Raw genomic sequence first — 69,779 nt, forward strand, 5'->3', positions numbered from 1 at the left:
TAGGGATAGATGCTTACAAAATGCAAATGATTGGTTAACGGTTTGGTGTGACAAGTGCCACAAACGGGTTGGTGCCAGTCTGAGCAGTAGCTCAGGAAGCCGTCAGTTCTCCCGCACCAGCATGGGTCTCTGCTCGCCCAGACTCCTTCCTGCCTTTCAGCCATCTCGCTCTGACTTGGGAGTGACTTTTCACTTCTCTGGTTGTCTCTCTGGCTCCAGTTCTTAGAAGACCCGTCTGGCTTGTCTGAGCATAATCTCTTGCCAGATATTAAGGCTAGTTGTGCTTTTTCTTCAGCTATGACTCCAGCTTAAAATCTTGGTCTTAAATTCCCAGTGGTTCCCCCCGGGCAGATGTCATCTTGGTGGGAACAGCTCCGTGTCACTCTGTCACTCTGCTAGCAGAGCATTTATGAATTCAGCAAATTTTCCTGAGCACCTGCTATGGGTGTGTGCCCAGTGGGAGAAGCACTGCGCTTTTCAACCCTCCCTGGACCGCAGTGACCGGCGCCGGCTGGAAGGACGGCTGCTTCTATGGCTCATTGCACGGCACAGACGCTTGTCTCGCCTGAGCCTCATGAGCGCTGAGCCCTTGCCGTCTGACCTGCCCACCATCCACATGCCCGGTGCGTCATGGGCACCGCCTCCCCAGGGATCCAGGCTGCTCCTCAGCTTTATGAGGAAGGCTAGTTAAGAACGTCACCTGGTCTGAACCCCACACTGGACCTCTGAGGGAGGAAGGGGTGCAGGGGAGGAGGTGCCCCTGGGTCCGGGCGGTCAGGGAAGGTGTCTTCTAGGAGGTAGGCTTTGCCCCTTGAAGGGTCAGTGGGATGTAGCCAGCGGGAACAGTGGCAGGTGGAGAAATGGTGACTTTCAAAGGTGAGGGAATGGGGAAGATGAGGCAAAGAGGAGGGCAGAAAAGCACAGAGCAGCTCCGACTAGAGCCGCCTTTCCACAGGAGAGCAGCTCGTTTAATTTAGGGAGGTCGAAAATAGAGGAATCTCGACTGTCTCCTTCAGGGAAGGGGTTGGAGGTATTTTGAGCAAGGCGATGACGGGATCCCAAAGCCGTGGCTTGGGGAGGTGGTCTTAGGAGACCGTGCAGGGGATCGGGAGGTGAGCCTGGAGGTGGGAGAGGGAGGAGAGACTCCGAGTTCCAGCTCCCTCCTCACATCGCCTCCGTCCACTTGGGACCTCTGGGCCTGGTCTCACTGCACAGGCCACGCTCCCCTGGGGCAGCCGGGGAGAGCTGCCCTTCTCCTTGTCACCCCTTCCCACCTCGGGAGGACCTGAATGAAGTCTGAGCCCAGGCCTCTCCGGGAGGGATGCGGGACTGCGCTTGAGGAAGGCGCCAGGCAGACTGCATTGCCCTTGTCCTTGGGTGGGGCAGTTAGCAGCCCCAGGCCCCTCTGGTTCCGCCTTTCCCCCAGTTCCTTCTCTCTTGGCTGGGCTGGGCTGGGAGAGGTGATTAATGCTGCTCCCGAGGGAGCACCACGTTGCAGTTACTGAGACACCAGCTCCTTCGGAGGGGCAAATATTGTGGCAGGGACTCCTGGGCTTTAATTAGAGTGGGGAGCAGCTCTGGGAGGGTGCCAGGAGTCCCTGTGTTTTCAGGAATAGCCAGGGATTCCCCCCCAGCCCCAGAGGGGAGCGTGGTCTCCAGACACAGCTCCTCTGGGCACAGTCGCCAGCCAGTTGCCTCCAAGGCTGGGCTGCCTCAGGTTGAAGCTGGACCCCTCCCCATTGCTCTGGGCTCCCCTCTGGGCGTGGATGCTCTGCTGGCCTTCGGACCAGAGATCTCTTCAGGACTCAGAAGAGTGTCAGCGGATGGTTGAGCCTTCCTGCCTCGGAGCTCGTTATCCCTGTGACTCACCCAACTCCGTTTGCTGGCTCCATCTCGCAGAACAATGGGCACCTCTCAGCCTGAAGGTCCTCTGAGCGTGTTCCCTGTTGCCGGCCTCACTCCCAGAGACCTCTCGGGATCTTTTTATGGGGCCTTACCCTCTCCATGACCACAGACATCCTCTTTAATGGGCAGTAACCATAGCAGACAGCTGCCCCCAGACTGACTGGGAGGACTGCCTGGGCCCTCTGATTACCCTCCTTCCACCACGGGCCCTCAGCACCAGCCGGGCTGGAGCTCACGTCGTGGCGGGTGGGAGGGCACTGGGAGGATGGAGCTCTGGAGCTCCTCCAGGGCAGCCACGCGTACTTGTTAGAAAAGGAAACTGAGGCTCAGAGGTCACACGGCTGGAGGTGCAGGGCAGAGCTGGCCTCCTGTGTCCTTCTGTCCTGTCACCGGCGTGCACTCAGCCCCAGAGCTCTGCTCGGGTGCCGGTGTTAGCGGCTTGGCTGCCTGGCCCGTGTGCTCCCGGAGTGCTGAGAAAGCAGCATCTTTTCTGTTTTTTTGTTTTTGTTTTTTTTTTTCCAGAAGTGTGATACGGAAACCTTGAGAATTGGCAAAGTTTTTTCTCTTGTTCTCACAGCCACTGCCATCAACCACGCCAGGCATCCTGTGCAACAGAGATGCAAATTCAATAGGAAACCCGAGGGACTTCCCTGGTGGCGCAGTGGTTAAGAATCTGCCTGCCAATACAGGGGACACGGGTTCGATCTCTGGTCCGGGGAGATCCCACATGCTGCGGAGCAACTAAGCCCGTGTGCCACAACTACTGAAGCCCGTGTGCCTAGAGCCCGTGCTCCGCAACAAAAGAAGCCACCGCAATAAGAAGCCCGCGCACCGCAACAAAGATTAGCCCCCGCTCGCCGCAACTAGAGAAAGCCAGCGCGCAGCAACGAAGACCCAACGCAGCCAAAAATAAATAAATAAACAAACAAATAAACAAATAAATTTATGGGGGGAAAAGAAAAAGGAAACCCAAGGAAGCAGGCCAGGAAAGGTGCAGGAGTGGGAGACGATTTTATGATTTTAAAAAAAACACTTCTCAGAGCTGTGCAATTACCAGTGCAGCAGCCGTGGGGACAGACTCGGGGACAGAGGAACAGAACGCACCCGAGCGGGGAGTGGGTCTCCGGCCCTCGGTGCACACCTCTCCCAGTCTAGGCTCAGTGTGTGTGTGGGCTGCTATCTTTGGAGGTGGGAGCAGAATCAGGGCAGGTTTGGACTTCCTAGGGCTGTGATATGCTAAAGGGTCCGTTTCCGAGGGCTCTGAGGGCTTCTGCCCGGATCTGTGTCAGCTCAGTGTTCTCGGCCGAGTTCTAGCTCTGCTTCAGTTAAGGCTGTAAACGAGATCACAGGAGGCCAGTTAGGGTTTCTCTGACACCAGCCTGTCAACACGTGTGGCGGGGGGGGCAGCCAGAGGGGAGAGTGAGGATGGTTCCGTGGAGCTCCTCCCACTTTGGAAACACCTCAGGTGGTGCCAGCGTCATCTTCATTTGCCACAGACGCCTGCTTCCTAAATGGTGCCAGTACGACTACACAGCTCACTGGGGCTTCCTTCTGTTTGATTGTGCATTACCAATGGGCCGAGGCCACTGGGACCTGGCTTCGGTGATGGCAGAAGGAATGTGGGCTTTGGGGAGCCCAAGGGGCCTGGCCTTGAACCTTGGATCTGCCATTTACCAGCCGTGTGGTCACGAAGCTTCTGGGTGGAATGACAGATGGAAACCAGCCGCACTTATTCCAGGAGAGTTGGCATTCTGTCTTCACACATCAGCATGATAAATGCTGCCCGATTCTTCTTGTTTTCACAGCTACTCGAATCAACCTGTATTGTTAAATGGGGTCATTGTCTTGACTTTGGAGGATCATCATGAGGCCGAGCAGTGGTAAAATCTCTAAGAGAGTGTCTTGCTTTCCCAGTAATTGGTAGGGGCCTCACAGCCCAGTGGACAAGAGAGGTTCTACTACTAGACATATCCAGGCTTCAATCTCCCACTCTGCTTACCAGCTGCACTAAGTTATGGACCCTCTTAGACTCCCCCGCTTCATCTGTAATGAAAGGATTAATAGTATTTACTTCTTAAGGTTGTTTTAAGAATTAGGAAAAAGGAGTGTTAAGTATACAGCACAGAGTACACAGCCAATGGTTAAGGAACAGTAGATGCTATTACTGTTACTGCTGCTGTTGCTGTTGTTGTAGATAAGAGTCAGCTTTGTCCAGTACTAGCGGCAGCCTCATGTCTGACCCTCAGCGCCATAGGCCTAGAAACGGGTCTTCTCTGCAGAAATGACTATAAGAAAAACTTGGATGGCGAGGGTGTCTGGGTGATTAGGGATGGGATCTGTGGACCTGGGGCTCAGAGAGCAGCTCCAGGGGGCCCTGGAAAGGGGTGAGTGCACAGGTAGAGCCTAAGACCCTCTGTCTGCTTCCCATGCATGAAGCAGAGTGCATGTGTCCCAGCAGGAGTGATGCAGGCCCTGTGGTCTGCCAGGAAGCCACAGGAGGAGGAGCAGAGGACAGGCAGAGAGAAAAACTTCCTGGGCCAGGACAGTAGGCAACTCGTAGACTCAGGCCCCTGGAAATGCGCCAGAGCTGTGGCTGGAAAGTGCCTCCAAGCCAAGCCGCTCTCAGCATCTCTGTATCCAGCTCAGGTCTGAGGACAAGCTGCCCCTTGGATAGAGTCCTGCTTCCACCCCCTACCAGCTGGCACTGTGGATACATTGTTGACCCTCTCTGGGCCTCAGTCTCCTGAAAAATGGGGACATTATGATAATTAAAGGAGAATAACTATGTAAGGAGATCACTAAGCCCAGAACACAGTAGGTGATTAAAATGACTGGTATTAATCAATTGGCAGATATTAATTTGCCTCTTTCTCCTCTGCCCCCTGCCCCTTGAACTGGAAGCTTGACACCTACATGATGCTCTATCTGTGTTCCATCCATGGAGGAATGCGTGGGGAACCTCCTCTTTGCTTAGGAGCAGTTCTGGCATCCTTGTCCGCCGATAGGACCTGGGCCCCTGCCGCTTCACCCAGACACCTGTGTACCGGAGGTGCTGCCCTACTGACCATTCAGTGTTCCACACCGGGATGCCTATTTTTGTTTGAGATAATTTTAGACTTACTGAAGAGTTCCAATGGTAGCAGAGTTCCTGTATACCCTTCACCTAGCTTCCCCTAATGTTAGCATCCTACCTAGCCGCAGCACAATTATCTAAACTAAGAAAGTAAGGTTGGTTCAATGCAAATAACTGACAGGTTTAATTTGCATTTTGCCAGGTTTTCCACTGACACCCTTTTTCTGGTCCAGGATCCAATCAGAATCCCATATTGCATTTAGTTGTCCTATCTCCTTAGTCTCCTCCAACCTGTGAGAGTCTCTTAGTCTTTCCTTGTCTTTTGTGACCTTGAGACTTTTGAAGAGTACGGGTCAGGTATTTGCAGAATGTGGGATACCCATCTGAAATATTTGTGATGGAGTGAGCAGCGCTGAGTTCTACAGTCTTGCTTTAATACTTCTCCACTTTCTTATATTTCTCCCAGAGCCTTTTACTTCTGCCAGAAATTTGCCCCACAGAGTGAAAGATCCCATTCAGCTACAAAAGGGGTAGGAAGTGCGTTTGTTTAGCATATCACAGTAGCCACGTCACCTCTCCTCCCCAAATTGTTTCCTCTCTCCGACCCACTCTGTCCAGCTTGTGCTCACAAGGGAGCCCAGGTGTTGAGCCAGTCATTCTGTCCAGATGGTAGACTCCACGAGAACAGGGGGCCTTGCCTCATTTCAGTTCTGTATCCCCAGTTCTTAATCAGTGCTGCGTGTAATAGGGGCCACAGACACAGATGGAATAAATGAGCAGTCACCTTCACCACCAGCCACCATTTATAGATGACTCAGGAAGTGCAAAGGACCATCAGCCACCATTTATAGATGGCTCAGGGAGTGCAAAGGACAGGCATTTGGGCTATAGAAGGGTCAGGTATGCCATTTCCTCAATAGCCCTGTTAGGGAGACAGGGCTATTTCTGTAAACAGACAGAAAAAGCTAACGTACTGGCCAGACAATACAGTAGTAGCCCTCTTGCCCAGCATGGTGGATTGACCAGTTGAAAAAGTTCATTAAAGAGAAGATGCATTAAAAAATGATACTTCAGACATTTCGTGTTACCTTAGAATATTCATGTCCACTAATATATCAGACTTTTGGTGTGTATCTTGAGTTTTTTCTTTGAGTTATGAGTCCACCAACTGGAGTTTTGCCTCATCTTATTTGCATTAGAATCCCCATAATGCCTTATTTACAACTTCCAGTATTTTTACTTTTATTTTTAAAAGCAGAGCAAAGATTTAAACTTACAAAAGAACGTAAATCTAGACTCCTAGATTTTCAGAATTTTTAGAGTTATCTCATTCACAAGTAACTAGTCAGGATTTTAAGCGATTTTTCTTTATCAAAAAATGTCCCCAATCCATTCAAATTAGTTTTAATGGAATCAATGTTTTAATTTGGTATTCATATTTTATTGTTTATTAAACAGTGAACTAGATTAACAGCAATTACAAGGACAAGTAGCATGCACGGGTTTGGGAGCAGATCTAACCGACAGGAAAGCAGACAGCTCTCCAGGTGTGCCGGGAGCATAGGCAGAGCACAGCTTCGTACAGTTAACAGACTGTGTGCCATGGGCACCCGTCAAGCATCCTTTCCTGAGAGTGATGACTAATCCAATGGGCCAACAACGCGGAGGACCTTGGAGAGCTTTTAAAGTACATGATCTTTCACCTTAATTTAGTTGTTATCTGTGGGGCTCCTACTCATGTACCAGATGCTGGAGGAGCAAAAGAAGAAGAAGATACAGACCTTGCCATGAAAGAGCACAGGAGAAGGGAAGAGACAGACTTGCAGGTTTTGATACCACAAATGCCACAAAGAACAAATCCTGTATGTGAAATGGAAGAGGAATAAGCAAGTAATTCTCCCTTGAAGGAGTTCATGGAGGGCTTCCTAGAGGAGGTGGCCTCAGAGACCACGAGTGAGAAAGGAATCTGGAAGAAGCAGGGACCACTGAGCATCATCCTCTCAAAAAATTCAAGAGGTGGTATTCTCTGAAATGGAAGCAGAAGGCACCAGCAGTAGCTGGGTCTGCTGTTTACTGTCATTCCCATCTCTACTGGAGGGGACAGTAAGCAAACCCTGGTACATTTGTTAGAATTACAGATAAGGAAGGAGGGTGGAGGCGATAGAGCCAGTCTTCCCTCAGGGAGCCCAGCACCATGCAGAGTGAAGAAGGCAGCAAAGATAATGTGCCTAGCACCTCTCCGGGGTCAGCCCCAGGCTGGTACACAAGGTAAACTCCAGACCTCGGTTTGTCACATGCCAGGAAGATGGAATGTTTTGTCTCAGCCTGCGGTGTGCACCCCAGTTGCTGAAGAGATTACCGCTTTTCTGGGCCACACATGTAATTAGATGATCAATCAGAGAAAGTCTAAAGCAAAGGCAGACTTGGGGGAGAGATGTTTGTTTTTACTATGTCTCTTTGAATACCAGCCGGTCAGAAGGGGCCCCAAGAGAGGCTGTGCTTCGGAAACAGTAGGACAAGGGCCTCCAGAGAGAGGGCTGGAGTCTTCAGGCAGGGCTGGGGAGTGGTAGAAAAATCTCTGCTTTGTCCAAAAGGCATCAGTGTTTCCTAAAGCCTCCCCAGCCTTGAGGCTCCCATCTTCCTGCAGCCACCAGCCTTAATGGTGAGGAACAAGTGGGAAGATACTGGAGCACTGTTCAGACCAGCCTTTGGAGTCCAGCAATGTCTTTGCAACTTGGTTACCCTGGATACAGTTATAAAACAGGGGATGCAAAGGGAAATGTATGCTGGGGCCTGGAAATAGACGTAAACTGAGTGACGCCAGCTGGGTGTAGGGTTATAAAGATTGGCAGGGACTGTGTTAAACTTGAGGACACTGTGCCCCAGCTAGCTGGGGCAGGATGTAGTGACAGGAGGAGGGGTACTCTGCCAAAGCCTTGGTCCTCACCCCTTACAAGCTGGGGCGAGTGGGGGGAATGCAGGAGGCGAGGAGCATGGGGTAGAAATGTAGCTCCTTCCCCCACCTTCCATCCTTGGAGTGCAGAAGCAGTCTCTTCCCCAAAGCTGGACCCTCCTCTGGTCAGCGAGGGCCACCGCCTTCTTCAGTTAGTGTGTGCTCTGTGTAAAAAGGGCTGCCTTTATTGACCCCGGCTTGTTGTTGCCTCTTGGGAATGCTAACCCAGTGTTTACAGAATCCTGTGATTCTTTTGATGGGAACCCGTATTCTCATGTGAAATCTCCAAATTTTAAATATTGGCAACAAATTACAGTCTTTCAACAATGCTATGTAAGCCCAACAAAACATATCTGCAAACTGAATGTGGCAACTTCTGGTATGAAAGGGTTAGCTAACCAGTGCCGAGTCTCTGTTAATGGGCTGGCAGAAACTAAACTAAGTAGTTGGCAACCTTGTGAATAGAAAGGATTTTACCAGCCTGCCATTGCCAGCCTCCACTTTTCCCATACAACAAAATGGATCGATCCCGTGTTCTGGTATGTTCTGGTGTGTTCTGGTTTATTCTGGCCTGCCCAAAGTCATTACTGCTTATGGCGTGTGGCTCATTGGAGGAAGATAGCCAATTCTGTTTCTCAGATACCCAATGGCTTAGATTTCTTGGACAGCGACTTTGTGTGTGTGAGAGCACGTGGCTTGCGGGTAGAAGCCGAGGTGCCTTGGCATCAGTGAGTTATTTTCACAAACTTGGCAGCTCGAACTAATCCCTGAGAAGAGCTTCCCCTCCCTCCTGCCACAGCCATCAGAGCTCTCCGTCAGCCTGTGCCTCGGGGAGCTGTCACAGCCTCATTACTGCTAATTCATCTTCACTTAGTGCATCAGAAAGCTGGCTGATTTATCAAATAGGGTGGGCGCACCGGAAGTTTGATTAGCGACATTATGTTGTTTGCAATGTCGGGCTCAGAAAATTTAGCTCATCTGTGTCCCGGGAGTCCTAAGATAAGACTGAAATGTTTATGTTCTGCCTCAGATAGTCTCAGGATGGGAAGCCAGTGTGACAACTCGAGCCAGAGGTGTTTCCTTAGTGACACTTTTCCCGACGGGCACTTTTTCCGCATGTCTCTCCTTCCCTCCCTTCCTCTCTCCCCCAACTCCATAGGTGGGTCTCTGGATTAAAGTTACCCAAAGAGGGCCTGGGTGAACAGGGTTTCTGGTCGCATCCATCATCCTCTGTAGCTGAGCAGCTCTCCTGCCTGGGAATCCTCCGTGTCTTATGAAGCATTCCTGGATTCAGATTGTTGGTCTCTGGTATTGTCTCCATCCTTGCCCATGTCAGGCTGCTGAGCAACAAATCCAGAGGTTCAGCCCTTTCCCTAGACTCCTGGGGAAGAACAGGACAGGAAAACCTCCCCAAAAATTGTCTCAAGGAGCAGCAACCCACAAAGCAACCTAACAGGCCCCGTGGCCCTGGGCTGCTCCCTGAACAGATGTTCAAGACACCATCCATGAGCACATGACCTGTGGTCTACACGGCTTCATCAATATCCAGAGGAAAGCAAGAGAAGAGTGTCAGACTTAGAGAGCAATGCTTGTAAAGAAAGGATTATTTCCAGGGGCTGAACAGGCTGGGTGGGGACAGGATACGTAGCAGGTTCCCGGATGCCTGCTGTTGCCCATCTCTGCTGACATACCTCTGGGAGAGATGAGCGTACACAAGAAGTCGGATGAATTCAGGTTAGACTCAGGAGAGATACCCACAGAGCCTCCAGAGTCATTCTCCTTTAGCTGACAGTAACTTTGAAGATGCAGATGATGATGATGATGACAGTGGCCGTGTCGGTAGCTAATACCTGCCATTTATTGAGCCCTTTGTATGAGTCACAGAGAGGGCCAAGTAGGGTCAAGCAGGGGACCCATCTAGAGACCTTAACTGCAATCCCGGTAATGAAAGCAACCAGCTCTGTGAACTTGAGTGAGTCCTTTCACTTTTCTGGGTCTTAGTTTTTTTAATCTGTGAAATAAAGGGGCTACATCTGATATGTTCTAAGGTTTCTTTGATGAGTAAAATTCAATACTCCACATTTTTCCAGGTTAGCCGTCAAGAGAATAGGAACAACTGAGTGTCTCCTCTGGACCAGAGACTATGCTAAAAGCTTGATGTATCTCGTTTAACCTTCAAAATAGCCCCACGAGGAAGGTGGTCTCACCCTGTTTTAGAGCCACGCAAAGCAGCACTATTGCTGTCAACACCCACCAGCACCACAGACTCATTAACACTTAGCGAGCTGGTATCCTTGTCAGTAGACGCTAAGGGTATACACGGGTCTAAGACAACCTCTGCCCATCAAGCCCCACAGACACATCACAGGGTTGGGACAGACACAGAAGCAAGGAAATACCAAAGAACATGTGCAAACAGCCAGTGAACGGCACCAGCCTCCGTGCCGCCTTAGTGAGGATGTCAGTAGGATCAATTTACAGATGACAAAGGAAGGTCTAAGTTGAAGTGCTAATAGCACACTAACATTTTTATAGGACTTTAGACTTTGCAGGACACTTTGATATATATCAATTTATGTGATTATTCCACCACTCTCTGAAATTAAGTATGACTGCTCTCATTAAATTATTATTAATTATTAAATTGAGAATTAGGGAAGTGGCTCATCCAAGGGAACTGGATTATCCTTCTCCTTCTGCCTGTCAGATACCCGCAGTTAGATGAAATAATCCAGTGCTGATGGTGGCTGGATACCTCAGAGTCCCCAAGGTCTCATTGGGTACCTGGCCCACCTCTGCCTTCAAGAGTAGAGACATTCCAGAAAAACACATATCGTATATTAACGTATATATGTGGAATCTAGAAAATGGTACAGATGAACCGGTTTGCAAGGCAGAAGTAGAGACACAGATGTAGAGAACAAACGTATGGACACCAAGAAGGGAAAGGGTGGGGTGGGATGAATTGGGAGATTGGGATTAACATATATACACTAATATGTATAAAATAGATAACTAATGAGAAGTGCTGTATAGCACAGGGAACTCCACTTCGCTGTATAGTAGAAACCAACACAACATTGTAAAACAACTATACCCCAATAAAAAAAAAAAAAAGAGTAGAGACATCCCATAGCTGTTGTACCCATAGAATTTATAAGGAAGGCTCCAGGCCAAGTAGGGCTTTTCCTTGAAGATTTAGAGGGAAGAGTCAAGGTTGCTGCATATCCTCACGACACAGGCTGAGAAGACTTGTAACCAAGGTCACCTGCCAGGTGCCCCCAACATCTCAGGGCTTTTAGCTCAGGGCTGGTTGGTGGGAACCTAATGCTGGCTGTGGCTGGAGTCTCTCCAGAGTGTTCAGAGGATTGGGAGCCACAGAGGAATAGGGGGTCTCTTTCTCTCAGGTCCCCTCATCCCCGCGTGGGTCTTTTGCTGGTGGTGCTGGTGGGCATTGACAGCAATAGTGCTGCTTTGCGTGGCTCTAAAACAGGGTGAGACCACCTTCCTCATGGAGTTAATTTGAAGGTTAAACGAGATACATCAAGACTTTAACATAGTCTTTGGCCCAGAGGAGACACTCAGCTGTTCTTTTGCTGGGACCTGGCAGAGCTCCGCACCGCACCCCTCACCCCCAGCAGTGATAGTAGTTGCTGATTACCGAGCATCTTATTGGCCTCTTCATTTGCATTTTCTAAGTTAATTTCACAACCACTCCAATGAGGAGAGATTTATTGTCTCCATTTTACAGATGAGAAAACTGAGGCCCAGAGCTATTACACCGTCAAGACCACACTGCTAGCAAGTATTGGAGACGAGACTGAAACCCAGGTCTATCTTTGTGTCTGATTGAAAAAAAAACAGGCCATATTGATTGCTCTCCTTCAATTCCCAGGATAGAAGGAAGCCACTCTTCTTTATTTTCTGGTCATCACTGCTTAAAAGCCTCAATGTTGAGGACAGGGATGGGGGGGAGGGTAATGCAGTGCCAGTGGGCACACAGCTTGCCATCAGGACTCTGTGCCCATCGCTGAGACTGCCCTTCTGACGTACTTCCGTCATGTGGGAGAGGAAGGTAGGGGCTCTGCCCGGGACCCCCAGCCTGTTGCTGCAGCAGGGAAACTGCCCCCGCTGCCTTCTGTGGCTGTGCTGTGTGCCCCTCACCTGAGTGAGGTGCCAGCAGCCCAGGCGGGGCTAGATGCCCAGACCCACAGTGCCGCCCCTGTTGGTGGGTCTACACCTGCACCCCATGGAAGGAAAGGAAACCCAGGAAGGAGCAGGAGGAAGGCGGGCTGAACTGGCCCAAAGGGATGAGCCTGGAGACAGCCAGCTCTCCTCCTCTCTACCCAGAATCCTGCGCGTCTGCCCTCCTCTGCCTCACTTGGTCCAGGCAGCCTAATGCTCTGGAGACTCCAGGAGTGTCGTTTTCTGGAAAACATCCGGTTGCCTAAGGGCTCTGAGAACTCTGAGGAAACTTGGGTGTGGCCTGGACCTCATCTTCCCTCTTTATAAGGCTGTGAGGGGTTCCTAGAGGTCTCCTGTGAATACCGGTCTGAGACCTAACAGCCTGGTGAAGTGAGGTCCTGGACACGCCCTTGAAGGAACCCTGTTTGCAGTGAGATAAAGACATCGCTCTCCTGCGTGCATCTGGGACCTGGGCCCACAGACCTCACTCCCTCCCACTCTAGACCCCTGCTAGACCCAGACTCAACCCCTGGTACAAGGAGAAGAGCCTGGGTTCTGGAGGCAGATACACCTGTGTTCATAAGCCACTGCACTTAGATGAACTGGGGCAAGTTACTCACCCTCTCTGTGCCTGTTTCTTCATCTGTAACATGGAAATAATATCTAATCTTATAGGGCTGCTGTGCAGGTAAAACGAAATGCATGTGCTCAGCGCTTCACACCATGACCGGCATAAAATAGGAGCTCAGTAGCCATTACGTTTGTCATTAAAGTGGACATCCACCCATACCTCCTGTCCCCACCAGCCAAGCCTCAGCCTCTGTGAAAGGGAAGAGACAGCCCATTAGACCAAGGAAGGGTCCCGGGGCTCCAGCTGCTGGACGGGGCACAGGAGTGATGGGGACAGCGGATGGTCTGTCAGGCAAGAAAGGAAGTCAGCATTTATAACAAGGGGACAGGATCAGATGGGTAACTTGAAGGCTGGCTTACATCCGTGGTTTTTGCTGAGGGGGAAAGGAGAGTGGGTGGTGAGGTTTAAAGAGCAGACTAGGGCTTCCCTGGTGGCGCAGCAGTTGAGAATCCAGCTGCCAATGCAGGGGACACGGGCTCGAGCCCTGGTCTGGGAAGATCCCACGTGTCGCGGAGCAACTACGCCCGTGAGCCACAGCTACTGAGCCTGCGCGTCTGGAGCTTGTGCTCCTCAACAAGAGAGGCCGCGATAGTGAGAGGCCCGCGCACCGCGATGAAGAGTGGCCCCCGCTTGCCGCAACTAGAGAAAGCCCTCGCGCAGAAACGAAGACCCAACACAGCCAAAAATAAATAAATAAATAAATAAATAAATAAATAATAAAAATAAAGGAATTCCTTTAAAAAAAAGAGCAGACTAGATTTTTAAAAATAGTTTAGAAAAGTTTAAAGAAGTTTTAGAAAAGTTTAAACATATACACAATTAGAAAGAATAGCACAACGAACCCCAGTGTATCCATTACCCAGCTTTAACCACAATCAGCTTACAGCAGATTCTGTTTCATTTGCACCTTTCATCTGCACCATCTCATATTATTGTCAAATAAATCCCAGACATCATTTAATTTCAACTGTAAATACTTCAGTGTATATCTCTAAAAGATAAGGCCTTGAAAATAATTAATTGGAACGCCTTTGCCACACCTAAAAATTGTTATCAGTAATTCCTTAATATCATCAAAAAATGTACTCCAAATATTCAGTAGTCTCATGAACGTCAAGGATCGTGAAAAGTTGGTTTCTCTTGAATCAGGATTCAAATAAGGTCCACATGTTGCACCTGGCTGATAGGCTTTTAAGTTTCTGTTATTATAAATGTTCTCTCCCCACCCCCGTTTTTTCTTTTGTTTCCTTGCAATTTATTTTTGGAAGAAACCAGGTCGTTTGCTGTGGCGCATGTTCCACAATCTGGATTTTGCTGATTGCGTTCCTGTGGTGAAGTTCTACCCCCCATTCGTCTTTGAGATACCGACACCAAATAGCTATTTGTGTGGGTGTCACAAAGTTAAAGCTTGCTTGCCACCTCACCCCCTTTCAGAAAGGGCTTTAGCCCTTGTGGAAATGTCCCCAGTGTCCCCAGAGCAAGCCTGCTGGAGCTGAAGGATGGGGGGACGTGGAGAGGGGCTTCCCGAGGGTTCCCAGTGGCGTGATGGATGTTGGCTGTTATTTGGACTGGCCCCTCTCTCTGTTTTTACGAGCAGGGGTGTCTTTTCATAAAGCAGAGCCATTTTCCGCCAAGTAGCGAGGACTGTTTTTCGTCCTTCTAGAGCAATAAGGTGCAGGATTTGTCTCCCTCTTGACTTTGAAGAGCATGTTTTCTCAGTTCTTTTCCTGAAATTAAAGTAAAGGTCAAGGAGGCTGGTCTGAGCCCCTGCCCTCCCTCCTCTCCGGCTCCTGCTGGAGGGCTGGCAGCTAAGTGGGCCTGCCTCCTGGACTCCTGTGACCCGGCCCAGGGCCCAGGCCCCAGGGCAAACCGAGCTCAACTTCCCAATTCTTTTCTTCCCGGGGGGGAAAATTGAGGAGGGAGGGAAAGAGAGAGAAAAGAAAATAGACCCCCTGGATTTGTGCCAGCCTGTAGACTCCGCTCTGACTGTACATTCCCTGAGCAGTTTCTAGACGTTTCCTCCCCTCGGTGTGCCCTTCCTCGGGAGGGGGTCCTGAGCCCCACGCCCTCCACCCTGCTTCGCACCTGCCGTTTGCTGCTCCGCTCGTGAGCTGCCCCACGGCTCTGCCCCTTCCCTTGCACGGCGCTGAGCGCCCGGGATTCTTCGTCAGGAGGCAGAGCAGGCAGAGAACGGTGCCGCCGTCACCCACCACTTAGCAGTACGGGAGCCACACTCCCTACCCCTCCCCACCCTGAGTCACTCCCGCTACCAGTTAATTAATTTGTGACACTTTGACAGTTTGTGAGGAGACGTTTTTACGGAGCCATCGAAATCCACAGGGACGGGGCTGTCAGGCAGACACCCCTTCCTGCACGCGCTCCTTTTTCTGCTGCAGACTCAGGGACCCCAGGCCCAGCCCCCTGGAGACCCGGGGCGAGGCCAGGAGGCCCCGAAGTCCTCTCCGAGCACTTCGCATACCTAGGGACACGTGGCCAGACCCAGGGACACTGGCCACCCAGGGAAGAAGCAGAACCGCAGAGGGGGCGTCCGGGCTGAAGCCTCAGAGGTGAGGAGGCCCGGTCACCCTCCGCTCTGGTCTCCTGCTCCCAGACGAATTCTCACTCAGGGCCCGCTTTCCACAGCTGGGGGAGGAGCCGTGTGAGCCTCTGCCTGGGACACCCCTCCCCCTGCGGCCCCTTCGACGGGCCGAGTCTCAGCTGCGCCCAGTGTGCCCCTGGGAAGGCTTCCCAGCCGCTAGCCCGCGCTCGGGTGGCCGGCTGAGGCTTCACGCCCACAGGGGGCGCTAGTCTAGACGCTGTGAAACCCTGGGTCCCCAGGCCTTCCTGCAGCCCAGGAGCCATCCCCACCACGCTCTGTGCTTCCTTTTCCTACACAATTCAGGTTATCTCCCACCCACTTCCCCACATACCTACACTCGCCTTCGCACAGGGCGTTCTCTTTTCCTTTCAAGGCCTGTTCACACTGTGTTGTGCTCAGGGATGGCCCACCTGCACGGCTCCCCGGATGAGCCCCAACAAGCTGGGCATCCAAGCCCAGCTACCTCGTGACGGGGACCCAGGGGGCCAGGGAGAGATCTCAGAGGAGGCTCCTGGTACCCCATGAGGAGGACCCAGGGGAGAAACAACAGCCGGGGTAGAAGAAGACCTAGGAGCTGACTCCTTTACGCTGGAGTGAGATAGTGGCTCCTGTGGACGCCTCTCAGACGTTTATGGAGCACCTACCGTTGCCAGGCGCCCTGCCGGGAGGTGAGAAAACCATGATAAGATAAGACAGGTGTGAGCCGCACACTGGTGTAGCTCACACCTTGGCGAGAAGCACAGACACTAAACAAATAGACAAGTAACAACTTAATTACACCTGTGATCACTGCCACCACGGAGCACGTGTGCTGGGAGAGCCTTGAGCAAGGGGATGGCTAGGAGCTGGAGCATCAGGGAGCCTTCCATAGGGAGGGGCTGTCCTGAAGGGTGGGAAGGAGGAGGGAGTCAGCCAGGACGGGCCCTGAGCCCAGGCGGAAGGGCTGGGCCTTGCTGGGAGTCGGGACACTGGAAGCCCAGGGGCGGGAGCAGGTGGTCCCTCTGCCGGTCGTGGGTGGATCTGACGACAGGAAGTGGAATGGGCAAGCATCCCAGGGTAGCTTCTGTTTGCTGTGAGGTAGGAGGCGACGCCTGGTCCGGTTTAACTCCCCTGACGGCCCTCGAGACAGTGCCCACCATCCTGGCTCCAGCCGGGTGGAGCCAGACACAGCCAGAGAATGGGAGAGAGATTTACCCGATCTGTTCCACCCTTTCTAAGGAAACCTGGGCAATTCTCGCCAGAGATAACTTAAGTTCTGCTGCCGAGCTGCCCCTGTGGAACTTCAGGCTGGACCAGGGCGGCTCGCCAGGCCTGGCACCACAGGGTGGCGTCAGTGTGTGGCCTCCCTTCCCCCCAGGCCACCACAGGTAGAGGTTTCCCCACTAGCCTAGGTCTCTTACAGCAGTCCAGATCTGTCCCCAGCCCACAGCAGCACTCAGGTTCCGGGGGTGGGTGCGGCAGCCACGGAGAGAGTCTCATTCCTGAGCTCGTGGAGCCTAGGAATTCCTGGGAGCTGGACCTTGCCCGAGCCCCGGAGGGTCCCACGCCAACAGCTGCAAAAAAGCAACCGGTATCTCTTCCAGCTGCTGCTGCCTGAGCCAGACCCACGCCTCACCACCCAGCTCCCCTGTGCGGGATGCCGGGAAAGATGCTCAGGGCAAGGAGAAAGATGCCCACCCTAGCCTCACAGCTCAGGCTCCCCTATTCTCCTCCCCAACATTCCTCTCCACTCCTCCTGCTACCTCTCCTCCCACAGATCCTTCCCCACCTCCCAGCCCCCGGCTGGGCAGCCTTTCTGCTCCTTAGCCTTTCCAGGTAGCCAGGTAAGACTCCTGTCCATCCACCACACCAGCCTTCCCAAGGTCTGGACCCAGAAGGCTCTCGAGGCTGCCTGACCCAGGGCTCTGGGAACCCCCTGCTGAGGCCACCCTCCTGGGTTCAGTAAGTGAGGCCTCATTCGGTGACTCTTCTCCTTTTTCCTTTGGAGAAAGAAGGAACTCGGGGCTTCTCCCTACCGTTTCCCCTCCCACCCTTCTTTCCCAGAGCGGCCTGAGGAGCTGGGGAAGGACCCAGACCCAAGTCACAGCCTGGACCTTTGTCTGGAGGTGCAGAGGGTGACCTGAGTCACCAGGGTCGTGGGGAGGAGCCCCTTAACCCCTCACTCCCAATTCCCACCCAACTCCAGCAAGCTGCTTTTGAAATGCAAATGCGAAGCGCTTCCCCCTGCCCCCCCCCTTCTTTTTCATTGAAATGCTTCAAGTCTCAGAAAAGAGGGAAAAATGATGTGTTTAAGACAGCAGTGTCTCACCCGCCATCGAGCCCGATAAGGGATTGTTAAATTTTAATTAGACAATTTTATTCCTTTAAATGCCAACCTCTCGGGGGAGGCAGCACCAGGGAAACAGGTTGCTTGAGTTTATACAGCACCAAGCGTTCCTTGCCCCCCTCCTCCCAGCCGGCGCCCCAGAGTTTCGCTGGAGGATGGAGTCAAAACCAGAGAATGGAATCCTCTCCTCTCTCCTCCCGACCACCCAGCTCTCCTCCAGGGTCCCAGGTGCCCTAACAGATTGACCCTTTTCGCCCCACCACACCTGGCTAGGGACCAGGGAGCGGCCTCCAAGTCCCTCCTAAGAGAAAATACCAGTTTAGGGTGTCAGCCTCGAACTGTGAGCTCCAAAGGAGTTTCTCTCTTCCAACACACTTGTGAAAAGCTGTTTCTATTTACAGGCTGGGGATTGGCCACCCTCCTCCCAGCTGCAATATCTGCCTCATTCCCCCAACCCCTGTGCAGTGGCTGGTCTGAGCACTGTGGGCTGCTGGCCTGGGCCGCCTCGGTGGGCCAGCTCAGCCGCTGGTGGCTGTCTGGGCTCACACAGCACTCCTCAACTTGAGAGCTAGCTAGTTTTCAAATTAGAGCACACACAGAAAATGCTAACAGTTGGAAAGCAGGTAGGGTAATGGCAGAGGTGCTGGGGGCTGGACACACCTGGGCCCACGTTCCACTTGCCCCGATAACCCCATACAACTCCATCATCCCAGACAGCTCGTGAGGAAGCTCTGTTGTGTAGGCTCTGAAGAGAGCAGGTGTCACAGCAGGCTAGAGTTGGGCGGGCCATTAGGGAGAACTTGATGGAGGGCTACTGACCACCAGCGTGGATGATTCCGGAAGATCTTTCAGTAGGTCTTTGCCCTTCTGCGTGGAGGCAGGGCAACGAGTCCTGGAGACACACGAGGCCCAGGTGATTTCTGGCACCCACACAGATGGAGTTTCCCTGTGCCTCCGGCTCCCTCCACTTTCCCACGTGCCAGGGCAGCTGAGAAAGAAGAGCCTAGGTGGTCCCAGAGCATGCCTGGATCCTCATCTGGGAACCTCTGCTGGCGGAGCTGGGGTGGGGAGCAGCAGTTGCCCCCCTTTGCTGCCCAGGGAAGGTGAGGATGGTACTCTGGGGGAGAGGCAGCCGCTCCGTGAGTGAGGCCTGCATCCGCAGGGGTCTTTGTCAGCTCAGGCTGCCTTCATCAAATACCCTAGACTGGGTGGCTTGAACAAGAGAAATTTATTTTCTCATAGTTCTGGAGGCTGGAAGTCTGAGATCAGGGTGCTGAGACGGTCAGGTTCTGGGGAGCCCTCCCTTCCTGGCTCTCTCATGGCTGCTCCCCACTGTGTGCTCCTATGGCAGTGAGAGAGGTCAAGCTCTCTAGTGTCTCTGCTTATAAGGGCAGTCATCCGATCGTGAGGACCCTACCTTCATGACCTCCTCCTGACCAAAGGGCCCATCTCCAAAGACCATCACTTTGAGGGTTAGGACTTCATATGAATCTTGCAGGGACACAGCAGCAGGCTCAGATCATCCATCCCTCTCCGAGGAGATAGGACCCAGTCGCTAACCCCCTAAGAGCTTAGAAATGGCTGTGACTCTGCATGTGTTTGGAGCTCACTAAATGACATTGACTGGGGACTGCAATTTGGAGCTTTTACGCACGAGGCAGGAGCCACCTGGGAGGAAGGTGGAGGTGGCATGTGGAGGTTGGTGAGCAAGTTGATCATATTTTCATAATCCCAAATCAAAATGCTTGTTCTCACAAAAGAAATTTTTTCTATGGTATGTGATCTTATTTATCTGAGGTCTTTTAACTATAAGAATAATTCTCCTTGGGTCATACATTTAGCCAATCTCCTTTTTTAAAAAGATCAAGAAATTTGGACCATCCTGGCAAATCCAGGGTGCCAGCTGTTGGGTGGCATTTCCCACCTACAGGAGCCCCAGAGTAGGCACTGATCTCACCTGGCTTCTCCAGACCCGGGACCAGGCCAGATTTACCTGGAGCCCTCCCCTTCCCCAACAGGCACAGGCTCTGACACAGGTGGAGAAGTCTGAGGTGCAGGGCAGGGGCAGGGATCTGAGGGGTCCTTCGGGTGCCCTTAGAGTGAGAAAGACCACAGCCTGACCTCTCCTTTGTGCTTTCTTCTGACTGGTGCCCCTTGGAGCCCTGGGCAGAAGGAAAAGAGGAGGGGCTGGGGCTGGAACAGGGGGAGCCTGGGGACCAGCAGGTTTTCTCAGGCCTCCTGAGAAAATGCCAGCAGAGAAATGCCAGGAGGTCACTATCTTTTATCCATTCTAAGATGCATATCCTCTCTAACATTCTGATGTCTCTGAAATCAGAACGCATTTTCACAATCAACCCCATCTTAAAGCAGTATTGGAGTTAGATGGCATTTTTTCTTTCCTAGGGGTACCTAAGACAATGTACCCCAATGCAATGGTGCATCTTACATTTAATTCTGTCTTAAAGCCTAGGAAATATGGCAGTTGGTATTACAGTCTCTGGTTAGAGCGGGTGGCCTGGGAGAGATGGCTCTTCCAGGCCAGCTGCTACCCCATCCCGAGGGTCTCTCAGATTCATCCTGCAACCACGGCCCAGGAATACACTTCGTCTTTTCTTTCCTTCACTCCTTCCCAAGGGCTCGATTGCTGCATCTTGGAATCCTTCTCCCTTTGTCTAGACCTGTAGAAATCTACAGAATTCTCAAGGATAAGTGGTAGGAGGCAACAGGATGTCACAGGAGGAGCCCAGCAGGACCTGTGACCCTGATGGGCTGCATTTGGACAGCGCCTGTCACTTCATCTGTAGGAGCCTCAGGCTTGTTGTCTAATTGCTTGTTTATTTAGCCTGGTTTGGTTTTTCCATGAGGGTTCACCTGTGCCGGCCACATATGCGTCATCTTACTTAATCCTCACAACAATAGTTGCTCTCCCTATTTTGCAGATGGGAAAACTGAGGCTCAGGAAGGCCAACTAATCTGGCCAACACCCCCGAGCTAGTAAGGCTAGAGTTGGGATTTAACCCGGGTGTTTTGGTCTTCAGCTCCTATGTTATACTAGTGTCTCTTATGCCGGAGTACCCCATCTGTGGAGGTGGGTTTGCTGACGCCCGAATCCCGGATCAGCCTGAGAGCTAGCCGGACAGCCCCTGGGGGTGAGAGGTGTCAGCCCCAACTCGGAAGGACACAGGAGAAGCTGGAGCTCACCCTGGGCTCTAGTTAATAGAGTCTACAGGTATTTAGGCATATTCATATTTTCTCATTTTTTCTACAATGTAATTATATTACATTTGTATCAGCAAAAAGCAACAAGAACAATTGAGAATAAATGCTCAGTTTGACAATTAAATGCATGAGGCCTTTCCAACCTTGGTGAGACTTTCTTTGCAGAGTAACCAGCACCGCAAAGGAATAAGTGTTAACCACCAGCTACCACCCCCTCCGCCGCCCCCAACCAGCAACGCTCACATTTGCCATCAAAATTGTACCCATAGTGTAAGTCTCAGCTGAAGTTCTCCCCTCTCCAGGAAGCCTTCCATGAACACTCTGGCTGTGCCCACGCGCACACGCTCTCTGGTGTCTGACTATCCCTGTATCCCCAATAGATTTCCTGTGTGCTGCCCTCCTCCTCAGTCTGCTTTCTGGGGACCAACACGTAACACCCATGATATTCTTGGGCTGCATCTTTCTTTGGTCACTTGTTGATCTGATGGGTTATGTTAACAGTTACATTTCAAGTGTGGAGGGGTTTTCTTCCCAGTTGGACTCACAGAGCCTTTGATTCAATTCTGCAAACAGCTGTTAAACACTTACTGCCTGCAAATCACAGCATTAGGAGTCGGAAGAGAAAAATAAGAGAGTATGCTTTTTTGTTTATTCCACAAATAAGATGAGGCATGAGCAAGACACGGTGTAATCCTTGAAATGTTTACACCCCAGTGAACAAAACAGACACACAAATGGGGAATGTTCCAGAATGGAACCATGAGACAATGCCTTGGGAGCCCCAAGGAAGATGGGAGATGGTCCAGCCAGGAGGACTTGGGATGGATTCCAGGGCAGGAGGATTCTGAGCAAGGCTTGCTTTGAAAGATGGGCAGGGATTGGCCAGTAGGGGCAAGGGAAAAGAAGTTTTCCAGACACTTCTCTGATTTGTAGAGTGGAGATAAGAATTACAAGCCTCTGAGGTTATTTTGAGGATAAATGAGATAGTACATCAAAAAAAAAAAAAGAAGAAAACTTGGCCAACTATCATCTCCTTTGCAAGCAGATGAAGCTGTCATCACAGGGCAGGGGCAGGGTCCTGCTGCAGAAACGGTAGTCTGGTTGGGCATGGAGAATGGGTGGGGTGGGGGAGACAGGGTGCTGAGGGTCCCCATCAGATGCTCCTGGCCCTACCCAGAGAGGGACTAAAGAGGTGGGAGGAGGGGCAGAGAGGAACAGTCAGGATCCTGGGGGAAGGGGGTGTGTCTCCGAGTCTTCAGGCCCCTGACTGTGCATGGCGCGATGCTTTATGCCCAGCAAGCTCAATAGACGCTGATTGAGCAAATGAATGGCGGGATCAGCCCCTGCTGCCCGATCAGTACATACATGCAGGTGTCCCTCTGTGTGCTCCAAATGGGAAAAGGTACCAGCGGGCTTTGCCCAGTGCAGCATCAGTATGACATAGTGATTCACTACCGTGGAACTGGAAGACTTGTTGCGTGGTGGCATTCCACGTCACCCCACATGGAATTAGGCATTTTGTTTTCTCTAAGGGGCTCCGGAGTGGTGGTGCTGGGTTGGACATCATCTGTACTCCTCTGCTGAGAGCTGGCGGAGCAGATATGTCAGGGGGATGAAGGTGTAGAGGTGGGCAGACCCTTCTCTGGCATCCCCTCTGACCCATTGCGGCTGGTGTGCCCTCCTCCCTGACTTGGACGTGGTACCACGTTCAAATCGAATGGCATAAATTGCTGGATTTCAAATCCATTTGGGTAGCAAAGCACCTGGAAGTCGTGGGGCTTTGTGTGGAATGCCTTGAAATACTGATCATTTAGTTCCATTGTGTGAAATAGGAACACTTTTGTTAGCAGGAAAGCCAGCTATATTATATGTGCATTGTGTTTCAATCACAGCCGAAGCACAGGCTGTCACGCTCATCAATGCCCGCTGCCTCTGAGCCCCTCTGCTTTCTTTTCTCAGTGAGCATTATCACCAAGCCTCCAAGAGCGCAGCGCAGAAATCTGGAGTTATCCTCGTCTCCTTTCTCTCCCTGCTTGCCCCCTTCCCTCTCCCACCCCACATCTGTCCAATGACCAAATTCCATGAAATTGACTTCCAAGTTAGCTAGTGACTCTGAACACGCCTCTCCATGCTCATTCCCGTGCCTTCATTCAGACGATCACCATCTCACCTGAATTACAGTCACAACCTCACTGCCCGCTGACATCCCCTCTGCACTGCACAGCCAGCGACCTGTGCAAAGCAGCAATCCAGTGGAAGTCATTCCTCTGCACGCGGGCTTTCAGGGGCTCCAAGCTTACAAGACCCATTCTGGCCCGTGAACAGCCCTCCAGGTTAATTTTCCCCAGCTTCACCATCATGCCCTACATTTTTAGCCAAACAGAATTATTCGCTGTTTGGGACCATGCTGTGTCCCAGACTCAGTTGCCCGGTTAACTCCTCCTTCTACTTCATCTCTGCTGACGCCTCCTTCAGGAAGTGTTTCCCCCCGGAGATGAGACGCCCATTCCTCAGGGCTCTCAGTGCACAAATACAGAAACTCATTAGTTCTTCCTTGGGTTCCTGCAGCTGGTCCTGTCACCCCACTGAGTGCCACACTTCCGTTCTCTACGCAGCAGTCAGACCCTTCTCTCTGAAAGGCACATCTGATCATGTGACTCCTGCTGCCCTTAGGGTCAAGTCTAACCTCCTAGAGTGAATTGCAAGGCCCTCTGTGCTCCAGCTGTCCCGAATCTCCCGCCAGCCCTCCAACATGGCACCTACTCTCCAGCTCTGAAATTTGCTTACCTGCTTCCTATATTTGGACCCTTCCCCTGGCTCCCAACTCTTTACCTGACTACATCCTTCAGGTATTTCTTTTTTTTTTTTTAATTTTATTTATTTATTTATTTATTTATTTTATTTATGGCTGTGTTGGGTCTTGGTTTCTGTGCGAAGGCTTTCTCTAGTTGCGGCAAGTGGGGGCCACTCTTCATCGCGGTGCGCTGGCCTCTCACTATCGCGGCCTCTCTTGTTGCAGAGCACGGGCTCCAGACGCGCAGGCTCAGCAATTGTGGCTCACGGGCCCAGTCGCCCCGCGGCATGTGGGATCTTCCCAGACCAGGGCTCGAACCCGTGTCCCCTGCATTGGCAGGCAGATTCTCAACCACTGCGCCACCAGGGAAGCCCCAACCTGAGTACATCCTGTAGGTGTCTGTTGAACATCACTTCCTCAGGAAAGCCTTCTTTGAATCCCTAAACTAGGTTGTGTCTCTCTCCCCATTCCGTTTCCGAGCGCCTACCACCCATAGATGTAATTGCTTGGTTCATTGGCTATTGTTTCTTTTAGAACGTGAGCTGGAGAACTACGTATATTTTGTTCCTGACTATGTTTCTAGCGTGATATAGAACAATGTTCAATAAACATTTATAGAATTAAGAATGAATGAATGCATATTTCTAGTCTTACCACTAGAAGCTGGAACTCTTCACTAACTTGTGTGGGGCATGGGATGCACTTAATTTTTTGTTGAATAAATGGGTGAATGAATGATCAGCTCTTTTCAAGATCATTTATTTTATTATAGTTAAAAAATTGTACTTTCTCATTTGTTTTACCATCTGCAAGAACTTGCTAGCAGAAGAGTGGCAGCATGCCCCAATGTTTTAAAAAAACTGGGGGATGCAAACCTTAAATCCTGAGGCTGGAGAATTCTCTTTTAACCTCCTGTGGTAGGTTGTAGCCCCGGAGCCCTCTGTGGGTGGCCGCATGCTTTGGGAGGCCCTCCTGCTTACTCCCTGTGTCCGTTTCTCCTGGCCAGAGCCTGGCTACCCAGTGGCCCCGCTGCTCCCATGGATCCGCTGAACCTGTCCTGGTACGATGACGATCTGGAGAGCCGGAACTGGAGCCGGCCCTTCAACGGGTCCGAAGGGAAAGCCGACAGGCCCCACTACAACTACTACGCCATGCTGCTTACCCTCCTCATCTTCGTCATCGTCTTCGGCAACGTGCTGGTGTGCATGGCCGTGTCCCGCGAGAAGGCGCTGCAGACCACCACCAACTACCTGATCGTCAGCCTCGCTGTGGCCGACCTCCTGGTGGCCACGCTCGTCATGCCCTGGGTGGTCTACCTGGAGGTAGGTCTGGGCCCCTGCAGTGCTCGGGCGCCTTCCCCGGGAGAGTCCAGCCTCCCTCCAAGAGTGTGCCTTCTCGGGTGGGTCCTTCCTCCACTCTGGGCTCAGTCTTACAAAATGGGTAGGTCGTCTCCTTAACAATCCCGACTACCAGTTGTAAGGCGCTTAGTAAGTGCCAGGCCTCGCATCGGTCCTTCACATACAGCATCTCCCCACCGAGCCCTCGCGGCATCTTCTGGATGGTGAGCCAGACGGTCAGAGAAGTTAGGTGACTTCTCCAGCCTCACACAGCAGCTGGAATTCGGGCCCCAGGGTTGGTTCATTAGGTCGTGTTGAGCATGGGAGTCATCGACAAGGATCCCTGAGGATGGCAGTGGCTTGTGCCCCCAGGCCTGAAATCTTCATCCTTCTCTCCCCACTTCAGGATGCGGGCTGCCGCTCCCCGCTCTCCCCGCTGCCCTCCCCGCTCCTCTGTGTGTCCTAGCCTGTGTCTGGGACCTCCAGGTCAAGGCCACTGTGAACTGTGCCGTACCCCCTTTCCTTGGGAAGGACCGCATGGTGACGCATTGCTCGGCCGGGAACAGAGCCCGGCCCTGAGCCCGGAATAGTGAGTAGGCAGCCCCTGCTGTGGGCCAGGCGCTGCCGGGAGTTCCACAGACACATACTCAGCAAATACTCGTGCTGATTCTGAGTCGATATCATTCTTCTCGCTTTAAGGAAGAGGAAACAGAAGCTTTGAGAAGTTGCCCGTCTTTACCTGGATCACACAGCAGAGGGAGAAATCACTGAGAAGTCCTGAAGTGGGGACCCACCTCCAGGAGGACACTTCCCAGAGCTGGCAGGCAGATGAGGGAGGGCCTGGGGGATCTGGGTGGGCACAGGCTGGATCCTGCCACTTTCTCTGCCCTGGGTTCTGGGGTGGAGTCTGGATTCAAGGGAAGCTGACCAGGCATTCAGGAAAAAGCCAATGCCAAGGTCACTAAGATCTCTGAGCTGTTACCTCCCCGCCCCGGACGAGGGGGGAATTTACCTGTGCCATAGAGACAAGCCCCTGCCTGGGAGGGAAGGCTTCCACCTTTCAAAGAAAACATGAAACCTTTGTAGGTTTGAGCAGAGGAGACATCTAGGAGAAGAAGCGGAGGTGGGGAGGAGAGGCTGGTCTTACGGTCTCCACGTCCCCAGGGGCTCCTGTTGTCACTACCACACGGGCCCACATGGAGCTCTGGGCCATCACTCCCTTGGTTTCCTTTAGCACGGCTCAGACAGGCTGGAACTTTCAAAATGACTGGAATGTTAAGAGACAACCAACAAGAAACAAACGATAGATACAATACAACCTAAAAGCATACAGGCGCCACCGGCCAGCCGTCCAATTATTCCACGACTCCACGTTTGTGGGGACGCCTAGACTCTGTCCATCCCACATCCTGTCTGAGGGCTTCTCCCTGAGGAACCCCCTCTTGATTCTTACACTTGTTCCCGTCCTGCTCCCTTGAAAAGGAGGTTCCCAGGCCGCAGACCATCAGGTAAAAAATGATGGGTATCTGGTCAAGCAAATAACCTCTCCGTGCCTGGTTTCCTCATCTAGAAATGAAGATAATCACAGTGCTTATGTCATAGCATTGTTTGAGAATCACATGAATTAATATATGAAAAGTGCTTAGAATGGCAGCAGGCGTATAGTAAGCACCATGTAAAAGTAGTCATGGCAACGGTGATGAAGATGAAGATGCTGATAGATAGCCACACCTCTGCACGTTGAAGCACCCTCCCCATGCCCAGGCAAAGAGGTGCCCTCTTCCAGAGGGAGGCTTGCTCTGCCCAGGACTCTGGGCGTGGGATCTGGGGCTTCCAGACCCACCACCCCTACCCAGAGCCTCTAAGGGAGAGCCGCATCTGTGCTTTAGGGCTCCTAGGAATCTATAGGTTCTCGACACACATATTTTAAACATACCTGTTCACATTATTTTAAAGGTGAAGCTCAGTGTTTCAGGGGAGGGTGAAGAATGGCATCTCAGAGGGCAGTGCTCAAACTCTCCCATCAAACAAGAGCGGGACAGTGGGCCCTGCGACATTGTCTCGGGTACTTATTGTCCCTAGAGAATGTCCCAAGTGGAGTCTCACCCTATCCCAACATCCTGTTAAAGTATCCTCCCAACCATATACTGTACCCTCTCCAGAGACACTCTCGTTGTCCAGAATTTTCCAGCCTGTTCCATTTCCAGGGATGTTAAATGCCTCTGATAGCCTGCCGTGTTGGCATCGGGCTAGGTGGGGCTGGATGTGCATCATGTATTCTGCTCAGTATATGGGAAGCACGCTGGTTTTGGAGTGAGAGAACCAGGTTCAATTCCTGACCCTACCGCTTTCCACCTGGAGAAACCGAGAGAAGAGAGCCAGGGCCTGCTTGCCTGCATAGGCCATTTTGGCCTCACAAGCCTTTGAGGGGAGGCTTTGCCTCGTGCATTTTCCAGAAGAGCAGATGCAATTGCGAAAGTGGGCAGACTCAGATCCCTGTTCTTGACTCACTCAGTCAACAGGTATGAGCACATCTGCGTCCTGCCCCGTTCCTAGGGCCGGGCTCTAAGGCCCTGGCAGGGCCATTATAGGGCAGCCCGATGGAGATGACAACGGAGCAACCTCCACAGGAGATGTGGGAGCACGACGGGGCGGGGGGCACAGGACCAGGCCTGGAGGCGTTGGGGAAGGCTCGCAGGCAGAAGTGATGCTTTCAGAAGAGTTATCCCGGAGAGGAGCAAGGCACTTGCACTCCAGGCAGAGAAAAAAGTGTGCAAAGCCCCGGAGTGGAGTATAGGGGCAGGGGCGTAGCTGGCTGGAGGTTTCGAGGAGCGGTGGCCTCTGAGGTTTGCTGTCACATTCCATAGAAATGAGTGTAAAATGTTGGGAACCGTGCCTGACACACGTGTACAAGTCATTGTTAGGATTTAGCCAAGGCAGCTTGAGGCCCGTCCCACAGGTCTCATTCTGTGCAAGGATATTGAGGAATGTTGCCCAAAGGTGCGGAGGAAACAGCCCCGGAGTGGGGCTAGTATACCTGGGGGATGGTGCGCTCTCTGTTACTAAATTGCCAGGTGTTCTTGGGCAAGTCCTTTTCCTCCCTGACCCCAAGTTAGTCTACCCTTGCAGTTACAATCTCTCCTTTCCCACTTGGTGCTTATCTAGTACTTTTTACATAATCATCTCCTCTTTTGACAAGCTAGATTGTCCCTTCCAAGGCAGCTCAGGAGAGAGCATAGGATGTGCTGCCCAAAGAGCTTGCTTGAAATTCCAGCCCTGCTGCACACTAGCTGGGTGGTCTCATGAGCTTCATTCCCTCATCCAGGAATGGGCGTAAGCAATCTCCTCTTGTACGCGAGCTTTAAGAACAGTAAATGAGATAAAGTATGCGCCCACAGGAGATGCTCTATAAACAGTGGCTATCAACGCACTTTCTTGAGCCTCTGATTCAGAAGCCCCTAACTGCGTTCTAGAGCAGCTGCTCCTGGAACCTCGGAGGAAGCCCCGCCTTCTTCTGTCCTCCGGGAAGGCTTTCGGGGGGCAGGGATTGAGAGCTCCCTGAAGACTGTGTCAGGATTGTTCACCACGGTGCCCCAGAGTCTAGGACAGAGCCAGACGCATAGTAAGTTGTCCAATAAGTGTCTGTAGAAAAGAAAAAGCAGGGAGGACGGAAGGAAGCAGGGAGGATGGAGAAGACGGCCCTGATATCTCAGACCTAGATCCCCAGGGGAATGAGAGTAGTTTGGAAATACTAGTCCTAGGAGGGCGCCAAGGTGGAGCACAGACCATGTGGGCCTGGGACCCTCCCAGTAGTGTCTTAAAGGTAGATTCTCTTGATGCCAGGGAAGCCCCATCTATCCCCTTCCACCTGTGCCCACCTCCCTGGCCCCCGGATATCCAGCTGCTGCCCACCTGGCCAGCGTGGCGACACGAGAGGTTTCCTGTCTTCTGGGAAAAGCTGCAGTTTCCTCCATCACTGTGCTTAAATGCCAGCAGTTGGTTTTATGCCTGAGAGCAGCTAAGAGGACAGGGCTGAGAGTGAGCATTATAATTAGCCCTGCTGCCCTGCTGTGCCCCACAGAGTGGGTACTGCTCTGCTCCCGTCACTGGAAGGGGGCTTTCCTGCTCCTCTTTTCTCCAGTAGGTAGTAGTGCAAGTTGTGTCTCCCTGTCCTGACTCTGTCCTCAGGGATGGGGCCTGCTGCAACCTTCCACGGCTGCCAGGGCCAGCCTGCTGTGTGAGTGTGTGTGCCTGTGTGTGTAAATGGGAGGTGTCAGGGTGTGGGTGTGCATGGGGGGGGGGGTATGAACGTGTGTGTCTGTCGGGGAGGAAGAGGGGTGCAAAACGCCCTTGCCGTGAGCTGGACTCCTCATTTTACACTGAACCAGGGATGTATCGTTACACACCTTCCCCGGCCCGTCCTGCTTTTCTGAAAGCTCTAGCCCGGGCTTCCCTTCTCTTACTCTCTTAAGTGCAACGAGGAGCAGAAATGTCTTCACTGCTTCATAGTCACCGTCTTCACCGTTGTTCTTAACAGACACTTGCTGGGTCCCAACTCTGTGCCATACACCAAGGAGCAGCCCGGCTCCCCTAGAAACCTGGGCCAGGGCAGGGCAGAAGCTGAGCTGAAAGGCCTTAGGCGAGTCACTGCACTTTTCTGAGGTTCAGTTTCCTCACTGGTAACATGAGGATCGCAAGGTGTTCACACAAACGTTTTACAGGTGAGGGTTCAAAGCTGAGGCCCTTGAGTAAGTTGGTCATCTTTCTTCTAACAAACTTCTTGGCGCAAAGTGGCCTTATGTGTCTAGGAGGAGAAGGGGCCGGGGCAAAGGCCTCAGACACCCGTGGGTACAGCTCCCCATGGCTGCCCCTCTCCTCCCTCGGCCAGAGCCCCGCGAGACCCCCACGGAGCCCATGGCCCCATCTGCCGCGGGACACCGAGGTACAGTGCCTGAGCCAATCTCCTCTACCGTCCACCCATCATGTTGCTTTGTCCTAGGTGGTGGGCGAGTGGAAATTCAGCAGGATTCACTGTGACATCTTTGTCACTCTGGATGTCATGATGTGCACAGCAAGCATCCTGAACCTGTGTGCCATCAGCATCGACAGGTGAGCCCAGCCAGGATGGGAGAGGTGAGCTAGACCGTTCGCCTCTTGGGCTGCCCCGCCTCTTCTGCAGGGTCAGGCTCTGTCCATGAAGCTATACGGCTGGCTGTGTGCCTGTGAGCCCACGTGTTTGTGTGTGCATGTGTGCATGTACGCGTGCACGCGTGAGTGTGTGCACGTGTGTGGGAGAGGACAGACCCCTTAAAGGGAGACTGTCTATAGACAGTAATGCTACCAAGAACACCCAGACAGGGACAGGCATAGAGGAGAAAGCTCCTGACCTGACTGAAGCCCTAGCCCTATCACTTCTTACTTACGTGACCTTGGGCAGATTGTGGATGTTTTCAGAACCCTAGTTTCATTGTCTAGAAACCAAGCATGATGGCACCTGCCCACATGCGGGTCTAGTATCTGATTGTGCATTTTGCGCCCAGCACAGGGCACAAGGCCAAGGGGGCCCAGGTTCTGCCCACCTTGCTAAGCTCTATCCCCAGAGCCTTTTACTAATTTGCACACATGGGCCACATGGGCTCCCAGAGGCCCTGGCTCTACGCCCTTTGCCGGATTCTTGGAAGATGAATGGAACTAATGTCTCAGAAGTGCTGGGTAGGGCAACGTGTGGCATCATAAACAATTACCATTGTTATTATTTTCTGCTGAATGAGACCTAACCCTTGCTCTGAGGGTCCTGGCTACCAATCTATCAACAAACACTTCTACCCGCCATGGGCCCAGCACAGGCGCAGGGGGTACAGTTTCAAAGGTGCAAAGACCCAGGCCATGGCCCCTCGAAAAGCCTAAAATCCAAGCAGGGAGACTGGAGTGGCAGATATGGTCCAGGATTGAATGGTAGCCGGTCAGTCATTAAACACTTGATTAGCAGTCACCAACTGTCCTTGCTGTCTGAGTTTGGGGCAGGAGAGGGTCGATTTAGAGTAAACAGGAGGTGGACCAACTTTCCATCCTCCCAAAGTGGGGTGTCTCAGTTGTGCCAATGTTGTGGAGTGAGTGAATGGTCCCTGGGCCTGCACCCCAGACTCAAGGTTCCCGCCCTGCGCCCTCACAGGTACACAGCCGTGGCCATGCCCATGCTCTACAACACGCGCTACAGCTCCAAGCGCCGAGTCACCGTCATGATCTCCATCGTCTGGGTCCTGTCCTTCACCATCTCCTGCCCGCTGCTCTTCGGACTCAACAACACAGGTGAGTCCTGCCTCTGGTTGCCTGGGGCTCAGCTGGCCCCAGCCCTGGCCCTGTGCAGGACCTTGAGGGAGCTGAACCCTGGTGCGGACATGGGTGGTGACCCATCAGGAGCCTGTTCGCCACCTCGGACTGAGGCCAGGCTGAGTCTCCTGGGCCAAGCCCGACTCCGAGTTGTACCTGGTAAGGTCAGAGAGGAACAATGGCCTGGGGCACAAGGGAGTTGGGTGAGGAGTGGGGATAATGCTTCAGGAGGATGCCTGGCCATTTTCAACTTTGTTTGAATTGAAGCAGACCAGACAGCCTTGCAAAATGCATGTGTGTGCCTGTCTGTGTGTGTGCACACAGGGTAGGAGGCTGCTGGGCCTCCATCACCCCTGATAATAGTGTTTGTGTAATGAAGCTGAAGCCTCCGGGCTGGCCAAACCCAGGCCAGGCCTGAGCCACCTGGAGCAGGAAAGGTAGAAACAAGTAGGAGGCTAGCTCACTGTGACTGTGTCCTGTGCAAGGCAGTCAGGAGCGCCTCCGACAGAAGAGGCACAGCGACCGTCAGGGAGATAGATGACACCGGTGTGCCTCCAGAGACCATCACCGGACAGGACACAAGGAAGCCTTGAAAGCATGCGGTTCAAGATCTAAGTGTCATGGGAATTCCAAGAAGCAGGAATAGGGCTAAACGTGCTTGGATTAATCTGGAAAGGCCCTGGGAGAGAGGATAGACATCTGCTAGATCTGGAAGGGAACTTGGAAAGACATTGGAACACAGGTGAGTTCAGCAAAGAGGACCAAGTCATCTTGTCCCTAAAACTAAAAGGTGTCAGACCTCCCGCCAATACACAGGAAAGGCTAACATAATAGGTTACTCTTCTTCTACCATTTTCTTCCGTCATTTTGTCCCCAACACCGTGGCGCCACTTGTGTGCTCATGGATGACAAAACTAATGACGAAGTAACAAGGGGATATTAATGGAAACACTTGGAAACGGTCATCACAGCTTAGCTTTTTGCTCATGGTTGTTTTTAATACTCTGATTTATGCTGCACGTTTATTTACATCTAACGTTTCCAGGCCGCCTTAGGCGTCTAGTCATATTCTCGGTAACTGGGAAGGCACTGTGGCCCGGGGGGCCGGCCGACACACCCACCTGGGGCTCTCCTCCCCCCAGACCAGAACGAATGCATCATCGCCAACCCCGCCTTCGTGGTCTACTCCTCCATCGTCTCCTTCTACGTGCCCTTCCTCGTTACCCTGCTGGTCTACATCAAGATCTACATCGTCCTCCGCAGGCGGCGCAAGCGGGTCAACACTAAGCGCAGCAGCCGGGCTTTCAGGGCCAACCTGAAGGCCCCGCTCAAGGTCCCGAGATCCCCTCCCCCCATGTCCCTGCCTAACCGTGACCCGGGGGTGCGTGGGGTCCAGGCTGGAGGAGCTCCGAGGAGCTGGGCGCCGGCAGATCTCGAAGGCTGGGACCTCAGTGGGCGACTTGAATCTCCAGGGGGCGGAGGTGGGGGAGGGGGCGGAGACCACCTGGGAGGAGAGGACTTTGCATGGAGACCAGTGTCTGAACCCAGCAGCTCCTGGAACTCCACGTCTCTGCTGTCCTCCCTTTCTCCTTTCCTCACTCTGGCCCTTCTGCCTCCCTTTCTGTCCCTCTGAGGCCTCCATACCACCTCCTTTATCTCCCATGCTCTGTCCTCTTCTGTTCAAACCTCCTTGTACCTCACCTGCTCTCGCCTACTTCCCTCCTCTGCCTCTCTTTCTTTCCCATACTTGTGTCTTGTGACTTCTTCCCTCCGCTCAGCCCTCCCTGAGAAAGATGGTATGTGGGCACAGAAGGAACAAGAGCTTTGGTCTTAGACACATCAGGTTCAAATCCTGGCACCACCACTTTTTTGCTGAGTGACCTTGGGCAAGTTGCTTAACTTCTCTGAGCCTGTTTCCTCATCTGTTAAACGTGAATCAAAATACAGATCTCACAGGGTGGTATTGACAATTCGGTGTGAGAGGGATTGAGCATGCCTAGTAGGGTGCCAGATCCTTAGCAGGTGCCACATAAAAGTCAGGGCCCTGTTGTCCCTCATCCTGCCCACCTCTTCCCATCACAGTACCGAACCTCACCCTTGCCTCGATTGCCTCCTCAGGCCCCCGCCCTCCTAATGTCTGCCCTTCTCTGAGCTCCTGTGCCCAGTCTGACTACCCTGCATTGGGATTCTGTCGCCAGCCCCCTCCCCGTCATGACCCATGTGCTGGCTCACTCCACAGGGCAACTGCACTCACCCTGAGGACATGAAACTCTGCACCGTTATCATGAAGTCTAATGGGAGTTTCCCTGTGAACAGGCGGAGAGTGGTAAGTGTCCCGGTCAGGGACCTGGACCCTGGTCTCTGCCTCTAGGGAAATGCACCTGCCATGATTCTCGAAGACCTCACCAGCTGGTCAAAGGGATAAGCACCTCCCAGGATCCCCCACTTTGTTTCAGCTGAGGCCAGGCTTACCACACACACTCGTAAGCAGGCATGGAGCAAGACAGCTCAACTCTGCAAGGCACAGAGGGGGACCCGTAGCCCAAGGAGATGGCTGGGAGAAAGGACTTGGCCATGTAACAGTAACAATAATAATAATGGCTATGACCATTAACTGAGCACCTACCATCTTCCTAGTATCTCATCACATCCTCACGGCGACCCTGAGAGGTAAGTGTTCTTGATCTTACGGATCTTCGTTTCACAGAAGAGAAAGAGGCGCTCCGAGAGGTTAGGTAACTCACCCAGGCCAAAGAGTTAGTGAGAGAGTGAGTAGTCGAGTCCAGACCTAAGTGACTCTCTGAAATCCATGCCCGTGTTCTTTCTACTTGCATACGCTGCCTTACAGACAGGCAGCTTCTGGGGCTGGAGGCTGGGTGCTGGGGGAGGAGGGAGCAGAGCGGCGTGGGGCTCCCGGTGAAGTGCAGCCTGTAAGGAGAGCCCAGAGATGCAGAGTCCCAGCAGACCCCAGGGTCTGCTCAGTGAGTAGCACTAGGGTCCAAGCAGCAGATGTCCCATCCCCTGGGGTGAGAAGACGATGGGCCAGGGAATCCACAGAGAGCTGCACGCCAAGTCCAGGTCAGGTGTTTCCAGGAAGCAGGGCCCCTGCTCTTCACTTGAACATTCCCTGTTCACCTGCAAGGGCAGGACTCCAAGCAACCGTTTGAGATAGGGGCCGAGACAGGGACTCAGGATCGGGGCACCTGGGCACACAGTGAGGCTGCGTTTCAGAAGCTCAGGCTGGGACCCTAAGGCCTGGAATAAGGGAGCATGAGGAGGGACCTGAGGCCAGGGCCCTCAAGATCAGCCCAGCCAGGAAGATGTGGGGACCCAGGGGTCCACCCTTCGGCCCCTGCATCCGTCTACCAGGAGAAATGGAGCTCACCTGTGAGTGCTGGTACAGGTGCCTCGGGTCAGCCTGACAGCCCCTGTTTCAGCCTGGCAGGAAGAACAGGGCTGCCCTCGTGCAGTTAGAACATGAGGTCCTGGAGGCAGGCACTGAACGCCAATCAGTAACTTATTCCCGGCAGCCAGCTGGCGCCTGGCACTTAGCTGGCACTCAGCGAGTGTTACTCAGCTCATAAAAGAGAAGTGCCTAGGTACAAAGCCCCCACAGAATGGTGGTGGGGTCGCTGAGGCTGCCTGAGGATTGCTCTGCGAAGGGGGCCAGGGGTGACCTGGCAGGCGGGGACTGCCTTGGGCCCTGGGTCCTGCACCCAGACAGTCCCTGCCTCCCAATGATCTTCCCCCTTGCCTCTCTGGCAGAGTGACCCTGTGGTGCTTGTAGGAGTCTCCGTAGGGGGATAATGAAGGGCTGGGTGGGGCTGGGTGAGGCCAGGTGAGGCCAGAGGGGCCGGGTGAGGCTGGGTGGCTGATGGCTGAGAACTTGCCTGGCTCTACCCAGAGCTCTCTGCCTCTGTGCAGGAGGCTGCCCGCCGAGCCCAGGAACTGGAAATGGAGATGCTCTCCAGCACCAGCCCGCCCGAGAGGACCCGGTACAGCCCCATCGCGCCCAGCCACCACCAGCTGACCCTCCCCAACGCATCCCACCACGGCCTCCACAGCACACCTGACAGCCCTGCCAAACCACAGAAGAACGGACATGCCAAAGACCACCCCAAGATTGCCAAGATCTTTGAGATCCAGTCCATGCCCAATGGCAAAACCCGGACCTCTCTCAAGACCATGAGCCGCAGGAAGCTCTCCCAGCAGAAGGAGAAGAAAGCCACCCAGATGCTCGCCATTGTTCTCGGTGAGTCGGCCCTGGCTGCTGGACCCCGGCTGAGAAATGGGCCCATCACTGTAGGTCCCATTACTTACCATTGCTCGCTAATCATGGCTGGTAGGTCACAGGACTGGCACTTTTCAGGCACAGGTCAAGCCCATTGACATATCTGACTAGGTAGATCCTATAATTATGCTCATTTTAAAGATGCAGAAACTAGGGTTCAGAGAGCTTTTGTAACTTGATCAAAGAGGATACAGGATTTAAACTCAGGCATCCCCACCCCAGAATCTGAACTTGACCAGTTTACCATAATGACCCCCAGAACCTCGTGACCCTGGGTAGGTCATTTCTCTCTCTCATCTCCCCATCCGTAGAGAGGAGGTTACTTTTCAGGGTTGTCGTGGTCATCAAATGATACACGGTGGTGAAAGCATTTTACAAACTACAAAGCCGTACACACAAGCGTTGTTAATATTGCTATTGTTGAGGAATCAGGAAATTCACTTGCCTCAACCAAGACCCGGTGGGACCAAAGATGTGAACAGTAAACGGGGCTGTGAGGGGGCCCCCGATCTAAATGAGAGTGAGTGAGACAAGGCTTTAGAATAAATTCTCTTAGAAAACCAGATAATAAAGGTCAAGAATCAAGGGCTGGACTGATAGGGGTGATGGGTACAGGATGGAGGGACTGATGTGTCTCTGCCTTCCGGGCGGCACCCAGGGTAGTTGTGACACCCATCCACACCCACCATCCCTTTGGCCTCCCAACAGTCCTATGACACGAGAAGGACAGGTGTCACTGTTCTGGTTTTAATGAGAGCTCGCGGTCATAGCAGGTTAGGGGACCAACCCGTGATCACGCGGCTGGGAGAGGCAGAGCGGGCTCCAGCCCGGCCCTCTGCTCCAGTCCTGGGGGTCTCTGCTTTGCGGCCCTGCCCTTCCCAGGCACTGCTCCATCCCCGGGGAATTCCCGTGTGCCCGTGTGGCATTCTGTGCGGACGGTGCCTCCCCACGGCGCGTCCCACCAAACAGGAGGTCCTGAGTTAGGCAGGCAGAGCGGCGGGCAGGAGGTCGGACTCGTGACAGCCTTGCGTCCCCAGGCGGGGATTAGCAAGGGGTGTCCACCAAGGGCTGGGGAAGCTGGGGGAAAGCGTAGCAAGAGCCTGGCCACTTGGGGACCTTGAGAGACTGGAGTTCAGATCTCGGCTTTGCCACCAAGAGTGGAGTGGCCTTGCGCACATCACAGAGCTGTTCCCGAGCCTCGGTTTCCCGCCTTCCTCGCGGGGATGCCAAGAGGACTAAGCGAATGGGCATCCAGCTCTCCCTCTGGCCCCAGCCGCGCGCTCCCCACGGCAGTGAACAAACTCTCCACTCCCAGCTTCCGCGGAAGGTCGTCTCAAAGACGACGAGGCAGTAGAGTAGATATATCCATTTCTACCAGCTGACCTGTGTCAGTCAGGGTGTTGAGCGTTCGGATTTGTTGTCAAGCCCTTTATCCTCCCCGATGAGGTGGGTATCGTTATAGACACGGCACAGGCAGGAAAACGAGGCTGAGGGAGGGGAGGTGACTGCAAACTGGGGTCAGAGGCAGGTCCAGCATCCAAGACCGCGGCTCCCCCTGCAGTGCTCTTGCAGCCTTGGTGCCTGGGCGGGGCCTGAAGCATGCGATCCAGGTCCTCCCCCTCTGCCCCACCCGGCACAGCCTCCCCACCCAGCCCCTCCCCGTCCCCCGGGCACCCCTGACTGCCCCCCTCTCCCCCAGGCGTGTTCATCATCTGCTGGCTGCCCTTCTTCATCACCCACATCCTGAACATACACTGTGATTGCAACATCCCGCCCGTCCTGTACAGCGCCTTCACGTGGCTGGGCTATGTCAACAGCGCCGTGAACCCCATCATCTACACCACCTTCAACATTGAGTTCCGCAAGGCCTTCCTGAAGATCCTACACTGCTGACCCTGCTGCCCACCTGCACAGCAGCCTGCTTCCCAACTCCCCGCCCAGCGGCCCTGCCTCGGGCCCTGGGAGCCGTGGGCCGGGTGGCGCAGGGCAGACTCGGCCTTCTCCTCGCCCGCAGGCCCCGCGGTGTTAGCTTGGCTCCACGGCCCTCACTGACCGCACACCCTCGCTCTGCCAGGGCAGTGCTAGAGAGCCAGGCACGGTGCCAGCCCTCGGGCCGGACCCCTGGCTCAGAGGCAGCTCACGGAGCCCCGTCCCACTTCCAGACCCCCTCTCCTTGGCACCAAAGACACAGCCACCTTCTCTGACCTTTCTCTGGGGCTCTGGGGTTGCTGGGCCAGTGTCAAAGCTCGGAGGCCATGCTGGCCTGGTCTTCACAGGCCTGTGCTGGAGCGGGCAGTGGGGAGCGACGGACAGTACACACCCCTCAAGGCCTACACCAGGGAAGCCAGAGCTCTTGCCAAGGCCCCAGGCAACTTCAGGCCAGGGAGACCCATGTACATACCAGGTCTGGATGGACCCCAGAGAAGCCCAAGCCAAAACTTCACCTCTTCTCCCACCTGAGCCTGGCAGGAGCTGCTACTTCCATCCACAGCAGTGGGTCCCGACCTCACCCAGCTCCCCGTGAGGTTTCCATACTCCAAGAGCCCAGGAGGGTCTGCGGGGAGAGGACCACCCCTACCCCAAGCCCACTCTGCTGCCCCCCTGACGGACGTGGGTGCCTCTCTGTAGCAAATGTTGGGCCAACCTGGGAGAGCTGGCAGGGAAGGCGGGCACGTGACACGTCTGGGGCTTGGGTTGGGGGTGTCTGAGGTCCTTTGGGAGACTGCCCCTGACACCCTCTGCCGCAAACCACGTCCTTTTCTCTTCCTTTCGCCTCTCCGCTCTCCAGTCCTCTTGGCCCCTTTTCTTTCCACTGCCTCCGCCTTAGAGGAGCCCATGGCTAAGCGGCTGCTGAATACCGTTCGGCCTGCCCTGGCCCTGCCAGAGGGAGGAGGGGAAGCTGCACCTTGGGGGAGCCCCCAGGCCCCAAACTCTGTAACATCACTACACATGCTCCAAACTAATAAAACTTTGACAAGAGTCACATCCAGGGCCCCTCAAGTGGAGGGTGCAGTGTCACCTCCAATCTCTGCATCCGGTGTGGCCAAAGCTCCGTGTCTGTGCTGGGGGTCAGAGTTGGAGAGGCCTTCTGCAGACCCTCCAGAGAAGGCGGTCCTGGCCACCATCAGAGGGTACAGGACTTTGGGGGAAAGGAGGAGAGGAGCTGCCCCAGGAGGGCCAAGGAGAAGACGTGTGTGCCTGTGTGTTTCTCCCCTCATCCAGTCCTCTCCTCCCGAGAGGACCTGAGCGCTCTCAGAGCTGCTGTTGGGTGGTCCTGACCTTCAACCACCAGCCAAGATGGAAGGGGAGAACGTTTCCAGTAGGAATCCCGCGGCGTCCCCAGGGCTCCCCTAATTGCCAGAGAAGCAGGGTCCTACCAGAGGCAAGCCAGGCTGTCCCCACTTCCCTTCTCCTCCTCTCCAGGTCCTGGCACCTCTGCAGGCCCAGTCCGTAGCCCTGCTCACCCACCAGGGCAGAGAAGGCTCTGTGGGAAAGGTGGCCTTCGAGGTGCGGCTGTGCCCACATCTGTGTCTGCCCCTTCCCCTGTCTCGCCTCAGGACCCCCTTCCTCTGGGGCAGGCGGGGAGGCCCTGCGTGATGTGGCCTGGTGTCCTCCTGCCTCTTGGCCTCCAGACCAGTCACAGCTCCAAGCCTTCTGGGGCCACGACTTGGCACTGACCCAACAACAGAAATTTGGCTTTTTAAAAATGAAATGTAAATCAACCCCGTGAAGGAGGAATATTCTTACCACCTTGAGAATAACAGCGGTGATAACAAACAAGGTGCTGGCACCCACGGGCTCAGGCTCCGGGGAGCTGTCAGGGCATAATTTGCATGCTAAATACAATATTTTTAGCACCAAAGTTTGGAGCACTTAACTTGCCCTGAACACTTAATTATGGACTTTGATCTTCTCCCTGAACCTGAATGTAGCATGAAGCCCTGGGAGAGGCTCCTGTCCCCAGAATACCCGATTCCAGAAGGTGGGCAAAACAGGCTCCTAGTCTAGCTGGAGCGGGGGTCAATAACCCAGTGACCCCCTCCTGCGGAAGGCATCAGACCCCCAAGGGGGCTAGAGCCCCCCCCCCAGAGACCTCTCAGCTCTGTTACCCACCCCATAGCCATGGCGCGCGTGTGCACGCTTCCGCACGCGCGCGCGCACACACACACACACACACACACACACACACAGTCTATGAATGATCTTGACCTGGATGGGAGCTTAAAAGCTCATCTTATCATTAGAAATCTCAGGAGGTCACATAGGCTTATTAGCTGTGGGAGTTGTAAGAGATGACGAAAGGATGGAGAGAGAAGAAGAGAAGAAGGGAGGGAGGGAGGAAGGAAGGAAGGAAGGAAGGAAGGAAGGAAGGAAGGAAGGAAGGAAGGAAGGAAGGAAGGAAGGAAGGAAGGAAGGAAGGGAGGAAGCAAGGAGGGAGGGAGGGAGGGAGGGAGGGAAGGAGGGAGGGAAGGCAGCCTGAAAGCAGTTTGGAAAGAGCACTGACAGGGAGAAGAGGGGAAGAGGGCAGGCAGGGGCGGGAGGCGGGGCAGGGAAAGTTGCCCACAGCTGTCATGAAGCTTCAAGTCTTTCTTCCAGACAACAGATTGACAGCTGGAGTGGGCAGGGGGAGGGCTGGGCTCCCCCCTCTCCCCCCTCGGTGCTTCAGGGGCAAAGATATGGCGTGCGACCCAGGAACGCCAAGGTGGAAGGGGGCGACCCAGGCTCTGGCTCTCTCGCAAGAGGCCCTGACAGCGGCCCCTTTGCACTGACAGTGAGGGCAGTAGCAAGCCAGAGGCTGGGCAGGCTGCAGCTCTGATTTTTCTCTCCTCACTGCCTTTCCCTGTGCTTCTGCCTCTGTGCTTGTCTTTGTCTGTAGAATGCCTTTTAATCAAAGGATCACTGATCTGCCTTTACAGAAGGGGGAGTCTGCACCCCCCCAGCCCCCTCTCCCAGAGCACAGCAAGGAAGCACCACTTAAGGCGTGAGCCTTCCTGGTCGGGCACAGTGGCGCACTTTACATCATCCTCTCAGATGTCCGTTTGTGACTGCAAGTCTTCAAACTTCAGGCCCTTATTCGTCCCCTGGTGGGTTCTGGAGAAGTCCCAGGGGGCGATGGGCTGGGGAGGTGTCCTGGGAATTGAGAAGGCAGTAGTGCAGGATAAACTGCATCACCTTATCCATCCAGCCACCCGGCATTGTCTTACTCGGTGAATATTTATTGAGCAACTGTTTACTGTGCTCCAGACCCTGAGCGAGGTGCTGGGAATGAACAGTGGAAAAGGGAGTCAACGTCCCTGACTTTGCAGGTTCACAATCCAGTGGACGCCGGGCGTTACCCACAATCACACGATAGTGGTAAAAGCTCCTGGCAGAGCCCCGGCTGGGCGTGGCGACCACTGCCACAGCACACGCTGCCCCGCCCCAGGGCGCTCTTCACCTAGATGATGAGGCTGAGTGGGAGACAGCAGCCCCGGCGTGCCTTGGCCCGGAACAAGTAGGTAGGGACCTGGTGAGGGCAAGAAGTGTGACGGTGGAGGACTTCCTCAATGGCGGGGCAGGAGGGCCCCCACAGAAGCAACCGCATAGCCTGCTCCCTGGTGGGCTCAGAACAGGGCAGTCAGTGGCCCGCACACAGGGACTGGCACACCTTGGGGGCCTTTCTAGTGTGCTCACCTATCTGGGCATCCCTTCCCACACCACCCCTGTCCCGGGGATGCGTGCCAGGCCCTGTGCCCCACTGCCTCTCTGCCCTCCCTGGCCCCAGGACCCAGGCTATGTCCGTAGCCTTAGCAACCATCTATGCAGCGGCCATGGTGGGCCTCGCCCCAAGTGCTGTCCTGTCCTCATAACCCCCAGGGGAGGAGAAGCCTTTCATACAGGGAGGGTGGTTGCCCAGGTGTCAAGGCTGGTCTTTGAGCCCAGGTCTTTCAACTCTACATCTTTCATTATTCATCCTGCCCTTTCCCTGACCAGTCCCGGGTGAAGTTGCGAGAGGCTACTGTAGTCAGAAAAAAAAATTTTTAAAGGAGAGAGAAAAAGAAAAACCATTTGGGACCAGACTTTTAGGATGCGGCCCTTGGGGTGACTATGATGGCCATTTGGGCTGCAAGAGTAAATGAGTAGGTGCTGGGGTGGGAGGGGCGCAGGTTAGGGGGAGCAGCTTTTAGTGGGGTTTCAGTAGTGGGAGGCCAGACTCTGGGCATCCATGCGCCCGAAGTTCCTCTCCCGCCAACCAGGTGCCCCTGGCTCTGCTTCTGGGGGATCCAGGGAAGCAGGAAGCTGGCAGGAAGAGAGTAGACCATGTGTGCAGAGGGAGATCCACTCTGGCTCTGTGGGGTTATTGGGGGCAGGCAGAAGGAGGCACCTGGTAGGAACAGCTTCCCGTTCCCTCTCCCATCCCACCTTTGCTACTTGGCAAATAAAGCAGGGTGAGAGCTGCTGGGCAGAACCCCTGACCTGGAGGGTATCTGGAAAGGCCTTTTACGTGGTTGGAGCCGTGCAGCACTGAGTCCAGAGGAAATGCTGTGTGACCACCACACTTGCCTGCACTTTCTCCAGTCTTCACCCCGGCTCTGTCCTGAGACCTGGAGATGTGTGTGTGAGGCTGGAGAGAGGGAGGCAGCCTCCCCAGAACCTCGGGGGCAGTGGGAGTCAGATGTTGCAGATGAAGCAGGGCGGGGGACGGAGGTGGTACCACCTGGGACATGGGAGAGGCAGGGGATTTTGTAGGAACAAAGCTACGGCATGCACAACTTCTGGGTTTTCCTGACCAGGCCCAAGTCCAAACACTGTCCTGTTGGCCCCATGAGAGTAGTCCGTGGAGGCCAGGCTCTGTGCTGCATCCGGGGCAGGGAAAAGATGGAGTGGGCAAGAGAGGGAGGAAAGTGCCTGGAGGAGACATGTTCTGTGGTCTAGTTCTCCCCGCAGCAGGTGCTGCTCTGGGCTCCAGAGTCCAGAAGCCTGCAGCAGGGACCTGACCCGGCCCTTCTCAGCCTCATGTACAGACCTCTGCTGCCCACCCCACACCCCACCCACTGTGCAGTTGCTGTCTTCATCCACGTGTCCTCTCTGTGCAGGCTGAGCCCTCATGCTGCCTCTGCCCATCGGAACATCAGCCCTGGACCCTACCCTCTGCTGGTAGATGCAGACATGGCCACCTTGCTTGGCTGACCTTGAACCCCCTGTCTGGCTCCTGGGGCCTCTCAGCTGCGTGTCAGTCGGCAGGACCCACGGGTGGGGCTTGCCCTGCCCTACAGCTGACCTGACACTACTTTAGGTGTGTCCCACGAGGTCTCAGAGCCACGGTCCACACCAAGGCACTGAAGAAGAGCCGGCCCTTCCTCCCCTGGATAGGCTGGCAAAGAAAAACAGGCAGCCGCTTCCAAGAGCATCTTTGCCAAAAGGCTGCAGAAGGCTAGGTTGTCTGTGCCCCCTTCCAAGCGAAAAATTCCTCTGACTTGGGAGAAACTGCAAGAAAACACTGTGTGGAGTGCTTACTAACAGCTTTGCCCTTTGACCACCGGGCATCCGGGTCGATCATTACCGCAAGCCCACGAGATAAGCATTATCTCCGTTAGATGATGCAGCGAAGTCTAAGGACGTTTCAGCAGCCGAGGGTCACAGGCTAGTGGCTGGCCCAGCTTCAGCAGCCGAGGGTCACAGGCTAGTGGCTGGCCCAGCTTCAGAGCCTTTCCACTACCCAGCCCCCAACAGCTTCCCTCCTCGTCTCAGCCCAGACTGGCAGCTACCTCTCTCCCTGAAGTTACAGTAACAGCCCTGCTGCCTATATCCTATCCAGCAGGTACGGACGGAGTGCAGAGGGAGGACCGGGTGTAACGCGGAAATAAGCCGATGCAGCCATGCGCTCACATCCAGGCAGGAACCTCACCCCAGGGGGTATTGGGACAGAGTGACCATCTCCAGCTGGGCAGTCATAGAAGGCTTCACACGCAGGGACAGGCAAGTTGGGTCTTGAGGAATAGGCAGGACCCTGACCCAGGAGCACAGCGCAGGGCGGGGGGCGGGTGGAGGGGGCCTGTGCTTGTGAGCAGAGTGGCAGGACCAGCTGTAGGACCAGGGGAACCCTTGGTGACTGCAGCGTGAGGTTACACAGGTGCCGGGACTCGGGGGCAGACGCCACTGGTTCCCAGAGCCGGCCCGCCTTCTGAGACATCACAGAAGCCTCTTTGGACTTCCGTGCTGCACTTTAACTCCTGTTGATACAGCTTGCCAACCTCCCTGTTCCTTCTGGTCTCCTGGCCTCACAACCAGGAGAAGCCCCCTGAGGGACGGCTCCTCCCAGCACAAAAGCCCTCCCAGGCAGAACAAACAGGGCCGCCTGCATCTCTGGGGACAGCCAGATAGGTGGTGCCGTCTCCCAGGGCCCTCCTTGGGGAGGGATGGATTGGCTCAAGCAGCAGCGCTGGGAATGGGGAAGGAGGCTCCTGTCTAGATGGAGGGCAGTGAGGGGGTGGACGGGATAATGGTGAGAAAGGACAGAACCAGAACAATGGAGGAGAAGCAAAGTAACGGGAGTCCCAGTGCCAGCCGGGGATGTGCGTGATCTGATTTCATCCCCTCAACAATACGCGTTACAAAGAGAGAGGCGGAGCTCAGAGTCTAGGTAAAGACCTCGCCCCAGCTCTGCCAGACTACAGGGCCCTTCACAGGCAGGACCCCTTTCTCCACCACCCGTTTCCTTACCCTACACATGGCTGAGGGGTCTTTGGAATACGTGGTTCATTCCGATGGCACCCTCCCTCTGCTCGGAGCTCACAGTTGACCCTCATGTTGAGTCCAAGCTCTGGAATCATGAATGGCGTCATGGTCTCCCAGTGAAGTACCCACCCTCCCCCGCCCCCGCTCTTCCGCTGTGCTGTCTGCGCCCACAAACAGCTTGATTGCTCTTTCACATTCCCCAGTCTCCCGTGCCCCGGCCTCTCCCGCCTAGCCCGGGCCTTTGCCCCTTGTCTGCTATGCCCTTGTCCTCCTCTAACATTGCAGCTGCCGGAAAGCCCTTCCTGATGAACCCCACTCAGCTTGGTGACTGATTGGATGGGGGGAGAGGGAGAGGAAGAGTGTAGACCGGGCTGTCTGTTCACCAGCCACCTGTAGCTGCTTAAATTTAACTTGTCGAAATTAAACATTGGGTCCCTCAGTTGCATCAGCCACATTTGAAGTGGCAGATGTGGAAGGTTTCCATCCTGCCAGAAAGTTCTGTTGGGCAGTGCTGGTCTAGAGAGACTCCTAGGTTAGGAGTCCCCTCAGCTAAGAAGTACGAGGAGCAGGCTTGGGAGGGGAAGGGAGGCTCAGTTTGGGACACTGAGTTTAAGGGTCTATAGGATCTTCACGTGGAAACATCCAGTAGGAAATTAAGGGTTCCTATCCTCGTCTACCCCAATCTCCCCTAAACAGGTTTGAAATTCAACCGAGATCCTCTCCTTGGGAATTGCAAAGGCTTTACTAAAATCCGATTCGAAACGTCCCTAGGAAACCTCTAGAAGGCAGCTCTGTTGAAATGGGACTCAGGGTAGATGCTGTGTGTGTCTGTAGGGTCTGTGTCTGGCTAGGGGTGGCTTGGGAAGGGAGAAGAAGGTGATGAAAAGCAATGATAGGGCTGTGTTGGCTGGAGCTGGCCTGAAATTGCGACCTCAGTTATCTCTTGGAGGAAGGCAGTAGAGAAAGCAGGGGTCTGAGGGTCTCTGCTTAGACCCTGGGATCATCAGAGTTGAAATGAATCCTAGGGATGGTCCCATGTGCATCTCCATGGGATCTCTGCCATTTATAGGACCATAGGTGCAAGAAAAAAAAAAAATCATTTACCTTTTCTAACTGCATTCTTCAAAGTCTTTCCTCAAACTCTTCCCAATAGGATAAGCCAGACACCACTGTCCTTCCGTGGTTCACTCCTGACCATTCGCACGAATTGTTCTGAGCTTGCTTGGCTTTGAACATGCAGCCCCACGCCCCTTCTCTGGCTCGTGCAGAATCCTCGCCTTGGAGCTAGACTCAGACCTCAGGGTGTGAGGAGAAGCAGACAGCACTGTGCCCCCTCCCTTTCCTCTTCCTGCTCCAGCGCGTTCTAGGAAAGACAGAACTCCCAGGGGCATTTTTCACTACAAGTTTTGCCCAAGGCTTAGTCTCAGGGAGAACGAGGAGAATGGGCCAGGCAGCTAGCAGGGAGCAAGAAGATGAAACAGTCCGCTGAGTGAGCCTTGCCCCGGTCCTCCGGAGTCTCCACTCATCCAACCAGGAGAGGAGAAGACCACCACCCAGGCTGCTGGCTGGTGACTGTCTTCATGGTGATGCCAAGAAGGGCCCAGAGAGAAACCACGGGACGCCCCCTGGTGGTGGTCCTCAGCCCTGGCTGCTCTCCAGCTAATACCAGGATCCTGCCCTGGAGATTCTGGTTTAACTGGTCAAGGGTAGGGCCGGGTACTTTAAAAACCCTTCCATTCCTCCCCACCCTGCCACACCTCACCCAGGAGATCCTAATGTGCCGGCTTGATTTATAGCCTTTGTTCTAGGGCACAACCCCATTCAAAGCTGCTCTCAGGACTCTCTGTGGTGGCTGTAGTCCGTGGCTTGGTGGGGTGAAGTGTCCTTGAGGCTGGCACCACAGCCCAGAGACCACAGGATGGGAGACCTGTGCCACCAGCTCTGCTAGAACGGACTCTTGCACTCAGCACGTCCGTGGGGCGACAGGTGTCTTCTGCTCCGCCTCTCTTACCCCACGCCCACGTGAGGCTGGTGACTGATGGCCCCGCGCTCAGCCCATGAGGGTGACACTGAAAGGCAAGCCTGCAGGTTGGCTGGGGTTGGAGCTGGCCAGTGGCTGGGGCAGAAGATTCCTCTTCTCTGACAACTACACAACATCCTTGAGTTGGAGGGGCTGCTCCGGCAGTGTGAAGAGGGACAGAGGAGCAGGAGAGGACCCCTAGGGCACCCGTCCTGCTCCCACCCGCAGTCCCGCCCCGTCCCCTCCCAACGGTGGGCCAGCCCCGGCAGAGCCAGAGAGGAAGGAGAAGCTGCTGGCCGCTGAGCCCGGGACTGGTCACACAAGGCTAGTCTGAGCAATCCCAGGCCTGCCCCGACCTGCCCTGCAACTCGCAGACCAGGCCAGGCCAGCTGATGGGGGCAGGACAGAGCTCCCTGAGTCGCTGCCAAGGAGGAAGTCCCTGCCCGGCAAGCTCCACACCAAGCCCAGATACCTCCCCTCCAGGTGACATCACCACCGTCCACCTCCCCACGTCTGCCCCCGCCTCCTCCCCAGCGGGAACTCACACACGATCACATACACACCACACCGCACACGTGCACACGCGTACGCCAGACTAACACCACCAGCCCCCATAGCCAGCCTGGCGCCACGGGCCAGTCCACCTCTAAGGCGGGGACTCAGAGCCACAGCTTTATTGCAGTCAGATTTGAAACCGGCCATATAACTGGACAGAGCAAAGGGTGACGGGTGAGGCAGGGGGACCAGGGACCAAGCGTCCCATGTAAGGTCACTCGTGGGCGGTTGGAGCAGACCCTTCCTTCCCCGCAAGAGACTGTATGGCAGACCTGGGCCCTGGGACCAGAGCCGCCAGGAAGGTGGTCAGTGCAGCAATGGGCTCTTGGCCGGGGCTTTCAACTGGAAGTGGGAAACTCCTCCGAACTTTCAGCTCCTGCCCTTGCACAAAGCACGTGTGTCTGGCTGTCCTGACCGCGCCTGAAGAAAGGGGCCAAGTGACACAGACGTGAGCTGGGAGGGAACACTTCCCTCTCCTCTGTGCCTCCCTCCTTCTTCAGAGAGAGTTCTAGGATGCAAGGGCCCCTGTGGACTCAGGGGCAAGTGGTTAAAGGTGGCAGGAACCTTGGGAATAAAGAGGGAACTCACTTTGGGGGCTTGAGTCCAGGTACAGGAGGAGGAGGCTGACAGTTGGCGAGAGACACACATGCAGGAAGGGCTGAAAGGACGTCTCTGAGCCAGGGCCCCTTCCCCAGCTACAACCTCCGTGTTCCTCTCCCCATCCCTCCACCACCCAGGGGACCAGGTTCCCGTCTCCTCTCAAGGTCTAAGGGGCAGCTGGCAAGGACAGGGAAGGGGCCCTGCCAGAAGCCCAGCTTCACTTCCACCAACCTCTCTTCCTTACAGGTAAGGAGACCACAGGTTGTCTAAACTTCCATCTGGGCTCCAGGCTCAGCCCCGGCCAGAATGGCCAGTGAGGGCTCCTTGCCCTCTAGGAAGGCGACAATGCCCTGCTTTTAGCTCCAGAGGGCCAGCTGCAGGGGTGTGCAGCCTACCCCGTCCTGGGTGTCCAGCTGGGCACCGGCCTTGACCAGCACTCTGAGGATGGCCATGTTGCCCTTGAGGGCGGCCAGGTGGGCAGGCGTCCAGCCCACCTTGTTGCGGGCATGGACATCTGCGCGGTGCTCCAGGAGGTTGATGACGCTCAGGAAGGCCCCCCTCTGGACTGCCAGGTGGAGGGGCGTCCAGCCTGACTGCTCGGGAGCATTGGGGTCAGCCCCACACTGCAGCAGTGCGGACACCACCACCTCCGCCCCGTGATGGGCAGCCAGGTGCAGGGGGGTCCAGTTCATGCCTCCGGGAGCCCCCACGTCTGCGTGGCTCTCAGCCAGCAGGTGGATGATCTCCAGGTGGCCCTTGTAGGCTGCTAGATGCAGGGGCGTCCAGCCCTGGTGGGTGGGCAGCTCGAGGCTGGCGCCGTACCTGAGCAGCATCTTGCCGATAAGGTGCTTGCCCCTGGTAGTGGCGATGTGCAGTGGGCTGTAGCCTCTCTGGTCAAGGGCATCAGGGGCCGCCCCACTCTTTAACAGGTGTTGGATGGCCCTCACTTTGCCTCGCTCCACTGCCAGGTGCAGTGGTGTCCTCAGGTTTCTCTGCCGAGCATCCAGCTTGGCCCCCTGGCCTGTCAGCAGCTTGACCAGGCTGACATGGCCAAAGTAGGCGGCCACGTGGAGAGGGGTCTTGCCCTCAGCCTCCTGCAGGTTGGGGTCAGCTTGACGGGAGACCAGAAGCCGTGCCACATTCTCAAAGTTTTTCTGCACAGCCAGGTGGAGCGGGGTCCACCCCTCGTGCTCCTGGGCATCCACACGGGCCCCGTGGTCCAGGAGGAGGCGGGCAGTGCGGTCGTCCCCATTCTGGGCTGCGAAGTGCAGCGGGGCCCAGCCGTCCTCGTCCGCCAGGTTGGCGTCGGCACTGTGCTTCAGGAGCAGGGCACAGAGGTCAGGGTGCTGGTCCTGGGTGGCGACGAGGAGGGGAGTGTAGCCGCAGGCCGTCTGGCAGTCCACGTGGACCTCCTGGGCCAGCAGAAGCCTCACCCGCTCCAGGCAGCCCTGAGCCACCAGGAAGTGGAGGGGGGTGACCTTGCTCTCACGGACGTGCAGCTGCTCATCGCTCAGGACCAGGCTCTCGCTGTCTGAGAGAGGCAGGACCCGCTTCAAGTCGTCTCCTGAGTCTGCTGGGAGGAAGGTGAGATTGAGAAGAGGACCTCTGACCTGTCCAGAGGTCACCTCGGCCATCCCCCTGCCTCCTGGAAGTACCAGCCAGGAACAAAGACCTAGGAGTGAGGGCAACGTCTTTCCCGGTATCCCGGATCTCTATGCAGGCTCCACTGTCCTAGAGAACTGACTCTGGCAGTTCTTCCCACAAGGATGAGGCAGAAAGAGGCCGGGGTGCAAATCCTGACTCTACCTCTTCGCATCACGTGCTCTCTGCCTCTTTGAGTTTCCAGCTCCTGATCCGTAAGGGGACACGAACAATGCCCAACCTCATGCTACCACTGGGAGGACAAATCATATCATGTAGGTAAGAACTTCCCCAGCAGTGCTTGGCACAAAGTAAATAAATGCAAATTGGAGATAAATTTGCAGCTGAGCTCTGAGATCTGAACTCCTCCTGAGCCATTAAGGACCCACTTCCTCCTGCTCTACCCAGTGGTGTATTAGAATTAAAAGCAACAATTTCCAAAACAAAAAAAAAACAAACAAATGAAAATCACTGCTCAGGCCAAACCCCCAGAGATTCTGATTGAATTATTCTAGGGTGGCTCAGGCATCGTATACTTTTTCATTCCCCAAGTAATTCTAATATGCAACCGGAGTTGAAAACTGACGCGACTCCTGATTTGTGACAGGCCTGGGGAGGAGGGTGGGCCAGGGAGGATGGGGAAAGGATATGGTCTGAGTCCACTTTCTCCTCCGCTGTGGGTTCTCTGCTTCCAGCTGCGCACTCTGGACTCACCGCTGTCTGTTAGCTCCTGGCTGATCTCCTCACTGACCTGGGGAGGGGGAACCAGAAGACACGGGGCAGATCAGATGATCAGGGCAGTTCTGGCCTATGCCGGCCTCCACTCCTCCCTTCACCTGTCAGGACTCACATTTCACCCTGTGCTAGGAGACCCCCTCCTCTCTCATCCCTGCCACCAGCTGTGTCTAGGGGAGATCCCCGAGCAGAGGAGGCCCTGCCAGAAGGAGGTGGCCCAGGGCCTTGACTTCCCCTTGGGCCACAGGGAAGGCAGGGCGGCCCTGTGGGTTCAGCCAGGAGCCCCACGGTAGCCCACGGCTGGTTCCCAGGTGAGGGAAAGGACAGCAGAGCCGGGAGGACGCTGACCCGTAGGGTGTGAGAGCCTGGGAGAGCCGAGGTCTCCCTCTGCAGGACAGGCTCTGTTTAATGTCACACATGTGAGGGATGGCATGTCCTTCTCAGAGGCTCTGAGCCACGGCTACCAGCAGCCCTTAGAGCATCTTCGAGCAAGGTAAGAAAAGGTGTCCCCGAGTGGCTGCCTGGCTTGGCCAGCAGAGCGTGCACTGGCTCCGGTCCCCACCTGCCCCTCAGCCAGGCAGCCTCGTGAGGAGGGACCTGTGCACGCATCCTCAGTGCCTGCCGGAGACCAGGCCCGCCCCACACGCACTCACCTCCCGGGGCCGGCACAGACACGCTGTGCAGGACACCTTCCTGGCAAGGGCCTCGCTCTCTGGGTCAACCACAGGACTCTGGAGCAGGGACAGCAGCATGTCTGTCTCCACTGCGATGTCTGCTCCGCGAAACAGAGAGAAAGCAAAAGAAGTGACAGGCTGGCCTGCAGTTCTTCCCCATTTTAAATACCCTAATATGTCCCATGTCCCCCCTCCCAAAACCCATCCCTGGGCTCGGGGGCATCCACACATGCGCACCAGGAGGCAGGCAAGCTAGGGTCCCGCCTTGGCTCAGTGGGGCCACATTTGGCAAGTCTCTGACCCTTTTGGAGGGTCAGACCTCTTCCATAAAGCAAAGGGGGCAGGACTAGGCGATCGCTAAGATGCTCACGCTTACACACATGCATACATTTGCATAGTCCCTAAAGGAGTGGATGACTGCACGATCCATCATGCCTGTGATCTCATGGTCTGGGAACATTTTACAAATGAGGACACTGCAGCCTGAGAGGACGCAGGCTAACTGGAGTCTCAGAAGCAACAGAGCCAGGCCCAGATGCCTTCCAGCAATGGTTTTCTTTTCTACCTCCCATAGGGTTACGCATTAACCCAAAGAGACCAGACCGCAGTCCTCAGCTGCCATTGGCCCTCTGCCATCCACCCCCCCACCCTCCCACCCCCTGCCAACACCACACTGTGGTACAGAGTCTGCCCTAGTGTCACGCAGGGCCCTCCCTGCAGAGCTCTCAGGAGTGGCCCGGGGCTTCAACCACCGCTCCTGGCCCGCAGGCCCCCCAGCCCCACCCATCTCCCTCATCCTTGTGTACATCAGGCTGATGAGAACCTGGAAAGCAGGGCCTCTTCTTGGGGTCCTGGTCCCAACAGCGCCTCATCAGGTCCACCATCTGCTGGGCCTCAGCCGGCCACTCATCAGAGACAGGCTGCAGGGAGGGCCGCAGGCCTGAGGCCACTTGCACCATAATGGTCATCATGTTGAAGCCTGCAAGAGGGGGCCCAGGCTGTGCGGGTGCTGAGGCAGGGCCAGAGGGGCTGGGCAGGACATGGGGGCTCTGAGGACCCCGACAGAGCGGTGCACACAGCAGGGGCTCCATAAATGCCCAATGAGTTAATAACTAGATTGCAGGCTGACTTGAGGCTCAGATTTGAGCAGCTGGGTCTCTGGTCCAGCTCCAGCCCCTCCCAGGCCGAGACCGGCCATGGCCCCTCACTGCGGTTTTTTGCTGTCCAAAGACGGCAGGACTGACCAGCAGGCCTAGTTACAGGCTTTGATTTTGAACTTTGCTGGATTATCCAAATTCCCTGACACTCTATTTACCTGACACCTGGGTGGCAGGGTTGGGGGTGAGAGAGACAGGAGAGAACACTCTGAAGCAAAGGAACTAGAGGCAGAAAGTACAGTCTGGGCTGAGGGTTGCCCTTTCTTTCACGGTCATGTGAGCTCTAGAAAGCAGGGGGAGGAAGGAAGGAGGGTGAGGACGGGAACCCTTAAAGAGCAATACGGTCCCCAACAAAAACCTGCCGCCGGCCCCTGCCCCCACGAGCCCCCAGCCTCCCAGTCCCTTCCGGGGCCCCATCTGACGGTGCCACTGTCGCCTGCTACCTGAATACGGTTTCTTCTGAGTGAGGATCTGCCAGATGACAATCCCGAAGCTGCAGACAGGGGAAAGCGCGCCCTGAGTGGCTTTCTCGGATATCCAGCAGGGGGGGCCCCATGGACCACACAAACCCAGGCAATGCCTCTCCAGCCAGAATCCCCCCCGCATCCCTCCTCCTCCCACGTGGGCAGGGAGGGGCCGGACCTCATCCTTGTCCTGCCCTGCCCTTTGGGCCTTGGGGTCCAGGCAGGGCGTTGACAACAAGCTACGCCCTGGGTATGTGGCCTGGAGCCCAGCCTCCATCTCACCTGTACACATTGTATTTGGGCCCTGGGCCCTTGTTACTCTCCAGGAACATCTCAGGGGGGATGTAGCTGAGGGTGCCCTGCAGAGCTGACCTCTTGATGTACTGCATCCGGGTCAACTGTTCCATCCACCTGGACAGGCCGAAGTCCGAAACCTGGGAGGAAGCCCGGACGGGGATGGGGGGCAACACAGTCTTGCCTCCAGAAAACTGCCTTGAGTTTCTCATCCCTCCCACTATCTTCGCTGCCAGTGTAGTGCAGCTGCTGAGACCATAAGCTCTCTCCCAGCACCACCATGTACCACAGGATAACCTTGAACAAGTTACTTATTTTCTCAGAGCCTCCATTTCCTCATCTATAAAAGGGAAACAAGACAAGTACTTAACTCACAGTGCTATTATGAGCATTAAATAAGGAAATATGCAAAAGGCACTTAGAACAGTGCCTGGCACATGGTAAGTACGTGGTAGGTGTGGCCATTACCCAAAGGGACTGTGGATAAAGTGGCATCTTTGGTGAGCTTCTGTTCATCCCACTTTCACGGGCCCTGAAGCATTGACACCATGTATATTTATCTCTGACTTTGCTTCCATCCATTGATTCATTCATACATCAATAAATGGACAATTCACTGAGTGCCAACTAGGCTGGATACTGAGGATCAGGCAGCAGATAAGAATGATGAAACCCTCGCACCCATTACTCTCCTAAGTGCTTATTCAAATAGGGGGTATAGTCACTAATGAAATAGTTCCACAAATGACTATATACTTAAAATTGGGGTTAGCAGTATGAAAAGAGAGGTACAGCGAGGGTATATAACAGGGGCCCACGGGGGTGGATCAGGGAAAACCTCCCTGAGGAGGTGCTGTTTAAGCTGAGACCTGAAAGATGTGTAGGCCTTTGCTGGATAAAGAGGGAGTGGGGGAACACTGTTCCTGGAAGTGGAAACAGCATGTGCAAAGGTCCTGGGGCAGAAATGAAAGCGGGGCGTGTTTTAGGAACTGAAAAAATGGCCATCATGACCTTTCTTAAGAACATCTCATTTACACACATTCTCACTTGAAGCAAAGAATGGGATAGAGATTATTCTACCCACATTAGAAATGGAAGACTGACATCCAAAGAGGGTTTTTGCAGGCATCCTGATACCCAGTTTCATGCACCAAATTTCACTGTGCATCTATCTGTTTTAGGTGTGATCCCTGCCTTCGGTATTTGTCCATGAAGGGAGCTGCTTAAAACTCTTGACAGGGGACTTCCCTGGTGGTCCAGTGGCTAAGACTCCACACACCCAATGCAGGGAGCCCGGGTTCGATCCCTGGTCAGGGAACTAGATCCCACCTGCATGCCGCAACTAAAAAGATCCCGCATGCCGCAACTAAAGATCCCACATGCCGCAACGAAGATCTGGCACAGCCAAATAAATAAATAAATAAATATTAAAAACAACAACAACAACAAAAACTCTTGACAGGCTAGTCAGGCAGTAAATAATCCTGTTCATCTGGAGAAGGCTCTGGAGCGAAAGGGGGCAGAGGGGTTCACTAGGGTCCTTACCTTGACATGCATGTGGCTGTCCAGGAGGATGTTGCCTGGCTTGAGGTCCAGGTGGAACAGTGGTGGGTTAATGCTGTGGAGGAAGTTCATGGCCAAGCCGGTCTCATGGATGATGCGGAACTTGAGCTGCCAGCAGAGGCTGTGGGTGGGCAGCATCTTCTCCAGGGAGCCGTTGGCCATGAACTCCATCACAATACCCAGGGGCTGCTCGCATACCCCGTAGATGGACACGATGTGTTGAAACTTGATCTTCTCCATTTTGGTTGCTTCTTCAATGAGGCAATTCACATCAGAGCTATGGAGGGGCAGGAGCGAGAGATGGAAGGAGCTGACCCTTTAATTACAAGAGCAACTAGCAGGACACACAAACTAGACTTGATACCAGGCTGTGCAGACCCAGAGATGCCTTGGGAGCTTGCAAGGTAATGCAGGGGGAAAGAGAGACACGAGAGGATGCCCAGTGGATGCATAGATTAGGGTCCAGACGGCTCCAGCAATAAGACAGGAAGTAAAGGGGTCTGCAAATTTAGGAGCCAGCCCATTCTACAAAGGCGGCCACAAAAAGCCTGCCGTTTATTCTGGCCACTTCTATATGTCTACCTCCCCTAGGAGATCGCAAGCCCATGGAGGACCAAAATTATGCCTCCTGCTTCTCTTTTAAAACATGATTTATTGAGGAACCACCTCACAATGGTCAGAATGGTCATCATTAAAAAGTCTACAAATAACAAATCCTGGAGAGGATGTGGAAAAAAGGGAACTCTCCTACACTTTTGGTGGGAATGTAAATTGGTGCAGCCACTGTGGAAAACAGAAAACTAAAAATAGAGCTACCGTGTGATCCAGCAATCCCACTCCTCGGCATATATCCAGACAAAACTATAACTCAAAAAGATACATGTACCCCTATGTTCATAGCAGCACTATTCACAATAGCCAAGACGTGGAAACAACCTAAATGCCCATCGACAGATGAGTGGATAAAGAAGATGTGGAACACATATGCAATGGAATACTACTCAGCCATAAAAAATGAAATAATGCCATGTGTAGCAACATGGATACAACTAGAGATTATCATACTAAATGAAGTAAGTCAGAAAGAGAAAGACAAATACCATATGATATCATTTATATGTGGAATCTAAAATATGACACAAATGAACCTATCTATGAAACAGAATCAAGGACACAGAACAGACTGGTGATTGCCAAGGAGCAGGGAGTTGGGGGAGGAATGGAGTGGGAGGTGGGGTTAGCAGATGTAAGCCTTTATATATAGAACGGATAAACAACAAGGTCCTACTGTAGAGCACAGAGAACTATATTCAGTATCCTATGATAAACCGTAACGGAAAAGAATATTTTAAAAAATAATGTATATATATATGTGTATATATATATGTATAACTGAATCACTTTGCTGTATAGCAGAAATTAACACAACATTGTAAATAAACTATGTCTCAATAAAAAATATTGAAAAAATATGTCACTTATTGCCTTTTTGATGATGAAAGTAATATACACACCTTGTAGAACATCTAGGGAATAGAAAAGAAAATTAGGGAATTCCCTGGCGGTCCAGTGGTTAGGACTCAGTGCTTTCACTGTGGGGCCTGGATTCGATCCCTAGTCGGGGAACTAAGATTCCGCAAGCCTCATGGCACAGCCAAAATAATAATAATAATAATAATAATAATAATAGTAATAATAATTAAATCATCAGTAACCCAACCTTCCAGAGTTGGCCTCTGTTAATAATTTAGCGTATCCTTTTACAATACATGTCAAGGAACCTCTCTCCTTTTCTCCCTCCCTGTCACTCCTTTCTCCTCCACTCCCTCTTGCCATCACATAGTGTGGGCTGTTTTGCGATCTGCTTTTCCCTGTTGGTGTAGCGGAGCACTTCCTGCATCGTTATTCTCTCAAAGCAAGCTCGGTAATGGCTGCATGGGATTCCATTTTGGAGATGAAGTGTAAGTTTTCATCTTTGTACTCCCCACAGCACATGGCCACGTACAGCACAAGGCATGTTTGTTGAACTGAACAGAAGTCAATACTGAAGGGAAAGCCTTACAAAATAAGCATTTGCAAACCTTTCACTCTTTTCACTGTACGTGCCACAAAACAGTAAATATGCAAATTGTTATAAATTGTTCTGGGATTGGAGGGATGAAGATTAAGGAGAAATGACATTTTTTAAAAGGCAGAGTATTTGCAAAGCTGCATTGGCACTGCAGTCGGAGGCTGCTGGAAATGTGCTCACAGGGCCTCCCTGGGAAGCCAGCCAGAGACTCCTCAGCTCCAGGAAAAAGCACCTGCTCTCCCTCGCATCTGGACAGGTTAGCTAGTCCTGGTTTCTGCCGTTCTTGTCTTTACTTCTCTACTGTTCAAGGGGCTCTCCCCTCCACCTCTGCAATATTTTTTTTTTTTATGTGTCTCCTCTTGTACTTTTGAAGTCACAAGAACTGAGAAGACATCTGTCGTGAAGTGGAAAAAGCAAGGGATCTGGGATCGCATTGCCCTGCTTTCAAATCCCAATTTCACCTTATTCTCTGTATGACCTTGAAGAAGCAAACTCTCTGGGCCTCAGTTTCTTAACTGTAAAATGGGAACAACAGTAACTTGCACAACTCCCCTGGACATCCCGACTTCTTGAAAGTGTTTGCTACACCTGTTGTCTTTCTCTTTTCTTCATCTCCCCCCATCCCCTTTCATCTGGTTTCTGGTCTTAATACCTCACTGACAGGCTGTTGCTAATCACCAATGACCCCCATGTTGCTGTAGCCTACAAGCAATTTTCCGTTCTCAGTGTAGGGTCAGTGCCTACTTTGCAGGCTCCTATTGTGTTACCTGATCATTAGGTCCAGTCCCAGGCCCTCTTCTTTCCTCTTCTCATTCCGTACTCTGTCTCTAGGCAATCTCAGCATCTCCAACTGGGTATTCAACACTTTACGTGTCTAAAGCTGAACTCTTGATTCTCCCCTCAAACCCACTGCCTCGTCAGCCTTCCCCATCTCAGTGAGCGGGGCCTCCATCTCTCTAGTCCTCAAAGATCTCGCTTAACCTTGACTCCTCTCTTCCTCTCCCTCCCAGAAGCTGCCCCTCAGCACATTCCATCAGCTCTACCTTCAAAATAGAGCAAGAATCTGACCACTGGTGACCACCTCTATCCATTGGCATCTTGGCCCAAGCCTCCTAACTGGTGCCTTTGCTTCTCTCCCTTCCCCTCCACCAGCAGCCAGAGTGGTACTTTTAAAATGTCAGTCAGAGCATGTCACTGCTCTGCTCGGGACTGCCCAGTGGCTCTCTTCTCATTCATAATAAAAGTTAAAGTTCTTACAACGGCCTACGAAGCCCTCTGTGACCTGCTCCACCATGTCAAGCTTGTTCCCTCCTCAGGACCTTTGCATTTGCTCGTCCCTCTGCCTAGAACACTAAGAGAGCCTGAGAGAGCCACATGGTTTGCTCTTTCTTTGCTTCAAATCTCTATTCTCAAACAGTACTTAATTAGTAAGGATTTCAAGCCTAGAGGAAATAGCAACCTTACTCCGTCAATCCTTATCCCCCCCCAGAAGAGGAGAAAGAAGGAGGAGAAGATGAACACTAGGAAGAGGAGAAAAATGGTGAGGAGGAAGAGTCTGATGATGAAGAGGAAGATGCAGAAGGGGAAGCGGATGAAGATGAAGTCAAGGGAGGGAAGAATTCGGATGTGATGGAGAAGTTGATAAGAGGAAGACAATGAGGATGAGGATGAAGGGGACGAAGAAAATGGGAAAGCTGAAAGACAGACTCCAAATAACCCGCACAAAAAAACTACCTTGCTTTATTTTGTCTTGAGTTCCGTATTGTCTGGACTGCTCAAATGGAGTTGGCAGCTTTTTTTTTAAGGTAGCTGTGATACAAACCCTAGGACACCCACCCACGCAAAGAACCAAAGAAGAGTTCCTTTGACGTTCTGCCTTCATCCATTTAGTCCCTCTTGGGAATCTACCACCAAGCATTATAACAAATTTATAAGCAACAACAAAATTATAAGCATTGTCAGAGTTCCGTGTAAGACTCCTGCGGTAGGGTGGAGAGCTGCGATTGGTAAGTCAACCACGTGTGGCTACCACTTACACTGAGATTGTAACAGCATTTTTACTTTCTGTACAACAAAGAGGCTTGGTAAATAAAATCTTAACATGTTGGGCAAAAAAGCCCACAAATTACTATTTTTTGGAAGATCAAAAATTTTTTTTGGAAGATCAGACTACTCAACTCTCCTTAGGTATTTTAATCAAAGAAAATGTCAGGTGGTTTGTAAGGGATATAGATAAAAATATTTATTTGTTTGTTTGTTTTCTGTCTTCCTCCATTAGATTATAAACTCCACAAGGGCAGGGACTTTGTTTTGTTCACTTAGTGCTTCGAATGAGTGAACATCATCTATGCCCTAGCTTCAAATACACCTATAACAAATGACTCACAAATTTTAGTACTGTTAGCTCAGAGCTTTACTCTGAAGTCTACTTGACAATTCTTCTTGGTTGTTTAAAGGCACCTTAAACTCAACATGGAAAGCTTTCCTCTCTTCACCCACTCAACTCAGACTCATCTTTCATATTTCAGCTCAAGTGTAACTTCCTCAGGGAAGCCTTTTCTGATCTCAAACTCCAATAATAAGCCTTCATGGAACCACAACTCTCTCCTTTCTTGCACCTCTCACAGCAGCACACTTACATTTACACATGGGGTTATCTGATTAATGCCTTTTCTCCCCTATCTGCAAGCTCCAGGAGAACATCTCCAGGGCCATATCTGTGGCATTCATCATTATATCTCAGGGTCCAGCACAGAGCCTGGCACATAGTAGGTGAGTAATAAACATTCATCAGGAGGACAAATGAATGAGATGACGGAAGGAGGATCCAGTGAAGTCACACTCATGAAACTCCTAGTATAGCACTCCACACGTGGCAGGCATTGATTACTGTAAATCCCTGAGTCCTTTCCACCCAAGGACTCCTGGAATTGGGAAGGGAATTGAGATGGGAGTTACTGTCAGTGTCTCATGAGTAGTCTTGTCAATGCCATCTGTTTCCTGTTGTTCTTTGCTTCAAAGGCTGTAAATGATTTGAATAGATCCTAGAATAACCTGACTCTACTCCCAAGCCAGGATGTTGAGGGAGGAAGGTGGGTGAGTCTGGGGCTATCTCACTTTGCCCTTACTCATTAAGCAGGCGGGGGTCTGGGAGTGAGAGAAGGGACTTGGGTGTGTGGGACCGGAGGCTGTGTCTTGGGAGCTTGCATAGTGACCACAGAGAATGACCAGAAAAGATGCCAATAGGAGTTGCTCCCTGCACCCCCAACGCCCTCTAGGTGATGTCCCAGGAGGCTTGGGAGGGGGACATGGTTATCATCTCGGACTTCACATCCAAGAGTCTCCATGGCTGCACGAGGGGCGAGGGCACAGCCAGTACCAGCAAAGATGGGTTGAAGCAATGAGAAGGCAGAGATGGGTGGAAGCAATGGGAAAGAGATAGTAAGAGGGAAAAGGAGGCCTGCCAGGGAGTGGTCACAGTATGTATAATGGGACCTGGGAGAAGCCAGAGACAAAAACAAGGACGGAGACAGCAGCATTCCAGGCTTGACCTGCTGGCAGTGCCGGTGTGAGGGCCGGCGAGTGAGTGTCCTGCACAGGCTCTCAGGCCAGCAGGCTGGGCCTGTGATTCCCCCCAGGTCACTGACCATCACTGAGCCAAGTGCCACAGGCTCTGGGCGAGCCCAGCCCTGCCCGCCCTGCAAGTTAGGGGGTGGGTAGGAGGGTGGCAGAGGGTCATCCAGAGCAGTCATCACCAAGCTGACACCCGGAAGGAAGGTGAGGCTGGAAAGAAGGAGGCGGGACCAGTTTGGGAGGTTGCATGGAACAAAGGCATATTTGGAGGGTAGTTCCTGCTCACCTTTGACCTCTGTGCATTTCACACATAGGTTTGATTCCACAAACGGAGCTAAGTTTATTTCAGAGCCGGAAACAGTCAGGGCTGTGCCTGGGGAGCTCAGGCCACAGGACAGAGTTTAGAAAAGTGGAGAGGACAATCCTCAGCCTCAACCCGGCCGCCCCTCCCTCGGGAGCTCCCCGGGCCTCGGTTTTCCCTCCGCAAAAGGAGGGGGGGAGGCAGGCGGGTACCTGGTGGTGTCAGGCTGGAGGCAGCGGGAGCACTTGATGGCGTACTCGGTCCGCCAGCGCTTGTGCCGCGCCTGGAACACCTGGCTGAAGCCGCCGCTCGCCACTGGGCGCCAGGTGCCCTCGAAGTCGTCGCGGGTGAAGACGGGGAGGCCGCCCAGCCGCTGCTCCACGCCCGCGGCCATGGGGTCGGCGCGGCCCGGGCCCTCCAAGCCCCGCGCGCTCCCGGCCGGCCGGGCTGCACCCGCCGCTTCCTGCGCGGCAGGTCCCGGGAGGGTGGGGATGGGGAGGCGGGCGGCCCTCCCTCCTTCCCCTTGCGAGCGAGGAGGAACTGCTTCAGCCCTGCGAGGGCGGGGAAAGCCAGCCTGAGCCCTGAGGCCCCGGGCAGCGATGGGGGCCCGGACCGGAAAGAGGGTTCGTCTCGCCGCAGCACCCCAAAAGACCCTGCCCGCCCCACTATCCTTCCTCAGTCTCGGCCTGTGATTCCCCCCACCCCCCCAGCTTGATCCTGGGTAGGTGCTGGGAGTGGAAGATGTCCTGAAATTAGAAACAGGAGTCTGGCCAGAGCAGTTGGCCCCCTTTGATTTGGACCTAACTCTACGTGGAAGTAGATTCATTTATTCATGCAACTTATAAGTCCTGAGGGTTTATAAAAGGTTCAGGGCTCTGCCAGGGGTCTCCATTGTAGAGCTAGGGGCCTGGAACCCACCCTTCCATAGCAAGTCTGGAGTAAAAAAGTTGTAATGGGGATTTTCTGGTCTGAATCAGTTGGCTTGGCTGACTTAACGCTTCCTTTGTTGTTGATGGCTTTTTGTTTGTTTCTTTCTTTTTGTTTTGTTTGTTTCTTTGTAGAGCTAGGGGCCTGGAACCCACCCCTCCATAGCAAGTCTGGAGTAAAAAAGTTGTAATGGGGATTTTCTGGTCTGAATCAGTTGGCTTGGCTGACTTAATGCTTCCTTGTTGTTGATGGCTTTTGTTTGTTTCTTTTTGTTTGTTTCAGTCTCTGAATGCAAAAGGTCACCAAGGAGGGGTCAGCAGGATCCATGGGGTGAGAGGCTGGACCTCTGTCTGCAGGGAGCTCCCCTTCTTGGCACTGCTTTTGGCCCCAACCTCAGAGGGATGAGTGCTGGGTCTGGGGTTGACCATGGGGGAGGTGAACTCCTTAGCCCAGTTACTGGGGTGCCTTGTTGCCAGGGGCCAGAGATGAGGCTCAGGGAACAGCTGGAGCATGACTGGGGCAGCCTGGGAGGAGACGAACACAGAGCAGGGTGGGGCTGTGGAGGAATCTAATCAAGGGCTCAGTGCAGAGACTTGGGGCAGGAGGGGAGAAAATGCACCTGCAGAGGCAAACGTGGCTTCTGGACAGATGTGAAGCTGTCCTGGTGGGTAAAGTTAGCCAATGGCAGAGGGAAGGGAGGTGTCCTAGGGAAGCACATCTGGGTGGCCTCCCCTTCCTTTCTCCGAACTCCCTACTTCCTTCCTCTTTCCTGGCATCCACTGTGGGAGGTCCCTTGGTCCTTGTCTGGGGATACAAGTGAGGATACAGGAAAGCTTCCTGGTGCTGAACCTGGGCGGGGGGCAGGGTGTCTCTGGGTTTTGGGTCCATGGACTTGCCCTCTCACCTGAGAGACCCCCAGAACAGAGAAAATTATAAGTGCTTGAACAGGTGGCTTTCCCAGGGCCATTCCAGGGCAGGTGCTGCTGAAGGAACTGTCACAGAGCAGTGGAGGGTAGGTCACTTCTCACCTGCAGCTGGGCAGGTGAGCCAAAGTCCACAGGGAACCCCCAGAGTGACCATCCTCAAGTTTGAGGAGCCTGCCTACCAGAGGAGGACATGCCTTGCCTTTGGCCCTAACCTGTAGAGCCCTATATCCTGACTCCTACCAGACTCCTGGGGAGCAGCGTGGCCATGATAGGTGAGCAGGGACCCCAGGTGGGAGTTGGGGCACTTGCTCTTCCCATAACAATTTACCTGCCTTCCCCAGGATGAATTCTGGTGGGCAGAGTGAAAACTGAAGATTGGCCCGGAGACAGTGCCACTATTGAGCCTTAACTTTGTTCCAAGATCAGTAGTTCCTTTACCTACTGTACAAACTTTATAGATATGATCTTGTTTAAATCCACAACAACAGTATGAGGTTAATATCTCCCCATTTGTGAGGGATGGGGGAACCAGGCTTGAAGACAATTAAGTAGTGATGGCCACATAACTAGTAAGTGGGAGTTGAGATTCAAACCCAGGTCTGTTTGGTCCCTGTGGAAAGGGTTGGGCATAACAGGAGCCTTTAAAGGATATGGGGGAAAAGGAGGGAAGGGGGTCATGCTTCCTGGAAGAGGGTGGAGGCGATGGAAACTGTTCCAGAGCAGGAGACATACCCCAAAGACAATGTCAGAAGGAGGCCCTGGCTTGCTTTGGTTGGAGCAAGACAGGGCCCGACAGAACTTACTGCCCCTGGAGCAGCCCTGCCTACTCCTGACAAGTCTCAAACCCTCCCCCAGGGAAGCTTGGAAGATGACAGAGGATATTATTGTCAAGGAGAGCAGGAGACCAAGGAGAATGCTTCTCAGCTTCTGCTGGGTGGGTGAGCGTGGAGATTGGGAAGGTGGCCCACTGGACCTAAGGAAGGTTGACTCTGATCTCTGACCCTCAACATGATCTATCTAGGCCACTGGGGGAAATACCAGGGTCAAATGGCCTGAATCCATTAAGGAAATTCCCCTTGGACCAGTTACACTTGAAGTGGCTCTCTAGGGAGAGCAAGAAACCAGAAGCTGCCATTGGCCCTCTGCAGAGACCATCACAGGAGTGCTGGAGAATCTTCCCTGTGGGAGGAGATACCCAGGGCTCAAGGCAGGTGTCAGAATCCCGAATAAAACTCTTCTTCATTTCTTTACGGGGTGGGTGGAAGGACACGAAGGACCTGGCATGTGTTACTGTTGACCTATCATCTGTTGAAACAGCCAAGCTGAGGGATCAGGCACCCCCGAGGCTTCTGAAGAATCTGGCAAAATAGATATGTGCCCATACCTATAACTACAAAATAGATATATACCTGTAGCTGTGCTCTCTAAAGTGGGCCAGGACAAAAGCCTAGTAGTCTTTGGAAAAACTCTGAGAGAAGTAAGGGGAGGGGCTCTTTCTGAATGTAAAGTCACAGAGGCAGAGAGTTCCTGGATCCCTCATTAATAGGTAGGGTGATACTTAGGGATCTGGGAAAGAACAAGGTCAATCTATAGACTGCTGATTTTTTTCCCAGTGGTCTGAATGCTGAAGTTCCTAGGTCCTGCCTGCCTAGGAAGTCCACAGCCAGTGGGTCGAGAGCAGAGAGCTGGAGAGGAAAGCTCCACCTTCACTGCCCTCCTACCCAGGAATGGGAATGGGTGTGATGAATGGAAATGAACTACTAGGGTAGTCTGACCATGATCCAATCCCACCAGAAAGAGCAAGAAACATGGTCTAACCATAGGAATTTTGCTCCAAGATACTCCGAGTCCTTCCTATTGACTCTATCAATATATTTTACTTTGGCAGATCAGGGATGAAAATTTTGCAGACTCAGAATTATTAAATGAATTTTGGTGTCTGATTGTTCTGGGGGAGAGCCTGCCACCCCCAGACCAGTGAGTTGGTAGTGCAGCTCTGCAATACTTTGAAAGATGCTGAAATCCAGTATGAGCCTTTCCCCAGACCGGAATGACAAGCTCTTTGCATACAGGGAAGTTCCCCAATCTGTCCCCATTCTCCACCCTGCAAACATGTCACAGAAGGACACCTGGACGAGTTGTGGCAGGCTCCAACGTCTGGTAGCCCATGAACTGAGGTGAGGGCAAGGTTAGTCAAGATGAAGGAATGTGTTCAAGAAACCAGGACACCTGCCCAGGAAGGAAGACTCTCCCAGAAAGAAAGGGAAGGAATGAGGCGGTGGCAGCAGGGCGTAAATGCAAGAGCATGTGAGTCAGGTAGACCTGCTTTCAAACTATGGCTTTTTTCCTACCACCTGTCAGCAGTCGGGCCTTGGTCACATTACCAAATCTCTCTAGGTTCCTCCATCTGTGAAATGGGATGATAATATAATACAATACTCATTTCAGATGGTTGCTGAAAGGATTAACCTTTTAAAAATATACCTAAAAGGACACCCATAGGCAAAAATATGAACCAACCTCAACCTCACATTATCAAAAAATTATCTCAGAATGGATCATTGGCTTAAATGTAAAGTGTAAAACTATAAAACTTTTAGAAAAAAGAATAGGTGAAAATAATTCTGAACATAGGGTTAGGCAAAAAGTTCTTAGGCTTAACACCAAAAGCAGAACCCACAAAAGGAAGAGTTGAGAAATTGAACTTACTCAAACTTAAAAAGTTTCACAGTGTGAAAGATCCTGGGATGAGGATGAAAAGTCAAACTGCAGATGAAGAGAAAATATTTGCAAAGCACATATTTGACTAAGTGCTAATTTTCTAGATATATAAGGAACCCTCCAAATGCAATAGTAAAAACAAACAAACAAAAATGCTATCCAATTAGAAAATGGAGAAAAGACATGAACAGACATTTCAATGAAGAGGATATACAGATGGTGTAACAGGGAAGAACAAAGCAGACTCCATATTAGGTCTGTTTCTTTTACTGTAATGTTTGTATTCTATTGGTTTTGCTTCAAGTTTAGAATGTTGCCTGTAGACTGAAATATACAGGATAGCCCATTCTCAAGTCTCTGACATTTAAGGGTATAACACTTTTCCATTCAAATAGAGATGAAAAGTGCAGAACAGAGAATAACATTTGTCTTGTTGGAGGTTTACAGGAACATCGTGACCTGACCTAGGTAGACAGCTGCAAGAACAAAGGATTCCTACACCAAGAAGTGTGCAACAAGCAACCATGCCCCTCCCTCATCTGGCCTTTAACAATGCTTTGCTGACTATTTACAATAGCCAGGACATGGAAGCAACCTATGTGTCCATTGACAGATGAATGGATAAAGAAGATGTGGCACATATGTACAATGGAATATTACTCAGCCATAAAAAGAAACGAAATTGAGTTATTTGTAGTGAGGTGGATGGACCTAGAGTCTGTCATACGGAGTGAAGTAAGTCAGAAAGAGAAAAACAAATACCGTATGCTAACACATATATATGGAATCTAAAAAAAAAAAAAAAAAAAGGTTCTGAAGAACCTAGGGGCAGGGGCAGGACAGGAATAAAGATGCAGATGTAGAGATTGGACTTGAGGACACAGGGAGGGGGAAGGGTAAGTGAGAGAGTGGCATGGACATATATACACTACCAAATGTAAAATAGTTAGCTAGTGGGAAGCAGCCGCATAGCACAGGGAGATCAGCTCGGTGCTTTGTGACCACCTAGAGGGGTGGGATAGGGAGGGTGGGAGGGAGACGCAAGAGGGAAGGGATATGGGGATATATGTATACGTATAGCTGATTCACTTTGTTATACAGCAGACACCAACACAACATTACAACATTGTAAAGCAATTATACTCCAATAAAGATGTAAAAAAAAAAAAAATGCTGAAAACTTTCAGGGAGTTTGGGTTTTTCTGGGCATGAGCCACCCATCTCCTTGCGTGGCCCTCCAATAAACCTTTCTCTGCTCCACCCTTCGACGTTTTGGTTTGTTTAGCCTCACTGTGTGTCGGGTGCATGAACTTGCATTCAGTAACAATGGCTAATAAGTGCATGAAACGATGTTAACATTAGCCATTAAAGAAATGCAAACTGCATCACTACACACCTATGAGATTGACTCAAATTAAAAAAAGACATCACCAAGTGCAAGTGAGGATACTGACATGTTGCTGGTGGGAATGGAAAATTGTACAGCCACTCTAGAAGTTTCTTACAAAACTAAACATACAGTTACCATACAACCTAGCAAAAGAACATTGGACATCTGTCCTAGAGAAACGAAAACATATGTTCACACAAAAACCTTAACCTCAATTTTCATAGCAGCTTTATTTGTAGCTGCTGAAAAAAGCCTAGCTATCCTTCAACAGGTGAATGTTAAACAAACTGGGATATGGATACTGTGGAACACTACTCAGCAATAAAAAAGAAGGAACTAGCGATGCACATAACAACTGTGATGAATCTCCAGGGAATTCTGTTGAGTGAAAAAAGCCAATCCCAAAAGATTACATTTATATTAGATTTTTGGAATGACAAATTTCTAGAGATAGAGAACAGATTAGTGGTTGTCAGAGGTGGGGGGTGGAGTGGAGGTGGCTATAAAAGGGCAGCACAAGGTACTGTCTGAATCTTGACAGTAGTGGTGGTCACAAGAATTACACAAGTGATAAAAGTGCAATGAACTCAACACACACACACACACACACACACACACACACGAGTGCATTAAAACTGGTGAAATTTTGAATAAGATTTGTGGATTGTATTATTGTCAGTTTCCTGGTTGTGCTATTGTGCTATAGTTATGTAAGGTGTTACCATTTGCTTGGTGAAAGGTGCAAGGGATCTCTGCATTATTTCTTACAATTGCATGTTTATCTATAATTATCTCAAAACAAAAAGTTTTAACAATGCCTGTAAAGCCCTCTTCCTCCATCTCGGCCTCTAATTTCCCTCTATCTTCTTCATCCTCCTCCCATTTCCCCTCCTCCCCCTCCTCCTCTGTCTTTCCTCCTCCTTTTATTCCCCCTCCCCTCCCCCTCCTCCCCCTCTCTCCTCCTCTCCCTCCTCCTCCTCCCCCTCCTCCTCCTTTCTCTCCTTGTTATTTCCAGGCAACATTACATTCTCAGAAGAAAAATCTTTCCATTACAGCGGAAAGAGAGTGAGTAATCTAACATTTACCACGGAAAGCCTGGAAAATACCTGGCCCCCCGTGGACACACAGAAGCCCTAAAGAGGGAGAGCAAAGGCCACTGTGTTAAAATGTCTGAGGCAGGAGAGGATGGTGGGAGGAAGCCATCCAGTTCCTTCTAAAACTCAATACTCTCACCCAGGTGATTTGGTCAGATAAGCTGGTACTTCTGGATAAAACCAGAATTACATGTGATAAACCAAATTTGAAATAGTCATTCAGAGAAAGACAGAAAAAAGATCTACTTACCATTCTCAGAATTCTTTCAGTGCTCTCTCTCTCTATTCAGCATACCTCACCGAGGCTTGTGAGATTGTGGTCCAGCAGTTGAGATGTGCAGGCATCAGGTGTGGGCTGGGCTGCAAAGCCAGGGGCACCAGCATGGCTTCACGGGGGCCACAGGATGTCCCCACCTGGCCTGCTGCTAGTCAGGGGGGCCTGATGGTGAGGGGCTGGCATATATGTCTGCTGGGTTTGTTTCCACCCAGGCTGATGGTCTTATTTCTTCAGAAAAAGAGCCCGTCTTAGGACCAAAATGAGTACAGAAGCAGGAGTGAGAATGGGATAAACCAAGGATGGAGTACAAGCATTTCTGGATTTGGCAGGATATCCATTCTTTCCCCCTGATATAAAACACCAGGCTCCCCTTAGACCGGCTTTTGATAAAAACTATTTTAAGTGTCAAGAAGGCAGAAATGGAAACCCTGTGTTTCAGGAAAGACAGTTCTCATTGTCGTAATTATGACCACAGGTTCTTTGTAGCCTTGGGGGCTTGTGATCCTGGTTGGGTCCATATCAAAATAAGAAACAAATGTCCCAAGAACCCTGCCACCTCAATCAGCTTAGAAGAAACGCTTGGCCATGGCCAGGGCTTTAGAGAACTTCGGTCTTACGCTGGGCCTCCTCAGGCTTAGAGCTCCACACCGGATCCAAGAGATCATGGTCAATACCTTCTCTAGGAGTTATAAAGGGGCTTTGAATTTAAATATGAATGCTTGTAATTTAATAACAAGTCAGGCAGGGAGATGTGAAGAAAAGAACTGAGACTCCTTTAGCAGGGACCCTGGAGGGAAAATACCCCCCAGACGTCAACCTTGAGAATGATCGGGGCTGGATTGTCTGCCTGGGCATCAGCCAGCCTCCTCTTTCCTCTGGGCCCTTCCAGGGTTGGCGGGAGCCAGGAGGAGTGGGACCAGAGAGAGACCCAATTGCTAAAAGGTGGCTTTCTCAGGTTGTACCAAGACAGGCTGGGACCTGGGACCTGGGGCCTTTGCTGCAGTGCTTGCACCTGGACAAACATCTCCTCGAGCAACAGAATACAAAGAAACTATAGGGACTAAAATATCTGTGTGCATGCGCAGTTGGGGCAAATTATGAACAAGATACAGAAAGGCCAAACCCAACTGCCCTTCCAAGGTGCCGAGGTGCTAGGAGCAAAAGCAGGGTACTGCGCATGATCTCTGCACACAGCACCACCAAGGGGGTGGGCAGACCACCTCAGCCACCCCTCCCGCCCAACACACAGATCCATCTCCACCCTCACCCTGTTTGAGGGATCGAGCTAGGGCACCTGTCGCTTGTTCTCGCTCTCTCATGCTGCAGCACGGGCCCCAGTAAAGCCTTGCCTGAATTCCTCATGTGGCCTCTTATCAATTCCTCTTGATTAAAGAGTCCAAGAACCCAGGTAGGTAACAGTACAGTAGGAAGCGCTGGAAGCTTGCTGGCTCTGAAGGACAAGAGAAGGACCTCTAAGATGCAACTGATTTCATGCCTCTTGTATTGTGTTTCCTTTTTGTTTACCTTACTGTTTAGTACAGGTCTTTCTTCCTTTTTTTTTTTTTTTTTTTTTTAAGGTTAGGAAAATTAGACTACTTTGGGCACACTAAAAGAAACCAAAAAAAGATTTTGTTTGTTTGTTTGTTCGCCATCTGGTTTAGGTGATTGTGAAGAACACAACTCTTAAAAGTCAAACCTCAAATAGACTAGTAGAATGTAAGCTCCTGGACAGGAATTGTGGTGTGTCTTGTTCACTGCTGTGTTCTCAGCACATGGCATATAGCTTGGAGGGAGCTCAAGTCATATCTGATAGTGAATGAAGGAAGGAAGGAAGGAAGGAATAAATGGAAAAGTGAAGCTCAGGGATAGAGGCTGACTTTTGGGGTCCCTCCGACATTTCTCCAGGGTCCTCTCTTTTCCCAGTGAGTTCCTCCTCCTGTTACAGTTTCCACTTCTGCCCACACCCCAGGGCCAAGCTGCAGGAGCACATAACATTTACACTGACACTTTTAGGGTAAGTAGATCTTAAGCAAGGTAAAGGGGACAAGGGGAATCAGCTGGAGGGTATCGACAAGGGCTCTTTTGGTAACAGTGACAATTCAAACTGGCTGAAGCAAAAGGGGGACTTGTTATCTCACATAACTGGGAAGCCCAATGATAGCCTCAGGCACAGCTGGATCTGGGGGCTCCAACAATGATGTCAGGGCTCTCTTTAACTCCATCTGTTGGTTCTGCTTTCCTCTATGATGACTCCATTCTCAGTGAAGGCCTTCTCAAGGATGGTAAAATCTCCACCAGCACAGCTCCAAACTCAGGTCCCAGTCCTCTGAGCAACCTCAGTGAAAGTAAGAGCTCCTCTCTTTCCTTTGTTCTCCATGTCTGGGCTGAGCTCTGATTGGCCCTCTTCAGGTCACATGACCGCCTCTGAACCAATC

At 52.8% G+C, this 69,779-nt stretch overlaps 2 protein-coding genes across 3 annotated transcripts; one reads left to right on the top strand and one right to left on the bottom strand.

Moving 5' to 3' along the window:
* Positions 1-24,695: 24,695 nt before the first annotated feature.
* On the top strand, positions 24,696-37,536 carry DRD2 (dopamine receptor D2). Of its 2 annotated transcripts, XM_068555164.1 has the most exons (7): positions 24,696-25,007; positions 30,022-30,131; positions 31,195-31,331; positions 32,495-32,685; positions 33,592-33,678; positions 35,277-35,604; positions 37,343-37,536. In XM_068555164.1, exons 1-7 carry the CDS (start codon positions 24,723-24,725, stop codon positions 37,534-37,536), a joined length of 1,332 nt encoding a protein of 443 aa, XP_068411265.1. In that variant the 5' UTR covers positions 24,696-24,722. The 2 variants fall into 2 exon arrangements, with proteins under 2 accessions (XP_068411265.1, XP_068411263.1); XM_068555162.1 differs by lacking the exon at positions 33,592-33,678 and having other exon boundaries at positions 24,723-25,007.
* Positions 37,537-47,892: 10,356 nt separating this feature from the next.
* Positions 47,893-60,403, bottom strand: ANKK1 (ankyrin repeat and kinase domain containing 1). The gene is made up of 8 exons (XM_068556594.1): positions 60,222-60,403; positions 54,047-54,341; positions 52,490-52,641; positions 52,187-52,236; positions 51,410-51,565; positions 50,566-50,684; positions 49,892-49,928; positions 47,893-49,106 (listed from the first exon to the last, which is right to left on the bottom strand). Exons 1-8 carry the CDS (start codon positions 60,401-60,403, stop codon positions 47,893-47,895), a joined length of 2,205 nt encoding a protein of 734 aa, XP_068412695.1.
* Between the last annotated feature and the right edge of the window lie 9,376 nt (positions 60,404-69,779).

Source organism: Eschrichtius robustus, chromosome 11, assembly GCF_028021215.1.
Source record: "Eschrichtius robustus isolate mEscRob2 chromosome 11, mEscRob2.pri, whole genome shotgun sequence".
NCBI lineage: Eukaryota > Metazoa > Chordata > Mammalia > Artiodactyla > Eschrichtiidae > Eschrichtius > Eschrichtius robustus.

Excerpts from the sequence above, each read along its gene's own strand:
- ANKK1 (XM_068556594.1), bottom strand. The coding sequence starts at position 60,403 with ATGGCCGCGGGCGTGGAGCAGCGGCTGGGCGGCCTCCCCGTCTTCACC. Across the intron at positions 50,685-51,409 it reads GAAGAGGCCCTGCTTTCCAG|ACATCGCAGTGGAGACAGAC; the intron begins GTTCTCATCAGC and ends TTCGCGGAGCAG. Across the intron at positions 49,929-50,565 it reads GTCTGTGCCGGCCCCGGGAG|GTCAGTGAGGAGATCAGCCA; the intron begins GTGAGTGCGTGT and ends CCCCCTCCCCAG.
- DRD2 (XM_068555164.1), top strand. The coding sequence starts at position 24,723 with ATGGATCCGCTGAACCTGTCCTGGTACGATGACGATCTGGAGAGCCGG. Across the intron at positions 25,008-30,021 it reads CCTGGGTGGTCTACCTGGAG|GTGGTGGGCGAGTGGAAATT; the intron begins GTAGGTCTGGGC and ends GCTTTGTCCTAG. Across the intron at positions 32,686-33,591 it reads ACCTGAAGGCCCCGCTCAAG|GGCAACTGCACTCACCCTGA; the intron begins GTCCCGAGATCC and ends CTCACTCCACAG.